The 65,602-nt window shown below is 39.6% G+C and overlaps 2 protein-coding genes across 2 annotated transcripts; one reads left to right on the top strand and one right to left on the bottom strand.

The window, feature by feature from the left end:
- Positions 1-7,427: 7,427 nt before the first annotated feature.
- Positions 7,428-26,533, top strand: LOC135479504 (LHFPL tetraspan subfamily member 6 protein-like). Its single transcript, XM_064759369.1, has 3 exons — positions 7,428-7,852; positions 23,735-23,833; positions 25,822-26,533. The coding sequence occupies exons 1-3, from the start codon at positions 7,462-7,464 to the stop codon at positions 25,938-25,940; spliced, it is 609 nt and encodes a 202-aa protein (XP_064615439.1). The 5' UTR covers positions 7,428-7,461; the 3' UTR covers positions 25,941-26,533.
- A 7,046-nt stretch (positions 26,534-33,579) lies between these two features.
- On the bottom strand, positions 33,580-47,550 carry LOC135479331 (protein NEDD1-like). Its single transcript, XM_064759155.1, has 13 exons — positions 47,379-47,550; positions 46,410-46,510; positions 45,576-45,692; positions 44,179-44,319; positions 43,745-43,974; positions 42,683-42,893; positions 41,879-41,990; positions 41,483-41,557; positions 40,615-40,689; positions 38,401-38,567; positions 37,171-37,297; positions 35,921-36,363; positions 33,580-33,700 (listed from the first exon to the last, which is right to left on the bottom strand). Exons 1-13 carry the CDS (start codon positions 47,500-47,502, stop codon positions 33,596-33,598), a joined length of 2,028 nt encoding a protein of 675 aa, XP_064615225.1. The 5' UTR covers positions 47,503-47,550; the 3' UTR covers positions 33,580-33,595.
- Positions 47,551-65,602: the final 18,052 nt, after the last annotated feature.

The following is a 65,602-nucleotide window of genomic DNA, read 5'->3' as shown; positions in this document are numbered from 1 at the left end:
GCGATGGTTGAATCCTTCATTTTGTGACGTGAGAAGTGATGGTTGAATCCTTCATTCCGTGACGCGAGAAGTGATGGTTGAATCCTTCATTCCGTGACGTGAGAAGGGATGGTTGAATCCTTCATTCTGTGACGTGAGAAGCGATGGTTGAATACTTCATTCTGTGACGTGAGAAGTGATGGTTGAATCCTTCATTCTGTGACGCGAGAAGCGATGGTTGAATACTTCATTCTGTGACGTGAGAAGCGATGGTTGAATACTTCATTCTGTGACGTGAGAAGTGATGGTTGAATCCTTCATTCCGTGACGTGAGAAGTGATGGTTGAATCCTTCATTCTGTGACATGAGAAGCGATGGTTGAATCCTTCATTCCGTGACGCGAGAAGTGATAGTTGAATATTTCATTCTGTGACATGAGAAGTGATGGTTGAATCCTTCATTCTGTGACATGAGATGGTTGAATCCTTTATTCCATTGTGTGAGGTCTGCCTTTAATTCTTCGGTGATGTACTGGGTGATAGCTGAATTCTTCAAGTTGTATGTGATGTTATTGGTGACACTTGAATATTTGTGCTGTATATAATTGTATTTAAAAACTAGTCTGATATTTCAGTCCCATGGCTTTTGGGTTGATACTTGGATTTTTAAGCTTTATTAACCAGAAACTCTTGGGCATTAGGTCTATGGGGAGTGAATAAAGGCTGTCAATTTGAATTTTTTTTATAATTATAGCTTTATACTGATGGAACAGACCACTTCGGTGTCCTAATAGCAGAGAGTCCGCCTCGAAAACGATGGATCAAACCCGGATCGGGTAATACCAAAGACAGTTCTTAATGATACTTGTTCCTGCCTAGCTTGACATTCAACACTAAGATGTTAGAGCAAGGAAATGGGACTGGTTGGCCCTATCACTATAATGTGATAGGGTGGGGTGTCATGTCTGGTGTCTTCGGCATGCTACTTCAGTGGCGGCAGCCCTTTGCGGCAGCCCTTTGCTGGCATGGACTTGCACTATATAGTACACAAACTTAGTCATAATATCGCTGAAATAGTATTAAGTACGACGTAAAACTAAAGCATACAGCATACTTGCAGAACTATAGTCGGTTAACGCGCTAGCGCAGCTTAATGACCTAGGAGTCTCTCACCAATGCGGTCGCTGTGAGTTCAAGTCCAGCTCATGTTGGCTTCCTCTCCGCCCGTACATGGAAAGGTCTGCAGCAACCTGCGGATGGTCGTGGGTTTCCCCCGGGCTCTGCCCGGTTTCCTCCCACCATAATGCTGGCCGCCTTCGTATAAATGAAATATTCTTGAATACGGCGTAAAACACCAATCAAATGAAATGAAAAATGCAGAACAATACCGAATGAGGGGGGACGACTCATGACATGCATCTAATTATATTGACCTTGGAGGTACGACCGGCATATAACGTGCGTACATCTAGTGATAGCATCCAGGCCTTCAATACAACTGCCGTGTATGGGTGATTAACGTGACACAGGCGCTTCTCGCCGATGCGATCGCTATGAGTTCAAGGTGACTTCCTCTCCAGTCGCACGTGGGAATTATATTCTGCCCACAACCTACTTCCCTGAGTCCGGTTTCCTCCTAACATGATGCATATGATGGCCGCCGTTGCTTAAGTGAACTATTCTCGAGCACAGCGTAAAACACCATATATTATACATCGATCTCGGTGTCAAATGCAGCGAAAGTGAAAAATGTGAAATATTTAATGTGAAACAACCTTGTAAAACAGTATCAGTGGGTGATTCTACAAAGCGAGTTTTGATTAAGTCATGATCCAGGACTTGTAAATACGTGTAATGTACATGCACATGCAGTTAATGTGCAAACATGCCACATAACACTTGTTAAGTGCTCCAAAGGAGGTGGCGGAGTCTAAATAAAAGCGAGCAAACGACCACAGGGACGTTGTTGACCGCTTTATTCTTGTCACTAAGAAACTTCCTGTCCAAGGCCGGTGTTGAACCCGGCCCTCCTGTGCCTCGCTGATTTTCTTATTTATTTATTTATCTATTTATTTATTTGATTGGTGTTTTCACGCCGTACTCAAGAATATTTCACTTATACGGCGGTGCCAGCGTGAATATGGGAAGAAACCGGGCAGAGACCGTGGGACACCCACAACCGTCCGCAGGTTGTTGTCAGACCTTCCCACGTACAGCTGGAGGGGAAGCCAACTTGAGCTGGACTCACATCGACCACAACGGAGAGAGGCCCCTGGGTCATTGCGTCTTGATTTTCAGCGCATGAGATATATACGTACATTTACTGGTGGTGCGCTCTGTTGTAGATAGGGCCAGGACTGTCGCCTTTCCCCAGTCATACCACTAAGGACATCGTTTTTGTCACGCAAAATTAAGAGGTTTGGGTTCAAATCTGGACGTCACTGCATCAAACTTTCTTCACTTATTAACTCATTTTCGATGGAGAAATTGATAGAGTTAGGAAACCGACGTGCCCGAGGTAAACCACTGCCCTCCACCGTGCAGGTATCTAACAATCCTTCTAGCATTAAGTCGCGGCCTAAGCAGCCAGAGCTGGATTCGAACATGGGTCCTTTTTAACGACTTGCGCTACCAGCTCTTCTTAAAATTAATCTTAAATTTACGCATAATGTATAGTATTTCAACATTATATATACGTGTACACGTTCGGGAAACATACATGTCTATATGCACTATGTACATGTAATTACTCTCATTCTCTTTGTTTTCAACCTATATAATTATATGAGCCAAGAATAGGGCAAACCATCTGAATAATTTACGGGCTAACTGGATACTATAGTGTAAAATCGATTATACATGTTCAGGGGCCTCTGGGCTTCAGCTAACGAGCATCATTGGTTATGTCCAGAGCTATAGGGCCAGAGATCTGTCGAATTCTAGCGGGCACTGCCGTCATCAGTGTGCAGTGTGGCCTGGCGCTGTTAGTAGTGACAAGGGGGTCGTGTGAGTGCCGTGTACAGATGTATATCGCTGTCAATCTCCTGTCAGCTGGCTAGCGGAATAGTGCTGACCGTCCAAGTGGAAAGGAAGGGTGAAATGTTTGCGTGTACATTCAGGACGGAGCAGTTTTAGTGTATCGCTATATACCTGGCTTTAATCCATTCACTGGAGTTATATTGTATGTTGGATAGCAGGGTCTTCTTAACGCTTCTCATGCGCCCGTATTTTAACGTAGTAGCCGGAACTGTCCATTTCGCTCGCTACACACTTGTGAGTATTGAGACGCTGTATAATCGTCTAATCGTGTTGTGACTCATAAAACGGCTTGAGAGAGGACCGCACGCCAACTAGCTGGCGAATCATCCCCCGGCTCTTACCCTAGCAGAAGCAGGCTCCGCGGAGGCTGGCAGACTGGCGGTGTAGCAGCAGCAGTAGCCGTATTGCTTATCCTCACTGCATCCCAACAGCCATCCCAACAGGTCTTATGTACAGAGCTTTCCGATTGCATGCAGCACAGACAAGCTATACAACGGGAAAAATTGACCCGTTATATCGAACAGCGGCCAAGGATAAAAATCCACAGGAAGTCTGGCAGTACATGGATTACACGCTAAGCACAGCTGATACCGTATCAACTGGCAGGCGCCGGTGCATTCTATTTTAAACAAGTGTTTTCGTGCAGACAGGTACGTATATTAAGTTTTATTGATAATATAAAGACAAAGAGTTCAATTGTACTGACATGCAGCATCACGGCAGGTGCCGGTTGTTTGTTAATGTGTTACATAAATACTGTTATAATATGACGTTCCCGCTATGAGCTGTATAATGTAGCTATAGCTACATCGATTGGATTTTGTGTTGTAATACTTTATTATTTACCTGTGCATTTTATTGTTACGTTTTTTTCCTCGGTATGGGCGGCTGCAAGTATCATCCTTAGGAGCTCCCGCAAATTTGACTAATGTCAGTCTGATCTGGGGTATTCAGAGCTGTCTCCTTTATCGCCAAAGGCTCATGGTCATTCAACCGTTATCATTGTTTACCGGAAAGAGGCACGCGAGGGAGTACTAGTGTTAAATATACATGTTCACCCAGCTATAATATTCTTACGTTTATATAATGCATGTAAAGCGTTAATTTTTTAATACAGTATTAGATATGCAACAGCCAGACATTTGATGAAAACATGTGCGAGTATCCGGACAGAATAAAACAGTTGTATCGGGTAATAGAGTAATTTTTGGGCATCCCATCCAAAGATCGACAACATTGTCTACAAAATGCGCCTACTCGTGTAAATGCAACTAACCGCTTATACCAGTGTTCTTCTATGATGCCAGTATACCGGAGGAATATATATGTTATAACTGATGCAGAAATCTCTCTCCACGATATCTTCTGTTCAAGTGAATCAAAAATTTTTAATTTTGTGCATATCTGTTATTATATATATATATATATATATATTTTTTTTTTTTCGTTTGTTTTGTTAACTTTGGTGTGTCGAGGTTTAACACCGGCATCACATGCCTACGTCACGCGCTTTGTGTAATACACCATGCAGGGAGGCATACAGTGGAACAATTCCAACATATTCATGTAAAAATATTAGCGTACAAAATATAAGTGCGTTTGGATGCTACAGTTTAAAACTCCTCTGTTGAAGCAAAGTATAGAATCTGAAGTACACATTGATGTATAGGCCTATTTTTGTATAGTCTATAGTCTATAAGCTATATCAAATATGACTGGAGGACTCTCATGTTGTAAATGCGATGTTTACAGGATTTCCAGTACTTGATTTCCATACCGCGAGCGAGTTAGCGAGCCAGCGCTGTATGTGTGTATAACGTGCAATGAATCCCTTAAAACAACCACCTGTCACATATGAGCCAGAAATACCTGGAATTGTTGGCATCGACTTGAAGCGACCCATATTTCAGATTAAATGTTGAGTGTAGAAATGATCAGGCCTTTATTCCACGCTGATGTCGTCGCTTTCGACCCCAGAGTGTACGTGGCATATCGCTTATTATCGTAAGGACGATTGTCATTATGCTTACATGTATACGGGCCCTCGGATTGTCAGAAATGAAATGAAATACGCACGTCGTTGTGAAGTTGTCGGTAGATAACACGTTATCACAGGTTGGAATATTGTGTTGTACGTATACACGGGGATTAGGGATTCAGAGGGGTTGGGTAAGTAGGGAAGCAGAGGTGAACGTTGGAGGGGAAAAAGAGGGAAGTGCAGAGAAAAAAGCAGGGGAAGGAGAGGGATGGTGGGAGGTATGGAAGAAATACTATTAGGATAGGGGAGGGTGCCTGTAAGGGTAGGGGAGGAAGTTTGTAAAGGTAGGGCAGGGTGCCTGTAAGGGTAGGGGAAAATGACTATCAGGGTAGGGGAGGAAGACTATGGGGGATGACTATAAGGGTAGGGGAGGATGACCATAAGGATAGGGAGGATGACTATAAGGGTAGGGGAGGATGACTATAAGGATAGAGGAGGATGACTATAAGGGTAGGGGAAAACTTATAGGATGGGGAGGATGACTATAAGGGTAGGAAATGAAGACTAAGGGAGGATTACTAAGGGTAGGGGAGGATGACTGTAAGGGTAGGGGAGGATGACTATAAGGGTAGAGGAGGATGACTATAAGGGTAGGGGAAGATAACTTATAGGATGGGGAGGGTGACTATAAGGGTATGGAAGGTTGACTATAAGAGTAGGGGAGGATTACTACAAGGGTAGAGGAAGATGAGTATAACGGTAGGGAGGATAACTATAATTATATGACTATAAAAGTAGGTAAGGATAAATGGAGGGGAGGATGAGGATAAGGGTGGAGGAGGATGGCTTTAAGGCTAGGGGAAGTTGACTGTAAGGGTAGGGGAGGTTGACTATAAGGGTAGGGGAGGTTGACAAGAAGGGTAGGGAAAGATGACTATAAGGTGAAGTTCTCTTATAGGGAAGGATGACTACAAGACTTGGGGAGGGGGTATAAGAGTGGAGGTGGGGTGACAACAAGGGTAGGGGAGGATGACTATAAGGGTAGGGGAGGATGACTATATGGGTACGGAGGATGACTATAAGGGTAGTGGAGGAAGAATATAAGAGTAAGAGAGAACGTTTAAGTAAATGTGCCATATCTAAAATACAGTTTAGATTGGACATAGCCTGGAATCGCATGCATGTATCTCTCACACCAGTCAATCAAAACGATTGTGTATCCCCTTAAGGGCGTCATCTTGATATAGCGGTATGCACGGTTCCCCTGGTGACAAGTCTCCTAACGGCATGTGTACAGGTTCCATTGTAATGTTCTCTTAACCCGTAACACCACAGTCATCAGCTGCGTAAGCCATATCGTGTAGAGCGGTATGTCAATTTCACCATGCATTACCCTACCATTCACAATTATACCCTTTTATTGTAGTAGCTGACAATGGTGATAGGACAGTCAGCTGAATAGACGAAATTGTGGGCAGCCCACATGAGTTGACACACACAAACACAAAAGAAAGATTAAGGGGGTACGGGTTGTAATAGGGATATCGGCAATACATACAGACCTGTAAATCTTCGTTTCGGCTCCAAAAAAATGCGGCTATAGGGCTGCAGGTAGACGTAAATCAGGTAATAACTAAATCATTCGGACAAATTTAACGTGCGAACGTACATGTATATGCATTGCTGTGTATAACGTATGTGCTGTGTAAAATTTTCACATATAGAATAATGATGTTTTGTCTCGGTTACATTTGCCGGTTGTTAAAGTGCACAGAGTTCTAATTTTAAGTATGATCTTTTCTTTTCACCTCTCTATATATCCAGGTACAGTTTCTACGTGACAGTCTTTAAGGCTGGAGTTTCTCAGCAGCGTACGGAATCAACTCTCGAGTCCTCGTAAAGAAGGGTGCGGGCGAGAAGTTTGAAACTTCATGGGAACTCGATTTCTGCGCATAAAATCACATCTCATTTTACTGGCGTCCTCTTCTCTCAGCCGAAGGCAAGATTCGGGGATTTTTCTGTGATACCTTAAATACAGACCGGGCATTATTCTGCTGGGCATTACCAGGAATTTCCCCGACAATCTCTCGTGCGGCGTAGACAATTTTTTTGCGGCGTGTGTATTTGATCGACTGGATGGTCGTTTCTACATAAGCTCTACAGGCCCATACTGAGAAAATGAAGAGAGGAAAGTGATTGAAAAGCCGCATTGTAGATAGGATCTGTATATTCTACATTTTTTGGCAGAAATCGTGGAGTTTACCTAGCTGAAATTTCGTTTGTGTACAGTGCACAGAAGCACGTGGCCCATCAGTATACACATGCACTTCGTTTGGCCTGGAAGGCAAATACGGCTCAGTGGCTTGTGTAAAGTCTGCTTAATCTAAAGCACCTGCAGGGGTCTGTTTGTTTGTTTGTTTGTTTGAGCAGAAAACGCTACCGGCATTGTACACGCTGCTATAAACAATGTCGTCTGGTTTGTCTAAAGTCGGCGTTATCTGGGCGCTGGCGTCATTCCTTAGCGCCACGGCCGCGAGCGTCGGCTTCTACCTGCCGTTCTGGCTTCAAGGTTGGATGCGAGACGAGCACGTCACGCCGGTCTACTTTGGCGTTTTCCGACGCTGCAATTATCCAAAATTAATGAAAACTGGACTTATTAAAGTTGTGGAGGAATGCGGGAGGTATACAACGTTTTATGACATTCCCAGTATGTCCTGGCAGATTGCGGCAGTCCTGGTTGGCGTCGGGTGTGGCATTGCTATACTAGTTTCCTTCACTGCTCTGCTCGCAATGTGCATCAAGGACATTTTCTCTGAGACAGCGGTACGTGTGGCAGGCGTGGTACAACTTCTTGCAGGTAAGAGAAACTAATTGTTAATGAAAGGTAATTGAAACCTGAAAATAACAAGTTACTTGTTGCTGTTGCTGTGTAATGTATATGTTTTGAAGGTCGATGAAGGCTATATATAGAAGTTACAAAAATTTGCAAGAAAGTAAAACAAGAATTAAGTAGACGAACATTTTCATTTAGGATTGGTTTCTTGTTCTTTCTTCCTGATGTCTTAATAATGCTTTTTATTTACCTTTTTTGTAATTCATTAAGGTATTTCACTTGATTAATGGACATCAAAGATACATGTATATTAGATATGCTAATTTAAGATATTCATCGGGCTACAACTGCTTGGCTCACACATGAAATAAACACTGCACTGATAAAAAATATTTCAAAACTTCAAAAAAAAAAAAAAATGTAAATGACTTAAAATTTTGTCCATGGCAACGTTGTTCATTTTATCAGAATTTCCAAAATTTGTTTGGGAGGTAAGATGATATTCTGTTGGAAAAATGCCAAAATGCAAAAAAAACACCAAAAATAATATTTTATCACATTTATTTGCCTATAAAAATGCACATTTTTAACTGCAATTTACCTTTGTAAATCATGATTTTCACAGGTAAACTGATGGAGACATGTTTGTACAGGTAGATAGATATAAAGAGATATTATACGCATATACTTGTATATGGAGTCATTTTGTTATCATTGGAGCTCATTTCCATTAATCAGTGGGGATTATAAACAGTAATCTATAAGATTGTAGTCTGTAATAAACATATATAGTAATGTCTGCATAGTTAATGATTTTTATGGTTGCTAATGTTTGCTTACATGTGAGGATATTCAGAGGTGTTTTAAGAAAACACTTCGCTCACATTGTAAGTGGCACACATCTCTAGATACATCTATGTGTATAATTTGTCAGAGTACAACCACTTAATTTTTGTTAACTTCATTAAAATCATACCCTTAATTGATATGTAAAGTAAACAACTTTATTAATTTCTCAAAGGAGCTTTTGTGTATAATGACACGTGCAGCTGTTCAAGCATTTATTTTAATTTCATTATACCCTTTTATTGTCAACTTGCTTTTCAAATCTGTCAGCGCTAATTAAAACAAAAGACAATAGTTGCAGTTTTATTATCAAAATGTGAATGCACCTTTGTTTACATAAGAGTTTTTTTTTTTTACCTTAAATCCTTTTCACAATTCAGAGATTTATCTTGATAAAGTGATGTCTTAATTAATGGCATAATTAATGGTTTGATGCATTTCAAAACATACAGTAACATTATTATAAAGATCAGGTGTACTTTGCTTTTCACACGCTCATTTCAAAACACCTGTCAGATGAGACGGCATTAAATAAACTAATACTCTTTTTCATATCATAATCCTTTAAAGGCACATTATACGTCATTCAAGGTGTGTTGAGGTTAAATTTTTTAGTGAGTTTATGGTATTCAGGACAGTGTGAAAAGACAGCCACTTAAAATACCGCAGCTTGTCTATAAAAGTATATTGGCTTATTGAAAGAACACCTGTAGGACGGGGAGTAGGTCCTTAACGATATTACCTGTGCCAGGCCAGAGTGGCCAGAGTGCTCAGAGCAAATATATACACTGTATGTATCTATAGGGCTTTTAGCGGATTACTCTTGAAATGGTCCTGAACACTTATCTCTCTACCTGCGAGTGGCATGAGTCAATCTTTCTGGGGAGAAGAATGGTTAGTTGGCTTTCACAAAGGGCTTGGGTAACCTGGTGCTCTTAATTCAGCACAGGTTATCAAGAGTTCAAATCCTTGTCATTGCAATTTTGTCTTGACTGGTGAAATCCTCTTTCTTTTGGGTGGATGTTGAGTGTTATGAGTTCAGGTTGAGTTCATGCTGGGTTTCTCTCTGGCTGTACGTGGGAAGGTGTGGCAGCAACCTGAAGATGATCACGAGTTTTCACCCAGGCACTGCCTGGTTTCCTCCCACCTCCCACCATAATGCAGGCTGCTGTCTTGAGAGTAAAATATTCTTGGATATGAAGTAAACAAACAATCAGATTAATAAATACATGTATATCCACGTGGCAGCATGATCAGCTAGATGAAAATTTCTTCCATCAACTCATACAGGTAGATCAATCTTACACATTCAAACAAGCATTCCTCCAACAATAATACTGGCTGCCATCGTATAAGTGAAATATGATTGAGTACGGCATAAAACATCAATCAAAAATAAATAAATGAAACAAGGGTTTTCTGACTGCAGATATAGTGACCATATTTTTAACAACTTTACGGTACAGTCTTTGCTACTGCTTGACATTTCTGCCAGTTTATTTCACACACTATAATAAGATTTGTCGGGGATGATATTCCATATATCCGTCTGAGATTGCAAAGATTTTTCTATTGTTACTGCTGATGGAATGCATCTGACATTTTGTTGACATTTGAAATAAACACGATAAATACATAGATGGTGGGGTTGTTAAGTTACATTGACTTTAAACACCAGCTGTATGTATGTGTGCTTGGAGTTTTAGGGGATAATCAGCAATGATTCAGTCATATGACGACCAGGACTCAAATTCATGAAACTTCTTTAGTTCAGTAAATTGCTACCCTAATTCCTCTTTCTAGACCTGCTGAACCTTTCAGGGGCATGGTAGAGGGGCACTTGTCTCCTTTTTGCATGTGAAAGAGCAACTTTCAGTGCAATTTATGCATTATTTTAATCTGATTTTGGACACAAAAGTACATTGGTTGTGTTAGCACATTTCAGGGCTTCACACTGATTTTATCAGACTACACAGTGTAATGCTTTCAGAATATGCTTAAATAAACAACTTGTAAACATATGATAAGGTTGAAGAATTACAGTAATGAAGTCCAGAGTTTCTCTGCTCAAGCCCTACATGGAGTCAAACTCTGCTTAAGTACAAACACAAGTTCACAACAGCTATTTTCTTCCGTAACCTGTTTTTACAACGGGATGCAGAGCAGCAAACAATTGATGAAGAAATTTAATATGATTGCTGTCAGGCTTGTAGCTTTTTTTTAACGCTGAAATAAATGGCAGCTTGTAATGGTTGAACTTGCATGCCGTAATTCGGTGCAGACTAAGGACTGTTCGTGGAAGAAACTGAACAAAGCCAGCCTCATTATCAAGTGATTTGAAGTGCCATATTTCTCCCATTAATGTACCCTTTTTTAAATATTTTTTTAAACTCAATTGAACAATATATGCATGGGCAGCTAATTATGAGTAAATGATAAATCTGGACACTAATCCTTTAAGTACAACCCCAAGTTCACAACAGCTACATGTACAACTTCCCCTTTCGTGTCATCTTGCACCCAGCTCCCATATTAAGTAAATGACCCATATTAAGAGATACGTAGTAAGGATGTCCAAACATTTGACTGACGGACTGACCAACAGACAGAATGACCAATTTAAACACAAATACAGGTAGTCTCAGAAATAGTCTCTTCACAGGTATATTCACCTGTGACAGCGATGTGCATGTTTGATGTTTCACTTCGTTAGTAAAACTGAGATAATTAGATTCCCTACAAAGGCTTTATGTTCCAATTATCTTTTTGATCTCTGTGTTATCTTGATTATGCATCATGTTAATCAACATTGACTGTTACGGATTTATAAAGAAGTTACATGTCTCGCATACAAACGTCAGCTGATCTGCTCTCGTTAGTTTTTTTGAGACGTACTCCTTAATTACAATATCTGTTCATTCAGCAAAAATAAATTTACCCCAAATGATCTGTAATATCGCCCAGAAAAAAAAAATTGCATTTTTGGAAGCAAATAAATATCAGAAAAGATTATTTGTGGTTCTGAAACTCACATATTTTCCCAGAGGGATATAATCTTCCTTACCCAGCAAACCAAAAAACACCTTTCTGCCAGAAAACAGAAAAATAAGCAAATTTAGGTCATTAAGGATATTATGTACCCAAAAACACATTTGCATAGGAAAAAAAAATTATCCACCGTTACCAAGACAGTCATGTTTATTCTCTTATCAGCCTACTGATGTGACCATTCATTTTTGATATGTAACGATAATGTCTATTAAACTCATGATGTTGAATTTACCTGATAAAATATCTTAACAAAGCAGGTAAGTCAGGTGTAACTCCCATTTAAGCACCCCAAAGGCTGAACTTGTTATTTCATGTGTACCTGAATGGAGACATAGAGCATTAACATCAGTGTAATAGGTATACATTAATTAACCTATTGTGAACTGCAGTTACCTGCACATATACCTGTACCATAACATACCTAATAAACAATAACTTGTTAATAAAAGAGAAAGGCCCCTCTACTTGCAGAAATGAAAAAGAAAACTGCTGTAAAGCATACACTTTGTACAAATACTGCAAATTTTTGCATTTATACCAGTTTTGGAAAATGAGTATCAGTTTTGGCACTTACCAAGTGCTGTGATGAGTAAGAGGACGACATTTCATCTGTTATGCTTAAATTCAGGTGTCATAAATGTTGTTGGAGTGTGAGGGATGAAATTAGATAATGTTTCACCTGCCAACAGTACAGTATAGATTCGTAGTAATTTTGTGTTTTGTGACATTTTGTCAGATTTGCCTGAATAATGGAAGAGAATCCAAGGAGTTATTATTGCATGTGACTTCAAATTTTGTCCATGCTGATTTTGTGCTGGGCCAGGAAAAAGGACCAGCAGTATGCTTGTCTGCAGGTTATACACATGGACTGTGGACGGGCTGTTTCAACAAAATCAGTTTTTATTGATTAACTTAAAATTTAAATTCTGGTTTAAACACTCATTATTGGAGTGAATGGTTTAATATTGGAAACAGTTAACGTATGTTATTTTAAGACGCATGTAAAAAGTGTGAGCTGGGATGCTTTTAAATTTTGAAGAAAATAAAATCTTTCTGTGCATTTGGCCAATAATGCAATTCCATATCAGAACAGTTTTAATCTCAAAGTGCCTCTATCTTCACGTTGGAGATGCCAGTGGAAGCCTGGTGTAACTGTTAAGCCATCTGGTCTGACTAACATACTTACCATGCCTCACAGGTGCCTGCCATGTGGGCCCTTAGCAGTGGGATTTCAAAAACCCTAGGGGGCTGGGGTCAACCAAAGGGCTTTCTAGACCTGCTTAACCTTTCAGAGGCGAGGTAGAGGGGCACTTGTCTCCTGGTAAACAAAGCAACCCCCTTTTTTTCTTCTCCTCTCAAGAACTGGCAGTAAGAGAAAATTTACAGGAAGTTGGTGCATAACCAGACCATACGGGTGGGCTTTGTTTTCTGCCATCACGCGAGATATTAGACACAGGCTTTGTTTTCGGCCATCACACCAGATATTAGACACAGGCCTTGTTTTTGGCCATCACACCAGATATTAGACACAGGCCTTGCTTTTGGCCATCACACAAGATATCAGACACAGGCCTTGCACATCTTAGGCAACAAGAATTTTATTTTGTGTCTTATGGGCTCAGAAGAATCCAAAAATTTAATAAAAACAAAAAACTGAAAATCAACCTTTTTATGTTGTGTAATCTTGATAATTTTATGATTTTATTGTTTTTCAAAGCTTTCCAATCATGTAAATATGTCTTCAACAGGAAATAAATTATTGGGACAGTCCACATTCCCAATAAATTAAAAGGTTTTTAAATTTTATTTTTGTACCTTCCTCTGACATTGGAAGAACAGATTTGTCCTTCCCAGAAAAACAACAACTTGGATTGGCCTACAGTTATACATGTATATGTATGTGTATATTATCAACTTAAGATATGTTTGACTGTAACAAAGGTTTACTGTAGTAGTCTTTGAGGTGTATATTACCCTGAAGTGTAGATAATGGCTGGGTGGGTCTGTCGTATTGTCAGGGGTTGCACCATCAGAATATCCTGTTGACTGCTGGAAATCTAATCAATCATACCAGTATTGTTTATAGTAGAAAGATATGTTTTACTGTAGTACATGAAACTAAGAAAGCCTTACAGTGGCAGACTCCCCCCCCCCCCCCCCCCAACCACACACATTTAAATAATTAAAGAAATGGCCTGATGGTATCTTTATTATAATGTTTTTCCTCCTCAAATGGGGAATGGCTGATTTTGGGGGTGGAAACCCAGGTACTCAGTGTAAACACCCATGTGATGCAACATTTCACCAACAAACCTATTGATCAAATTTAAGCTGCATCCTTCATGAAGATCGCTATAGTAGCCAATCGATGATGTGCCTGCGAGGACCAAAAGAGTACCGTATGATGGCATTCATACCCAGAGTCTCTGTATTCAGCTTAGTCAACTTACCTGAGGACTTGTTAAATATTCTAGCCTTCTCTGCTGCATTAGTATTTAACACTGTCAAAAAAGGTAATTTTTTTGAAGAGTGTTAATTGCCTGTCTGTCTGTCTGTCCATAGAGGATTGCACTCTAGGATTGCTTTTTACATGTAGTTTGAAATTTTCACGGAAATATCCTGTGAGTTAATTTATTTTATGTGTGTAGACCATCATCTGAAAAAATATTTGTTGTGTGTAACCTGACTGACCCTCCCAAAATGGTCATACTCTGAAGTTTTGTATTGGTATTTTGATAGAAGAGTTTTGTCTAACTCCTTTAAAATCCATATCTTCTTCATGAGTCAGGCTCAAATTATTTCCAGTCGTTCCCAAGTCGGCAGATCCTATGCCATTTCTGGTAGGGTTGGGATACATGTAACAAAGCATTTTTAAGGATGGCCTTACAAAGATTTTTCAATAATGTGCTACTTAAGCCAAGATAAAAGGAATTATTTCGCAAGACAGATTTCAGGGAATGTTGCATTTTCATAGGCCGAAGGGTTAAGGATTTGTGTGAATTGTTAACGTGCATGTATCATAGGCTGGGCACTGAAGGGCTAATGAAAAACATCCCAAGGGTAAAGTCGAAATGTTGGTACATGCATATCATTATACTAATGAGCTGTGGAGGTAATCAAAGAAAACCCACGCCTACCCTGCATCTATCCATCATGTCCCTCCATGGACCTCCATCACCCCCTCCCCCCCCCCCCCACCCTGCCCTGCACACACACACATTTCGTCCTGAATTTTTGACTTATACTTCCACACAGGCCAACTTGTGTGGGTTATCTGAGGGAACCCATTAGTCTGGAGTAGAAAGACAGAAACCAGGGACATTTCTAACAAACAAACCCCTTGATGTATTCAAATGTAGGTACATTTTCTGGTAGTATGGTAGCTAAATGGCTATGACCTGGTTTGACTTTTGGTTTCTGTGCTAGACTGTTAACTCTCTCTGGCATTTCCTTCTGGACAAGTAAACTCTGTTAGACTTAATTTTGGACTCTGTATAGGTTAGTCCACGCTACTAGGGTAGGGTATCTTTGGAGGGGTGGTGTATCTGTGGTTTTGGATGGGGGCAGATAATGGCATCACGCTTCATGGGACAGTGTGTGAGTGTTCCTAACTAAGGAATCGTGAGGGCCCTGTTATACTGTAAATCTTTAAAACACAAATTCAGATCGTCATTTTAGAGGGAACTTGCATGATGTTTTTTTTTTTTTTTTTGTTTTTATTTTCTGGTCGAATCTCATAGATAAAAGTTACAGGATGTACCGGTGCATATATTCCTCACTTTTTTGGAAAAATTTTTTTTTCATGCTAATGTAAGAAGTTATATACATATCTTGGGAAAACTTATGTTTATTCTTCAAGAGCAAAAAAATATTATTATATATACGTATATATACTTTGATTTGAACTATAAGATGTCAATTCTACAAGACTATACTTGATTTCTTTTCCGTCCTTTTTTTTTTACATATTAAATGGTATGTACATACACATTTGATATCAGTAACTATGAAACAGAGATAAGATCTTGAAAAACTTCGGAAAAAATAGTTAACTGTGCTACCTACATGTATAAAATCTGCCTATATATATGCAGAGATGCGAATGTTTATGAAGTCTAGATGAAGTTTTTAACGTGGCTTTGAAATATAGTGCTGATACATGCACACATACACTCAGTCTTTTGAAGAGAATGATTATAGAGAGTTTGTAGAAGGAACTTTAGATGAAATGTCTGGCTTTTTTTAAAGTAAAAACTCATGTTGAAGGGATAAAATGACAAATTCCCACTGTATGTAAGTTCAAAGATAAGAAGGGTTTCTGAGCTGTTTTTTTTTAAAAAAAAAGAGCTGTATAAAGTTTCTTTGAACTGGCTCAACTATGCATCAACTGTTAAACCATGGCTGGGCTTTTCCTTTCACCTCAGTGTTTTTCTTGCCAACAAATTTGTGTCTGGAGTTTGCCCCTAGTCACAACCCTGAGGTTAGATGGTTAACAAGACGACAGGAAAAGCTTTTCACGCAGGAGAATACATCATGATAAATAGAAGTCCAGTAATGGTGGTTGTTGAGTGTGTCAATGTCAGGGGCAGACAGCAACAGCCGACCTTTTACAATGCATCGGTATTCTGTAGAGAAAATAAAAAAAACACGGATAAAATGACTCAAATATAATAGACAGCAAGTACAAGTGTCTGCCGTAAATCTTCACAAAAATTGTCACATTTAAAAAAAAAAAAAAAAAGAATTTATATCTCTCAGTTAACTTTTGTAACTATTTCAGACCACTTTTTGCTGTATACATGTGTGAGTTCACGTAGGCCAGCTTTGTAAATGGTGTGGCTTGAATGATGATCCAGTGATAGGATTGATATAAGAAGCAAGCACAGAATTTGATTTCTTATTTAATATTTTCTTTTATTTTATTTTTGAAAATATTAAACATGAATTCACAAATTAGACTGCAAATGCCCTGCTATCCTGAGGCTAACTTAGACAATTAATCTTTGAGGTCAGAGATGACAGACAAGTCCACTTTGATTGCACAGGTGGTAAGGCGATAGCCTCATATAGAATTCCAGCAAACAGTTGTGGCCTTTAATTTCCTGTTCAAGGGAGTCGGCTGTCCAGATGGAGGTCTGGTCAAATTAATGGGCCTCTTTCCCTTTCTACACCTTCTGTGGAGATGTTGATTTGAACTGTTTGGTCAGTTGGTCAAGGGATTGACAGAACTGACCCTGACTCTAAGTCTTGTCCATTTGCATGGAAAGCCTTATCTTTTGAATAAAAAAAACTGCTTCTTGAGACTTCTGTGGATAAATAGTTCAGAATGGCTGACTTTTCTTTGGTCAGGTCATCAGGTGAGGTCATCAGGTGCACAATTACGAGAATAAGTCTTCTTGGGAGTTGCTCAGTGCTTTAGGTTGGCACCATGTTTAGCCATGCTAAATGCACATTGTAACCTAAATGTACACTGTACCTATATGTATACTGTAATGGTTTTTAAAAAATCACACACACACACACACACAATCACACACACACACACACAGTCACACACACACACAATCACACACACAATCACACAATCACACACACACACACACAATCACACAATCACACACACACGAATAGGCTTAAACTACCCAAAGTCTAGATGCAAGAGTTTTGATAACAGACTGCTTTATTGACGTGATGCCATTGCTTTGTGGCATGGGAAATCTGCCAGTTTTAATGGAGAGACTGCAGCGGATATTGAAAACTAACTAAACAGGATTTAATCAACCGTGTAAATTACCTTCTTATGTTGTCAAATATTGCCAAAGTAATGCCTTTACCTGTAGTTTTAACTCCTAACCAAAGTCCATCACCTAGAAATATGCAACTTCCCTTTAGGTAGTCTCCATGGCACTGTACACTATTCTTTGATCTCAAACACCACCTTGTCTAGAATTACGAGAAAGGAAAGTTGGTAAAACAACAACAGTGTCTTTGATACTAATTGTTTTATAGTTGCTTGGAAATATAAAAATAGCCAATGGGTTATAAACTGCATAGCAACAATGATCAGCAAAATCATAGTTTTTAAGCTTGAGTTTCAGTTTCAAAGTGTGGCCACGTCTTGTAGCAGCCATTTACATTTAGATTTTCCAGGACTCCGTTCACAATTTCCACCCAAGAGGTTGGCATATTTCTCCACCAGGTGGCAAGAGTTTCTACAGATGACGTAACATGTGTACTGTGCTATATTTTCATATGTCATTTTCTAATGCTGGCTTCCTCTCTGGCTGTATCTGGGAAGGTCTTCCAGCACTTGTGGATAGTCGTGAGTTTGCCACCCTCTCTGCACGGTTCCCTCCCACAATAGTGCTGGCTATTGTGGTATAAGTGAAATATTCTTGAGTAGGGCATTTCTTAGTCACATATAACAGGACTACATAGCTTTAGTTTGGAGATTGAGGGATCTGTGGATAAGGTTATAAAAGGAGATTCAGATGGGACAAATATTTATGTGTTTTTGGTTGACAGATAATCAGGGAGTTTACATCATTAAGAGAGTGTGTAGTAAATGGCCTGAAAATTTTACCTGTGACCAGAAAAAAAGTTGCACCTTTTGTCTGATCCTGACAAATGTGTTGGTGTTTTTAGATTGGTTTGGAAGATAGGATCATATCCCATTGGGAAAATATCAATTGTTAGCAGCAGAATAAACACTTAATAACATTGTTTATTGCCCATAAAAAAATTTTGTGAAGAGATTTTAGGTCATTTACTGTATATCAATAACCCTGGACCACCAACATGGACAGTTTGAGATAACACACTCACAAGCTATAGGGCTGTAAAATAAAAACATGTGAGTGACCCAGATTTTGGTTTGACTGTCCATTAGACAATTACAAGAGATTAACACAATTGTTGGCATGATTTATTGAATGAAAATCCTAGGTTGTTGGCAAAGCCTGGGTGTCTGTTGGGGGAGGAGGGGGTGAGGATAACTGAGGGTCTGTTGGGGTTGGGGGTAGAGGAGTGATTCACCATGGCCTTTAATGCTGTTTTGTATTCTGTAAAATCAAATGGTGTGAAATATTTATTGTCATCATGAGGAAACATATTTATTGAACTTAATTTCAGGGTTCAGGAATAATATGTGCTATGTAATGAAACTTTGAAAAATCAAATTTTTTAACGTGTGAGGATGCAAATAGCCATTTACCACATCTCCCTGGAGATTATTTAACTGTGACAAATCCACACCGGTACAGACATTGAAGATGACATAAATAAAATGAAAGAGGAAAGAGAGACCAATTAAATGCCTACAAAATAGTACATGGTGACTAAATAATAACTTGGATTAAAAGTTGAATAGTTACATACACTATTCTGTTTTTACAACCACATTTATCAAAAAGAAAAATAAATAAATGAACACATTATATAAAATATGCAATGATACAAATTATGGACATGTTTATACTTTCATCAGAACTTTGTTGCATTATATAATCAAGAATGTTTACAAAAGTAACAAATTGTCACTAAATAATTCAGGGACAATTACTGTAAATGACCTACAATTTTGTCCATGAATGACTTGCTTGTTTGCTGATTCTGAGAGTTCTGTTGATCTTTATAAAATGATTTATTGTCCCATTCGTTTGGAAAGTAGCATTGTATCCTATTGGAAAAAGTAAGTTTCAGTAAAAAAGTATTATGTAAGTACATTAATATGGCTGTAAAATTGCATCGTTGGGGCGAATTTGAGATTGAATACTGTATGCTGACTGTTCTGAAAGCTGCACAACTGTGTGGTAGCCTATGTGCATAGGGATGGACCACATACTTGTATCCCAGTCGAGGGCTACCTTGTTGATTTCCATGTGCAGGACTTTGGGTGAAAGTTTGGGTCATGTACATCGTGTATTTAGCAGTGTATAAACAAAATGTTGTGAGCTATGAATATTTTTTTTGTTGTTGTTAAATTCCAACAGTAGTTACTTCAAGGGGTCTCATTCATCCCTGAAATCTGTCAAAGTTCGTAAATTTTGAAAATGAGTTGAAAGTTCTTGATAGTAGACTTAATTTGTCTGTAATTTTAAATATCACATTGCATAGTGTGCGAAATAGATTAATAAATAAAGTTACCAATATTTATTTATTTGATTGGTGTTTTACGCCATACTCAAGAATATTTCACTTATACAACGGCGGCCAGCATTATGGTGGGAGGAAACTGGGCAGAGCCCGGGGGAAACCCATGACCATCCGCAGGTTGTTGGCAGACCTTTCCACTTACAGCCGGAGAACCAATATGTAGCTGATGTATGTAATATCTATTAACAGGAGGGTTTGTCCTTATCTGGATGGTCCTAGAAAGTGCTTAAAGATATCGGATAGTAGGTCCTTATAAAGTCCTTGAAAATTAGGATCTCTGAACTTCGGTAGATGTTAATATTTTCAGGTCAGCTGATAAATGTAAGACTAAAATAAATATAGTGGTTTACTCTAATCCCTCAACCTTTTCACATATGAAATAGCAACTTCTATTGCAATTTATGCGCATTTTTAATTTGATTTTGGGGACAAAACTACGCTGGTTGGAAGGGCCAGGGCTTCACAAAATGTATAATAATCTCAGTCAACACAGAATTATTAGAATATCCTTGAATAAACACCTTGCAAACATCTGAAAAGGTTGAAGAATTACAGTAAAGGGAATCTGTCAGTACTTAAAGGCTTTCACTGAAAAGGTGTTTCCCGAAATTTCAATCAAATCTCAAGGTTATGCGACAAATCTAGGGGGTTTGAGGAAAGTCACACTCAGCTGGTTAGTGATTTACAAATCTACTCAAATGGAAATGGCTGACTGTGATGTGAGATGTGAAATCAAGATTCAAAGATGTCATGTGAGGCACATACAACATCAAAGTTTGCCACGAATCACTGGGTAGTATTGTGGGCTTTGATTGGTGGCATTATTGTGTGGTATTTCCAGACTCCCTGCTAAGCAGCCAATGAAAAGGGAGCTTACAGTCTTTTAGGGAACAAAAGAGTATCTTGTGATGTGATATGTGGCTGGATCAGCATAGTATACCAGTGAACAACATCTAATTACCCAAAATGACCTAAAAATTTGATCACAAGAAGAGCGTTTTTGGAGGCAAATAAATGTCATGAGATATTACTTCTGGTGCTAAAACTTACATTTTCCCAGTGGGATATCCTCCTACCTTCCAAACACCTCTCAAAACACATTTCTAAAATCAGAACTCCCAGAATATGGAAAAATGAGCCACTAAGTCATGGACGAAATTTGAGGTCATTTAGGGTAGGTGTGTATGATCATGAAGTGATGCAGTAAAATAGGACTAAAAGAAACTGTGACTCCTTTCTGTTTTATGTAAGATGTAGATCATTAGGAGGATTTCTGTATAGCACTCATGTAGCAGGTCATCATTATAGAAGTTTGCAATTCTGTATAGTACTCATGTAGCAGGTCATCATTATAGAAGTTTGCAATTCTGTGTAGTACTCATGTAGCAGGTCATCATTATAGAAGTTTGCAATTCTGTGTAGTACTCGTGTAGCAGGTCATCATTATAGAAGTTTGCAATTCTGTGTAGTACTCATGTAGCAGGTCATCCTTATAGAAGTTTGCAATTCTGTATAGCACTCATGTAGCAGGTCATCATTATAGAAGTTTGCAATTCTGTATAGCACTCATGTAGCAGGTCATCATTATAGAAGTTTGCAATTCTGTATAGTACTCATGTAGCAGGTCATCATTATAGAAGTTTGCAATTCTGTATAGTACTCATGTAGCAGGTCATCATTATGGAAGTTTGCAATTCTGTATAGTACTCATGTAGCAGATCATCATCATGGAAGTTTGCAATTCTGTATAGTACTCATGTAGCAGATCATCATTATGGAAGTTTGCAATTCTGTATAGTACTCATGTAGCAGGTCATCATTATGGAAGTTTGCAATTCTGTATAGTACTCATGTAGCAGGTCATCAATATAGAACTTTGCAATTCTGTATAGTACTCATGTAGCAGATCATCATTATGGAAGTTTGCAATTCTGTATAGTACTAATGTAGCAGGTCATCATTATAGAAGTTTTCAATTCTGTGTAGTACTCATGTAGCAGGTCATCGTAATAGAAGTTTGCAATTCTGTGTAGTACTCATGTAGCAGGTCATCATTATCGAAGTTTGCGATTCTGTATAGTACTCATGTAGCAGGCCATCGTTATAGAAGTTTGCAATTCCGTATAACACTCATGCAGCAGGCCACCATTATAAAAGTTTGCAATTCTGTGTAGTACTCATGTCGGAGGCCACGATTATAGAAGTTTGCAATTCTGTATAGTACTCATGTAGCAGGTCATCATTATAGAAGCTTGCAATTCTGTGTAGTACTCATGTAGCAGGCCATCGTTATAGAAGTTTGCAATTCCGTGTAACACTCATGTAGCAGGCCACTGTTATAGAAGCTTGCAATTCTGTGTAGTACTCATGTAGGAGGCCACCATTATAGAAGTTTGCAATTGTGTGTAGTACTCATGTAGGAGGCCACCATTATAGAAGTTTGCAACTCTGTGTAGTACTCATGTAGGAGGCCACCATTATAGAAGTTTGCAATTGTGTGTAGTACTCATGTAGGAGGCCACCATTATAGAAGTTTGCAACTCTGTGTAGTACTCATGTAGGAGGCCACCATTATAAAAGTTTGCAATTTTTGCTAATATATCCAGTGGTAAATGTACACAGTTGTTGTTTTAATGGTACATACACCCACACCATAGCCAAGGCCCTCATTGAGGAGGTGCTATATATAATCATCCACAAGCTGTACATGTACATTTCATTCTGCAACTCACCGCCTCTCCACCTCCCTCCCCCTCCCCCCCCCCCCACACTACTTTCTCAGTCTAAACAGAAATCACACACACACACACCCATAACGCCTGTAGCCAGGTGCTGAAAGGAAATCACAAAACTCGGAGGCGACTGTCAGCAGATGTTGTTTTGATGCCATTTTCATGCCATTTTGACAACACTTCATGCATCAGCATTTCTCTGACATCATTCCAAGACACCTCTTACGTGAGCAGATCTGGCAGTAATTCTGCCAACAAACATCATCAGCTCTGGCATTCACGATGAGATTGTTCTATCGTGTTACATAAACACAGACTTAACTCATCCGGAGCTTGATGGCTTGCCCTGAAGCTAGCCATTGGTTTTTCATTTGCACCAGCGAGGTACATATGTGCTTACAGTTATGAGAATTTTTGCACAAATATTTTAAACACTTGTGTACAACTTTGAATGGCCTTTTTTTTTCCGTTCATAGTGTTGAAATTCGATATTAAGGTCCTGCTTGTGGTTTACTGGAGAGAGTTACAAGAATTGGCCTGCAAAGTTTTGTGGAGGGAGTTAGAGGCCCAGTGTACCCATGCAATCTTTATCATAGAAAACTGGTATATGATACTGAAATGTCTTTTGAGAAGATGAGCTACCACTGTAGCTTTTCAACATTATGGTTGTACATTCAAAGCCAGCACAATGTGTGATTTTTTTTTGTCCATGACTTCCTGATTTCTCTTGATCTAGGGTAGACCTATGCCGTCCTTGGATCTGAAGTGTGCAATTGTAAACATGGACAAATCAATGAACTAATTTCTGTATGTGGCGAAGAATTTCTGTATGTGACCAAGAATTTCTGTATGTGAAAAAAGAATTTCTGTATGTGACCAAGAATTCCTCCCATGAACTTGTTTTGCCTAACTCTGAGTGTTCCATTGATCAAGAAAGATGTTTCCATTTTTGTTTTTTTTTCTTTGAAGTTTTACTGGAACAGTACATATACAGCTTAAGTGTCAGCATCAAAATTAATATTTGATTGCCTTTATTTTGTCTCTAAATTGTACTTTGTTGGGAGTGAATGTTTAAGACAAAAACAGAATGTGATTATGTATGTGATTCCTGCTTTTTCCCCAGGTTTGCTGATCGGGGCAGGCATCGCTATCTACCCCAATGGCTGGGACAGCATAGAGGTACAGCAAGCCTGTGGGCATGCCTCAGCATCATACAGGATGGGTGAGTTGTCCTCTTATATACAGCATCAGCCAGCTCATGTGGCTAAATCTTTGCTGTGGCCAGTGGTCCCTGACCAGTGGGATCACAGACGAATCCAGCAACCTGTACATGCCTGTTTTCTTCCAGGCCCTGTAAGGTTTCCCCCATGCTCTGTTACATATGGGTTTCTTCCAGGCTGTGTCCAGCTTCCTTCAGGCTCCATCATCTTTTTAGGCTCTGTCAGTTTCCCTCCAGGCTGTGTCAGGTTTTTTAACGTGTTATCAGGTTTCCTTAAGGTTGTGGAATATTGACCCTAGGCCCTGTTAGGCTCCCTTCAGGCTCTGTCCGGTTTCCTGCAGGCTCTGGCATATATCCTCTAGGCTCTGTCAGGTTTCCCTCCACTCTGTCAGGTGTACTTCAGATTTCCGTCACTCTGTGTTATGTTTTTTCCAGGCTTCATCAGGTGTCCCTCACTTTTTGTTAGTTTTCCTTCAGGCTCAATCAGGTTTCCCTCATTCTCTGTCAGGTTTCCTTCAGGCTTTGCCAGGTTTCAGTTGGTCAGGTTTTAATTGCGTGGGGTGTGCGAAGTTTCCTTTGCTTTTGGTACGCTTCTAGTCTGTCTGGTTTCCTCCAGACACTGTTAGTTCATCATTGCATGAGGGTCACTTGCATCAATCAAAGAATTAAATAGAACTAATAAAAATTCAGCCTGGATAAAACAGAGGTGAGAAAACAGTTTTAAGTCTGAATATCCCTTGTAAAAAAGGGTAAAACTGTTCAACCTGCGCCGGATGTCTGCGGCTTGTTGACTTCATGGAAACTTGTACAACAAAGAAAAATGTAGAAGAAGATAAATGTAGGACAAGTAATTCACATGTCATTCAACAAGAGCAAACAGAATTGTGGTAATTTAGCTTTTAATGGTCATCTTTAATGACATTATCGTGTTCAGGCAGTGGAGTTAAACTGATGTAGGCCCAGCTCTGTCTTCTTGTATAGCCTTGGGGCGAATGTAGCCCAGTTTGTGTGGGGTAGAAATGTGTTGTTTAAGTACCAATAAACTTGATTGTACCTGTGCCTTAAGTGTGATTGATTGTGATGTCTTAAGATCTGAAATAGTGAAGTAGTAAAAAACAAACATAAAAAATATTGTAATGAGAGAATTTCATCTCTTAATCTTAAAACAAAAGGAAAACATTCCTCCAAAATGCCACGAAGTTAATTACTAAGCTGGTGATAAATCAAATTCAACTGTTGTTATTTACCTCTTTTCTCTGTTTTTTTTTCTGTGTAACAACCATTTTATTGATACACTTCATTAACTAAAATTACTTTGGTCAAATCACAAATATGGCTTTTAGTGTTCTAGCTGTAAGACTAAAACTTTAACTGTAATGTGACAGTTTTTCAATTATATACATCTCTACTATACAGTACCACTGTAAATCTTCAAAATTTTCACATTTTTACAAGGTGTTAATTTTAAGCATATTCTGAAGGCACTATTCTGTGTAGACTGGTAAAATTATACTTTTTACAAAGCCCTGAAATTGATCTGTCCAACCACTGCAGTTTTGTCTCCAAGGAACTAGGGTATATGTTATGAAATGGTTTGTTCGTATATATTATTATGGTACCATGTTTTTGAGTAAAAAAAAAAACAAAAAACAAAAAAAACCAAAAAACAAAGAAACAAAACAAAAACATAAAATATAGTATTATTGGGTTAATTCCAAATTGTGAAATGAAAAGTTTAGAAGAACAAATTAAACAAATGACTGGTGGTTTTTGTGGCAAAAAAAAAAAAAAGTCAAAACCTAAATTAGTTGAACCATTACTTGTGCACAGTAATTAGCACTTCCATCTGGTGTTCATAGTTACACTATACTCTTTAAGACTCATGGGCTTTCCCATTATTTTCATCCAATCAGAATCAATTTGAAAGCCAACTAGAAAATTAAAAATGCATTTACTCATGTTGCCTTCTTTCTTTCTGTTTTTTTCTTCAGGTGGATGTCAGTTGTCGTGGGCCTTTTATCTGACAGCAGGGGGCGCTGCTGTGACGATGATCTGTGCGGCGCTCTCATGTGGTGCAAGTAAAGAGAAGACTTTTGCTTACCACGTTTAATTGCACGGAAAATTCATTTACTGGCTGTTGAGGACGTGTGCAATACAAAATGAAGGGAGGCAACTCTGTGGATGCTATTGTTGGCATCTTGGATTGGATTACCTCCCTTGAACATTCAGATAATGCAAAAGGATCATAAAATCCTGTATTCTTTTGGTGGAAAGAACAAACATTCATTGACTGAAACAAAGACAACATATAATTTAGTCTTTTATAGCATAGTTTTCATGTCTGCAACAGAAATGTTGATTATCATGATCACATGACCAGCTCTACAAGATTTATAATGGTTTCGTTAAGGGCAAAGATAGCAAAAAATGGACATCACCATTTGATAGACCAAAAGAAAACTATCTGATAATAATCACACTGTTGTTTTATAGGAAAATGTTCATGTAACTAAGTGCAGTGAAATAAATAAACAATTTGTAAGGTGGGCTTTATGGGCCACATTAATAATGAGACAACAGTCCAGCTGTCGCAAGATCAAATCTTTGCGCTGTAGTATTATTTGCCATCAAGGAAAACGGACGAAGGAGGCACTTATCAGAGTGATGTAAATTCTGCGCTAGCAGTGCAATGGGATTTTTGGTAAGGAATCTAAATACATCAATTTCATGTTAAAAAGTCCGCACATAACATGTAATCTACCATATGCCTACATAGGAGATGTTAGGAGTAGTCTTTTGAGACTTAAATTATGTCCTGTAGAAAGTGTAAATATAAAACATCATAAATTCACCGATGATTCTAAGATGGCGTCCATAGCATGAGCACGTGGCATATATGAGAGAAGGCAGTTGTAATTGACCCAAATTCTCAACATTTTGTTTTCTTTTCTTTTAAAGGATTTAAATGACTCATTAAAGTTGGATGAGGTAAGGTTACACGGTGGGTTGGTCTTGGGGGCCAAGTGAATTAGTTGTCAGTCAAGTGGACCAATTAACATGTAGTTGGTTTTTTGTCATTGAGAGTTGTTCAAGGTGAATCGTAGGTTTTATACATGTTTCACAAACAATTTTGAAATTGAATATTTCTTGGTATTTAACCCTACAAATTAATCCGGGCTAATTAAGGGGTTCCAATAAGGGGTTCGATCATATATGTATGCATGGGTTCCAACTCCTTGATTCCTTAGCTTGAATTTGAGGGATAGGCCTAATGATCAGACTGACTGCAACCTAATGAATTGGAAGAAATTCACTAAAAACTTTGAAATGGCCCTTTAAGGTTGATGATTCAAACAAAGTGTGTTACTTGGAAAATGCTAAACCCTAGGTGAAATACACTGTATGCATGTTTTACACATATATACACAAATGATTCACGCTGTGTCAGCAACCTGTGGATGGTCGTGGGTTTCCCCCCAGGCTCTGCCCGCTTTCCTCCCACCGTAATGGTGGCCGCCGTCGTATCAGTCAAATATTCTGGAGTACAGCGTAAAACATGAATCAATTAAATTAAATGTTTCACCTTCAAATAACTGTTGCTATGTTTTCCTGGCGGAAACTAGCCCTGTTTAAAGGGAGGTAATTCTGTATACATTGAAACAAAAAACTCTTTTCCTCCATGTTGCAATCTGAAGGAAAATAAAACAGGTCCATTATTCTGTGCAATATATGCAATGAAATAATTTCTTAGCACATAAAAACATTTTATATCAGTCTGTTTTTTTTTTGATGTATCAAAATACTGTCATACTGTCAGGCCTACATGTACAGGTATTGGCTTCGTGAAAAACGCTTTACAAATTCAATTTGTCTTGGGTTACATATATTGATTCTGAAAGCCATTTCTACTTCTGTGTGTCTTTGAAAATTGAGTGGAGCTGTTGGTTTTTGCTAGGAGCAGATTTTACTCCCTTTGTATTGTACAGTTGTACATATTGAGAACTTTTGAAAATTGGATTGTTCCCACTGGCTCCTTTTCCAGTTTCTTCAATGAAAACAAGGAGATTGTACGAAAATGTGTTTTGTGATCTATAAGATGTGGTGGGCAATAGTAAAGTGACAAGTGTACAGTACAGTCTATGTGTATATTTGAATGTTTTTAAAAGTGTATTAAAACTATAGGAAATACATGTAAGACCGCATGAATCTATACTGATAGACTCTTAATCCACGATTCTTAACAGCAACTATATTGTTGTCTGTAAAAATAATAATGTTGTTACCGTGTTTTAAAGTTTGTCTGGAAGGTTGGAAGATGTTCCTACATGAACAAATTTAAAGTTTCAACACCAAAAAAAAAATTTTTATGAGATTTATTACTCCCTGAAAATACACTTTTCTGAATGAAATTTTAGTTGATTGACAGTTAGTATGTCCCTATCTGGATGTGTGAAGTACACCTCCCCTATTGTAGGGACTAAGTGCGATGGAAGACTCATCTCAGCCCCTGGCTCTGACCAGTCAATGATACTCTGTGTACCTTGTGGCTGTGGCTTTTTCGGCCAATCATGCACAGATGGACTGCTTTGTAAAGAAAATTAATAACCCAAATACGATACCCATAGTAACTGAATCTTATTGACGGTATTAGTTATCATTTGATTGAATGACTGAATGATTATGGATTAACGCCACATTGGTCGTCCTCCTCTCAGAGCCAGAGTCATAGCTCAGTATATATGCTGAGCTGTGAGAGTATATCCTGGATGGTTGTTATCAGCATATCAGTTTACATTTACAGGCCAATTATAATTGACGGTCGCTGTGAGTTCAAGTCCAGCTCATGCTGGCCTCCTCTCCAGCCGTACGTAGGAAGGTCTGCCAGTAACCTGCGGATGGTCGTGGGTTTCCCCCGGGCTGTGCCCGGTTTCCTCCCACCATAATTCTGGCCGCTGTCATATAAGTGAAATCTTCTTGAGTACGGCGTAAAACACCAATCAAATAAATAAATAAATAAATAAGTTATAATTGAATGAAATAGTAATGGAAAGGAATATAGATGTATGATGTACTACGTAAATCTGGATGAAGTGAAGTTTTTGTAGTGGTGGGCTTGTTTATTAAAGATTGTGAACACTGATTGCAGAATTAGATCTGTAGAGGAATATGTAGATAGATGGCAAAATATGTCAGTCTTTGAACAATATGAAGTCAAAACAGTGAATTATAGATGTACATGTAGTGTATGCGGTTTCACATATTTACTATCAAGTCGGACCTTTTTGTGCAAATGAATGATACATGTATACAGGAAAAGAAAATCACAAAAATGAAGTCGTATCTTCACTGGTAATTGTATGGAGATAACAGAATTAGAACTTACTAATACAGCAGCATATGGTAAAATATAACAGCGCTTGTAAATTTCAAGCAGTAATTTTATTGTTTTTATGACTTTTCTACTTTTTATAGTTTTGTATTTTAATGTTTTGAAGCCTGGAAGTTTTTTTTTTTTTGAAAGAGGTACGTGCCGTTACTTGCTTTTGTTTGTCATTTTTAGTAAGAAAAGTTTTTTTTTTTATACTGGTACATGTATAGTAATTGTCTTAATTGATTTTCTGAAACAAAAAATGAAATTGTGTAGTTTTTATCAGTAAATAATATTCGCAGACCAGAACCACTTGTACTACCTTTTAGCTTAAATCTTTGTTTGATAGTACAATCTGTCCAACTGAGCGGGAGTTGACCAGTTCAAATGCTGAATACTGTAAGTTGGTGCAACAAACTGCATCCTGTTACCTTGGCTAAGGTCATTTAAGGAGATACAGAATTATTTCTGATTGGCTGGTGGAGAGATAAGCAAGTGCAGGCTATGTCAAGTCTAAGTTTAGTTTTTTCGTTATGGCAGATTCATTCAAGTGTGACCAGAACCGCGGAAAAGTCTCCACACTCAACCTATCAGTATTGATCCTGTATTTGATATGTACCTTAAAATTACCATAGTCAAAGGCAGCTTTGATCAAGTGTTTTCTGGCCCCATTTTATGTCACATTGTCATGCTTGAGTAAATGTGTTACTCACTGTAATATACAAAGTGCAAAAGATAATAACAATAGGCTCATTTTGTAACATTGTGAATGTGTGAATTTTTCAGTTTCTAATTTTATAGGAGCTTGTTCATTGCATAGTTTGATGATTTTTTTTTTACCATGTGGACTTACTGTACGTGTATGATCAGCATTTTTTTCACGTGATATTTTGTTGAAATAAAACTGTTGTATTCGTCAAACCAATATTACATCCGTCAAGGATTATAATATGATATATACAGAATATAGGTGCTTGGTGTTTGGGAGTGCGGCTAAATGTACACATAAGTACCAGGATCCCCATTGTCTTCAGAGGTAAAAACTACCATACCCTGTGAAAACTACCTTACCCTGTGAAAACGATACCCTGTGAAAACTACCATACCCTGTGAAAACTACCTTACCCTGTGAAAACGATACCCTGTGAAAATACCAATACCCTGTGAAAACTACGATACCCTGTGAAAACTACGATACCCTGTGAAAACACCCAAACTCTGTGAAAACTAGCATATCCTGTGAAAACACCCATACCCTGTGAAAACTACCATACCCTGTGAAAACTACCTTACTCTGTGAAAACACTCAACCAAATTTGTTCCCAGGGAAACTGCAAAAACTTAGATTTCGTAGCAAGACTACCAAAGAGCTGTAGGAGACGCATGAATGCAAAACTTCAGCTCGATACACGCTCGAACAACACAAAAAACAAACCCTCTTATTTTTCAACAGGTTTATTTTGTCTAAAATACGTAATTGACAACCTACATCCTGGTTTTAAATGGACAGGTAGAACTAGTCAAGATCATTTCACAAAGATGGCACATGTGAAAGGAAGTCTGTCAAAAACTGTCAGGAACAGGGTCCATTCACTTAGCCATGGCTTGAATGCAAGATCACATGTTACAGGTTTAATATTTAGTATTAGCAACTCAGTATGAGGTCACCTCACGTCAGGCACCAAAACTTTTAAAGTCGTTTTTGTAAGGCTTGGCAAATCCTGGTTGTGTACCATGTGTAAAATCTTTATATGTTTTACCACAGTTAACATTTCAGTGAAGAATTCAGTGTGATGTCATCTGACGTCAGACGCCAAAACTTTTGGACCCGTTTTGTAGGCTGTGTCAAGTAGTGTTTGTGTAGCAGGTATGAAATCTTGAGGTGTCTTGGTTAAGACGTAAACACCAGTTAACAGTTCTGTTGAGAGTTCAGTTTGACGTCACCTAAGTGCTAGTTAACAATTCAGTGTGACGTCAGGCGCCAAAACTTTTAGCGCTGTTTTGTAAGGCTTGGCAAGTACTGTTTGCAAACCAAGTGTGGAATCTCTTTGTGCTCTAGTTGAGGCATAAGTGCCAGTTAACCGTTCGGTTAACAATTCAGTGTGACGTCATCTGATGTCAGATGACAAAACTTTTGGACCCATTTTGTCGACTGTGCCAAGTAGTGTTTGTGTACCAAGAATGAAATCTTGAGGTGTTTTGGTTAAGGCTTTTTGGTTAACAATTCAGTATGACATCACCTAACGCCAGAACTTTTAGTGCACTTTTGTAACGCTTGCTAAGTCATGTTTGTGTACCAAGTATGAAATCTCTATGTGTTTTGCTTAAGGTCTAAGTGCCAGTCAACAGTGCAGATAACAGTTCAGTTTGACATCGCCTGACGTCGGACGCCAAAACTTTTAGCGCTGTTTTTAAGACTTGGCAAGTACTGTTTGTATACCAAGTGTGAAATCTCTATGTGCTTTGGTTGAGGTGTACGCATAAGTTAACAGTTCTGTTAAAACAGTTTGGTTAACAATGCCATAGGTCTACCCAAGATCAAGATCAGAAAGGAGTCATAGTTTCTTTCAGACTGATTTTACTGCATCACTTCATGATCATAAAAAAAATGGCATTTTCGAAAACATTAAACATTTTCACTTTACATCATAAAGCAACCGAGAGGCCAAAACTAAAGGTTGTTTGCTTAGGGTAACTTGCTCAATTTGTGAACTGCAGGTCTGTTTATTATTATTATATTATTATTATTTCCTAAAGCATGGATTCTATGGGAAGCTACTCTACATGTTATTTACTACAGAATTTCCCTCTGCAAACCTGATGTAGTCCTGCAGGTAATTTCCATGGTAACTCCTACAGCTTTAAAGGGAAAAATGGAAATTTTTCAAGACGTAAATTGCTTTCGGAAAATATACTCTGAGTAGGATAGTTTTTCAGAGGGTAGCCTGGGTTACCCCTAACAAACAACTTTTTAATTTATGCCTGACAATTCATCAGGGTACCCTATTGTCATAATACATGTATACATAAAAAGCAGGATGAAAGTCAGTTGTTAACAGTGTCATGGCTAAATCTGAACCTCAAGTTGCCTTATTGTCATACTTATAATGTTTATCTTTGATTTATTTATTTGATTGATATTTTATGCCGCTCTTAAGAATATTTCACTTATGCGACGGCGGTCAGCATTATGGTGGGAGGAAACCGGGCAGAGCCCGGGGGAAACCCACGATCATCCGTAGGTTGCTGGCAGACCTTCCCATGTACAGCTGGAGAGGAAGCCAGCATGGTGTTTATCTTTGATTACGACATATGAATGACTGCTAATACATATATCATTGTATGCCATAAAGTGGTTAGTGAGTAGCATGACAGCGAATGTGGGCAGACATGTTGTAAGTAGTGCTCAGTGTCATTAAATCGAAGTTTTTCTGACAAAAAGTGACGCCTCTTCAGATGGAGATCACAATACTAACAGCTGCATCCAGCCTTCAAATGTACAAATAGTGTGTGGCTATACAATACATGCTTTAGGATGAAACAGCAAAACTTCAATACACATCAAAGTTACCTCCCAAACGACTCATGAACTGTTCGTCAAGTTACCCTATTGCCATATTACAACTGCGTCCGGTCTTCACACCTGTACCGAGTGTGTGATTGATATAATATACAGTATGAAGCTTACATGTAGGTGACATTACTCTTCAGACAAAGTTAGCGGAGGGTTGAAAAACAATTCCTCTAAAATGTGAAGTTCAGTAACAAATCTTTGTCCAAAGGTGTGCCAATTGCAATTTTCTGGCTAGATGAGAGTGCCGATTCCAAATTCTAGATGTACACAAAGTCTTCTGGGAGAAAAAAAAAACAAAACAAAACAAAAAACAAGCATAATATCACAGTCAGAAAATTGTTTTGAGGTTTCTCCCACTGACCAGATCCTTCTTTTCGAGGTTTCCCCCACTGATCAGATCCTTCTTTTCGATGTTTCCCCCACTGATCAGATCCTTCATTTCGAGGTTTCCCCCACTGATCAGATCCTTCATTTCGAGGTTTCCCCCACTGATCAGATCCTTCTTTTCGATGTTTCCCCCACTGATCAGATCCTTCATTTCGAGGTTTCCCCCACTGATCAGATCCTTCATTTCGAGGTTTCCCCCACTGATCAGATCCTTCTTTTCATGGTTTCCCCCACTGATCAGATCCTTCTTTTCGAGGTTTCCCCCACTGATCAGATCCTTCTTTTCAAGGTTTCCCCCACTGATCAGATCCTTCTTTTCATGGTTTCCCCCACTGATCAGATCCTTCTTTTCAAGGTTTCCCCCCACTGATCAGATCCTTCTTTTCGAGGTTTCCCCCACTGATCAGATCCTTCTTTTCAAGGTTTCCCCCACTGATCAGATCCTTCTTTTCAATCTCTCGTTTTCAGCTCGTAACCGTTTGACTTCAGCGACTAATTCGGCATTGCCACAGTAGTGAGACATCATAGCGTTCATTTCCTCCTGTAAAATACACAAATGTACAATTCCTTAACATAACACGGGGTGGACTGCGCTTACAGGCATTTACCTTTCCATCTCTAAGGCACTAGAGATGTGAGTTCAAACCCGGCCCTGGACAGGTAATTTGAAGAATCTCCTGTTCTCAATGTCAGAAAGTTCATAAGTAACTTACCAAAACGGCTGCAGTGTATCCCCAGGACCATAGTATACAGTGTATCCCACGGACCATAATATACAGTGTATCCCCAGGACCACAGTATACAGTGTATCCCATGGACCACAGTATACAGTGTATCCCTAGGACCATAGTATACAGTGTATCCCACGGACCATAGTATACAGTGTATCCCACAGACCATAGTATACAGCGTATCCCAAGGACCATAGTACACAGTGTATCCCACGGACCATAATATACAGTGTATCCCAAGGACCACAATATACAGTGTATCCCACGGATCACAATATACAGTGTATCCCCAGGACCACAGTATGCAGTGTATCCCAAGGACCACAGTATACAGTGTATCCCACGGACCACAGTATGCAGTGTATCCCACGGACCATAGTATACAGTGTATCCCAAGGACCATGGTATACAGTGTATCCCAAGGACCATAGTATACAGTGTATCCCACGGACCACAGTATGCAGTGTATCCCAAGGACCATAGTATACAGTGTATCCCACGGACCACAATATACAGTGTATCCCACGGACCACAGTATGCAATGTATCCCAAGGACCACAGTATACAGTGTATCCCCAGGACCACAGTATACAGTGTATCCCAAGGATCACAGTATACAGTGTATCCCACGGACCACAGAATGCAGCGTATCCCAAGGACCACAGTATACAGTGTATCCCACGGACCACAGTATACAGTGTATCCCAAAGACCACAGTATACAGTGTATCCTAAGGACCACAGTATACAGTGTATCCCAAAGACCACAATATACAGTGTATCCCAAGGACCACAGTATACAGTGTATCCCAAGTACCACAGTATACAGTGTATCCCACGGACCACAGTATACAGTGTATCCCAAGGACCATGGTATACAGTGTATCCCAAGGACCACAGTATACAGTGTATCCCAAGGATCATAGTGTACAGTGTATCCCCAGGACCACAGTATACAGTGTATCCCAAGGACCATGGTATACAGTGTATCCCAAGGACCACAGTATACAGTGTATCCCACAGACCACAGTATACAGTGTATCCCCAGGACCACAGTATACAGTGTATCCCAAGGACCACAGTATACAGTGTATCCCACAGACCAAAGTATACAGTGTATCCCAAGGACCACAGTATACAGTGTATCCCACGGACCATAGTATACAGTGTATCCCAAGGACCACAGTATGCAGTGTATCCCAAGGACCACAGTATACAGTGTATCCCAAAGACCATAGTATACAGTGTATCCCACGGACCACAGTATACAGTGTATCCCAAGGACCATAGTATACAGTGTATCCCAAGGACCACAGTATACAGTGTATCCCAAGGACCATAGTATACAGTGTATCCCAAGGACCATAGTATACAGTGTATCCCACAGACCATAGTATACAGCGTATCCCAAGGACCATAGTATACAGTGTATCCCCAGGACCACAGTATACAGTGTATCCCACGAACCACAGTATACAGTGTATCCCACGGACCATAATATGCAGTGTATCCCACGGACCACAGTATGCAGTGTATCCCAAGGACCACAGTATACAGTGTATCCCAAGGACCACAGTATACAGTGTATCCCAAGGACCACAGTATACAGTGTATCCCACGGACCACAGTATACAGTGTATCCCAAAGACCACAGTATACAGTGTATCCCAAGGACCACAGTATAAAGTGTATCCCCAGGACCACAGTATACAGTGTATCCCACGGACCACAGTATACAGTGTATCCCATGGACCACAGTATACAGTGTATCCCACAGACCACAGTATACAGTGTATCCCAAAGACCACAGTATACAGTGTATCCCAAGGACCACAGTATACAGTGTATCCCAAGGACCACAGTATACAGTGTATCCCACGGACCACAGTATACAGTGTATCCCCAGGACCATAGTATAAAGTGAAAATTTATTGCTTATAGCATTAATCAAGTCAGATAAATTAATTTTATTTGTATTGTACTGTGTAACAACCTTACATATATGTGCCCCTCCCCACCTCCCTTGCTTACCAGTTGTATCTGGAACTGCCGAATCATCTCCACGTGTACAGAGAGCAGCTCTGCCCGCAGGCTATCATGTACATCCTCAACTGCCTCCTTCACCATGTTACGGAACATCTGCTCCTGGAATGTCTGTGCCTGCTGCAGCAATGGGGTATCAGAGTTATCTCCCCTGGCACTTTGATGCCACTGGCTGGTATGGCCATGGTTATGAGTCTGGGAGAAAGAAGCTCCGCCCTCAACAGCTGGGTGTGACCGCACACCGTTCACCTGGGAGGGAGCTGTAGGATGTTTCTCGTCAAAGTCGATGTTTCTGGGGAGAAGGGCATCACTCGTTTGTCTCTGGTACTCGTCTTCTTTGTCTATCTGCATGCGCTCTGTGATAGGGAGACTTGGAGAGGCTGATATGTCAGGGCCACGAGGGCTAACAAAGGCAGAACTTGATTTGCTTCCTACAAAATGTTTAGAATACAGAGATCATGTACCGTAATTTCTCAATTTTGTTTCTGTTTACATTTAGGAAAAGAATTTTACTGGGGTTTTCTGTTGTAGTCTTCACGAAGTTGCCATCATAATGAAAAAGTCTTCAGAGACTTCTGAATCAATGCAACAAAGAATGTAATATATTTATTTATTTGACTGCTTCTTTTACGCTATACCCAAGAATATTTCTCTTATATGACAGCTGCCAGCATTATGGTACGAGAAAAACCATCTGCTGGTTGCTGACAGACCTTCCCACTGCCAAAAACACTAATTGCTTAAGCTATTGATACAGAGCCATAAAAATAAATGGTGAAAAAAAAATTTTGGAAGAGAAAAAACAAACTGAAAAACAAAATCACATAAATAAGATCAAAAATCATTGAAAAGTCAATCAGGCTATCGCAAACATTTACCATCAAATAGCAAATATTGCAGACAAAGACAAACCTCTCACTATATTTTGAAGAGGGTCATATCATAAGAGGCTGATTGATTGATTGATTGATGGGTGTTCAATGTCATGCTCACATTTTTTCACTTATATGATGATGGTCAGTTTTAGGAACAAAGGAAACAAAGATGGAGTAAACCAACCACCTGTGCCAGTCACCTGTTGACCTTAAGCTGCAGTCAAAACAGTGACGGATGAATCCAAACATGATTGGTCAAGAGCTTTTTCTTTCTCTCCCCATTTTTTTCTTTCTTGTCATGTCATTTTTACAGCACTAAAAAATGCAGACAGAGGTCTGCAGGCAAAGAACAAATATACATACCTAGGCCTGACCTCTGAGGGCCATGAGAGTGGAGAGATGAGGGGTGGGAGATGAGAGAGGAGGGGTGGGAAATGAGAGGGGAGGCTTCAAGCATAACACTGCCTCGCTCAGCATCAAGGGTCACAGGCTGAAAGTGGAGACCATTACGCATGAGTTTACACCTGAGCCTGATTTCACACACCCAGGTTTGCATGGACACAAGGACAAGATTTCATCCTTACCTAGGATATCAATCTGTTTTCCATGCTACTTAAGGTAGCTCGCTACGTTTACCTCTTAACACAGGCTGGTTCATCCACCTTAGAGGGCTAATTAAATGCTTTATGTGACATTTGATTAATTTCTTCTCAGAAAATCTTGAGTAACAGTTTATGATCTTAATGTGCTTTCGAAAGTTCATGTTTACATACCACAATTTAGGTGAAATATCGGTACTTAAAGTAGTGGTGAGTACTGAGGTGACATGTAAGCACACATCAATAAGCAATCGAAAGCAAGGTCCTGTCAAACAGCACACATGCCCAAAATTACCAGGCAGTACAAAAAAAAGTTTGAAAATAAATGTGATAAAAATGAATAAATCTCTTAATGGCTGACTGATGTGCTAGCCTATACATATATGTAAGTCCTTCAGCTACCTCCACGAGAGGCTGACCGAGGCTGTTTCCATTCTGATTATCTAAGGCAGTCAGTTACCTCTCTTGAATGACTAAGTCACTCAAGAATCACCTCTCATCTGTGGCTAAGTGAGTCAGTTACTTCTCTGATTGGCTAAGTGGGTTAGTTACCTCTCTTGAGTGACTAAGTCTGAGTCACCTTTCTTCTGTGGCTAAGTGAGTCAGTTACCTCTCTGATCGGCTAAGTGGGTCAGTTACCTCTCTTGAGTCTGAGTCACCTGTCTTCTGTGGCAAGGTGAGTCAGTTACCTCTCTGATCGACTAAGTGAGTCAGTCACGCTTCTTGAGTGACTAAGTCTGAGTTACCTCCCTTCTGTGACTGAGTGAGTCACTTACCTCTCTTGAGTGACTAAGTCTCAGTTACCTCTCTTCTGTGGCTAAGTGAGTCAGTGACCTAAGTGAGTCAGTTACCTCTCTTCTGTGGCTAAGTGAGTGAATCTCTTGAGTGGCTGAGTAAGTCAGTTACCTATCGGAGTGACTAATTGAATCGGTTACCTATCCGCTGACTTAGTTAGTCTGTTACTACTCAGACTGGCTATAAAGCGACCAGTTACCTCTCTGGCTGTAGCTTGGTACTCAGGTAGAGTAAAGCTGCCTCCCCTGGAGGTGTTCACAGATGTGTGCATGTTGCCCACTAAGGGGGAGGTGGTGTAAGTCGTCTCTGCCCCACGTCTTCCAACCTTCAGGGAGTTGTTGTCATTCAGCGGTGAAAACAACCCAACTGCAACGACAACAAAACAATCAAATGCAAAATAGGGAAACCTTCCTACCTCAAGCAATGAACAGAAAAAGGAAACAAAGACCATCTGGTGTCAGAAGGAAACCCTGGACACTTCATTGGCTGAGGTTGTCCATAAATTATAATGTGCTACGACATGACGACAAGCCGCCTGATTATAAGACAACATAAATCATGAGCTTACATGGTTTGAACGAACAAAGTTTAATATTAAAAAAATATTCTTTTACGAAAAGACAAAAAATATTGTATGTTTCAGTTCCAAACTGTTCTCATAAAATACCCCCACACATGCAAACAAAGTTTTATAAAAATTGGACATCATTATTATTATTTATTTATACTGCCCAGAAATCAACAGCCAATTAGCATCACAGAAATCATTTAATATGCAAATTTGCACAGATCTTCAATACATCATGTAGCCTCTGAGTTTCATCATTCTCCCCCACTTAAGATTTGGTACGGTATATGACCAGCCAGACGACCAACCAAATACATAGGTATGTAAATTTGAGGGTGGCACAATAACCCATATAATCAACAGACTGTATTATCATGATCATCTTCACATCATCACAACCATCACATCATCACAACCATCATATCATTAACATCACATCATTACCAGCATCACATTATTATCTACATCACAACATTACAAACATCACATCATTACCAAAACCACATCATTACCAACATCACATCATTACCAACATCACATCATTACCGACATCACATAATTACCAACATCACATCATCACCAACACCATACCATTACCAACATCCCATCATTACCAACGTGGGGTCTATGTGGCTCGGTTAGCACGCTAGCGCAGCGTAATGACCCAGGAGTCTCTCACCAATGCAGTCGCAGTGAGTTCAAGTCCAGCTCATGCTGGCTTCCTCTCCGGCCGTACATGGGAAGGTCTGCCAGCAACCTGTGGATGGTCGTGGGTTTCCCACGGGCTCTGCCCGGTTTCCACATACCATAATGCTGGCTGCCGTCATATAAGTGAAATATTCTTGAGTACGGCATAAATCACCAATCAAATAAATAAATAAATGAACAAACATTACCAACGTCACATTATTACTCACATCACATTATTATTAAAATCACATTTTATAATCATCGCACTGTAATGTAATAATCATCAACTTACCATTACCAACATTATATTATTATCCACATCACAACGTTACCAACATCCCATAATTATCTGCATCACAGCATTACAAACATCACATCATTACCAACATCACATTATTACCAATGTCGTATTATTACCAACATCACATTATTATCAGCATCACATTCTTATTAAAATCACATCATATAATCATCACACTGTAACATAATAACAACATATCACATAATCATCACATTATTATCCATATGACACCACTACCAACATCACATTATTATCCGCATCATAACACTGCCAACATCACATTATTATCCGCATCACAACACTGCCAACATCACATTATTGTCCACATGACATCATTACCAACATTCCAGCAAGGATAGCACAGGGGGTAGAGCTTCTGCTTCAGAAGCGGTAGATCCAGGATCAATCCTGGGTCGAGTCACCCCTAAGACTATAAAAGAGGAAGTTGTAACTTCCTCGCTTGGCGTTCAGCATGAAGGGGATAGTGAAACAACTGGTTGACCCATATCAGTATAATGGCTCTGGTGGGGCGGCTTACTTGCCTTCGATAAGTCGTCTCTGTGAAGCAGCACTAGATAAAAGAGCGGTGGAAATCCGTTTTGCGACAAGGAACCACATTACATACACCCCCATAAGGATTCCTTTGTCGTCATATGACTGAAAACTTGTTGAGTACGATGTTAAACCCCAAGCACTCACTCACTCACTCATTACCAACACCTCATTACAACATTACATCATATGATAATTTCATCATCAACATTACATTATTACCACCTTCACAACACCACCAACATCACATCATACAACAGCTTCATCATCATCATTACATCACTGGCAGGCCGTTCACATACCTCCCACTCCTTCCAGACCAGAAGAAATGTTGCCACTTGCATTGTCTAGACCAGACTCTTCTTTACTACTGTGACCTGAAGAAAATAATATGTATATTCCTTAATAAGACCAGCATGTATATTTATTTATTTGATTGATGTTTTACGCTGCACTCAAAAATATTTCACTTATACGACGGCGGCCAGCATTATGGGGGGAGGAAACCCACAACCATCTGTAGGTTGCTGGCAGACCTTCTGATGTATGGCTGGAGAGGAAGTCAGCATGACCTGGACTTGAACTCGCAGCGACCGCATTGGTGAGACGCTACTTGGTAACTTTGTATGGGTGAGCCCAATGTACAGCTTTTTGTAGTGCAGGGCAATTGACCAACATCAAACTGATTCTCAATGTGAATTTCCTTCAAAACAATAAGGACTGGATTTTAACTGAAAATGTTACACGTGCATTCCCCATCTTGTCTCATTGATAAATCTTCAAACAGCAGAGTGTTACCTTAACCTAGCTGATCCACTGATCAGATTAGCATAACTAGAAATAAGCAAAATAACTGAAGAAAAGAAGAACATCAGCTAAAACGTCTCTTACTCGGCACAATTCTCCTGAAGATGACATAAGTCTTCAACCTTTTCAACAATTGCGAGAGAACTATGGGGTGTAGAAAAATAATTTGCAGGGTATTTTGAAGTTTGCATCCTTATTGACATTGACGTTTTTAACATCATTTTCATAATAATTGATTGCATAAAAAAGGCTTTAGTGGTTGAAAAGGCTTACAAAAAAATTACAGTGACTGAAGTTGAAAAATTGAGGTTGTCGAAATGAGTTTCTTCAGTGTTTAATAATTTGCTTATTTATAAGTGTTACCTTCTCGAACATGTAAAGGTGAGAAGACGCCTTCCATGGCCTCACCATCTATGGTATCACTCCTCCTGGAAGGACCTGGGAACATCAATGATCAGAGCATATTGGACCACACAATGTCGGACACCTGTAAGGCTACAGGAACATGTATGACTATTTGTTGACGACTGGTGTTTACTCTTGTTCTTAACACTTTTTCTTTGAAATGAGGGCTTTAAAGTTTAGAGTGGGCACTAGACCAACCTATATACAAAATTTCATGTAAATCTCTACATAACATTAACTTTAACAATGTTGACAGACAGGCAAATAAACCTCAGTGTCACTTGCGACTCACCTGCTGAGTGAGTGTGGTCATTACACAGAGCAGGGTACGCAGGTCAGTACATTGAGACTCACCTGGTGAGTGGGTATGATCACTATGTGGAGCGGGGGACACAGGTAGGTGGCGGCGCTGGCTAGACTGGCTGGGAGAGAAGCATTGCTTTTTCTCTGTCATCTTCACAGTGAGCTGTGATCAAATTGAGACCGAGAAAAATCAGCTGCCTCATCGTTTGAAATTTTATAGACCGCGTTACATGTAGAAACAATTCCCCATTGGTTTATCTTAGGTTATTTCGGCCTTGAACACTATTCTGAAAAAGACGTACCTGTAACACCAGCCTTTAACATCATAAATCCTATATCTTAAGTATTAAACCATAAGCTTCTATTATCCTGACTACCAAAGTCTACAAAGGTTAGTCTGCCTGCACGATGTGATGACCCAGGAGCCTGTCACTAATTTGGTTGCTGTGAGTTAATGTCCAGTTCTTACTGGCTTCCTCTCCAACCATATGTGGGAAGGTTTGACCGCAATCTGCAGATGGTCGAGGGTTTGTCCCAGGTTTTGCTCGGTTACCTCCCACCACAACGCTGGCCGCAGTCGTCAGTGTGAAATATTCTTGAGTAAGGCGTAAAACACCAATCAAATACATAAATAAACAAGAAATACCTGTGAATTACATTTATCATTATTATCAGAATATCTGACACACAAACTTACTAAAGGACACAGTTCAGAAGATCAATCTAATCCTGTGTATTTAGTCCTGTACATTCTATATTGTATACCACCTTAAGCTAAATTGTCAGACTCATCCCATAAGGACGACGTCAGGTCTCAAATGTGCGAATTGATCAAAGACTCACTGTACACGTTACCTGAGAGGTGGTTGAATCTTCTGGTATGTTCCTAAACTTGATAGCCTGCACAGACGATCGGTGAGCACTTAGAAGTTTGACGGGGGTTTTACCCTGACGGATGTCGTAAACATAGATCTTCCCTCGTGTTGACCCCACCGCCACTGTGGAGCCATCATTCTTCATGTCAATGGACGTCAACGGGCTCTCCGTCGTGATTGTGTTCATGATTCTGTGAAAACAAAAACGGGGTAAATACAGTTGCTGGCCCAGGACATCTTTTGTAATGTTTGGAATTCCCCAGCTCTCAGCATGTGTGATAGTTGCGGAGTGGGGTAAAACTCACTGAGCTATACAGTTGGGAGAGTTACAGAGAGAAACAGCCCCAGAAGTGACGGACTGATGAAATGAAACATTTATCGCTGTTCACATGCATGTTAAATCTTCCCAAACAAAAATCGATGTCAACTACGTTTTGGACAAATTAACTAACCTCTTCTTAGTTTGGCCTAACCAGAAATGGCCCATTGCAATGTCACAAATTTACTAGAAAGGGCATTGTTAGTGTGTACTCTACCACTCTGCTTCACCTGACATCTTGATCAGGTCACTAACTGCTATGGGATAGGTTTGGAAAATGTGATTATCTTACTAATTGAGACGTAATTGCCATGGACCCTCTTGGTTGGTTGAGTCTCACAAGTCAGTTAATTACAGAGACCTCACAGCTGATATCAATTTCTGCTGGGGAAGATTTAATGCCCGTGAGAACAGCAGTTTTTTAATGTCAGTCCAACACATTTGGGTGTGTGTCTCTCTGTAACTCTCACAGCTGCATTGCTCGATAATAGTTACCTCACTCCTTCAGCGGCCAGCATTATGATGGGAGAAAAATGAGCAGAGCCCAGGGGAATCACACGCAGGTTGCTGGCAGACCTTCCCACGGCCAGCTGAGGAGGAAGCCAGCGTGAGCTGGACTTGAACTCACAGACAGTAGGTAATGAAGGCTCCTCGATCATAAAGCTGTCTTAGACTTTTTGTAGCACAGCAGTTCCAATGAACTGAAGGCCCTTCGCTACTCACTTTCTGCCCCTGGTGTCACACAGTAGTATCCTCTTGTCCAGCCCTACACTGCACAGTAGCAGGGCGTTCAGGGGTGAGAACGCCACTCCAGAGGCAGGTGCGTGGTGACCTTGGTTGAAGGAGTGCAGGAGACGTCGCGCACTGGCGTCCCACAGTGAGATGGAGCCATCGTCTGATGCAGACGCCAGGATGGACTTCTCATAGTAACTGTACTGTACCTGACGCACTGCCTGGAAGAGGGAGGGAAGAAGAGAATTCAAATGGTTATTGTGAAACCGATTGTTCTCTAGCTCCAAATTTTCAGAAACTTTGACGTTTGTATAGCGATTATACAAAAAAATGTCCTTAATTCTTAAACTGTTGGATAATTAACGCATAAATTAATCTGATGAATTGAATTTTTTCACTTTTGATCAACGTAATTTTAATCTTACCTGACTATTGGGGGCCACTAAAGGGCTACAACTCTGTCCTGTGACTACACTGTGTAAGATTATCTCCCCTGAATCCGACCCCGATGCAATGTATGTATCATTCCAGTTGAACTGTACGCTGGTCACTGGTCCTTTGTGGTCCTGTAAAACAAAAAACAGAATTAATTGACTTATTTCTTTGTGGAATGTTATGCTTTGTTGAAGAGTATTTAACATTTATGAGGTCAGTGGAGTTCATGTTTGGATGAGACAGGCTGCAGACTGAAGGAAAACCTACCACACTATGCCAGGTGTTTTAAATGTACCTTTGGTCTGGCAAATCTTGTCTTGTCCCACAAGTCTTTTTATCATATAGTCTGGTAGGAAAAATTGTTTATAAAATGTTTGGAATACAAGAGCTAATATGTGATGTTAGTGAGGTCTCACTGAATTTTCTTTTTATGACTTGTGCACAAATCTATTTTTCTATAATTCCAACTTTCTCCAGGACAAAGATCTCTCCACCCAAGTCAGGTGAGGTAGAGACAACAGTTTTCAACTTGGCGAATGTGTATACATACAAATACATGTGTATAAACATGCAGTATACTTTTTCTGTGTACATGATAGGTACTAGACAAGGACAGCCACACAGAAAAAAAAAACAAAAACAAGAAAAACCCCCAATAAACAATGTGCCTTTATTTTCACTACCATTTGGACCTCACAGTATCATAAACCATGAACTTTGCAGTTTAGCTTTTACAGTCCCCGTTTTTCCGCATTTAATTGAAGGGGTGAGAAAACATAAAAACTGCATCAATTTTAGATGAAAGAGTGTGAAAAGTTAGGTGTAAATATGGTCTTCTTTAACGGGAAAGTTTTGTGTGGGACGGCCCCTTGGTATGTACTGTCTTTGTGTGGTGGGTATTTGGGACGGCCCCTTGGTATGCACTGTCTTTGTGTGGTGGGTATTTGGGACGGCCCCTTGGTATGTACTGTCTGTGTGGTGGGTATTTGGGACCACCCGTTGGTATATATTGCCTTTGTGTAATAATGCACATTGAGGATGAAACATATGTTTGATAAATATATTTGCACCAGAAATTGTAATATATTCACAAATATCATCAAAATTTGGATTAAATGTATGTGTTTGGATATAAACATCAAATCAATATTCAAATAAATTCATTAGACATGCATAACATCCTCATTTAGAACATTATTATGTAGTGAGGATATATACCAAGATGTGGTCCCAATTACCCACCATACAAAAATACTTTCAAATACCCTTTTCTCCTGAAAGAAAAAATATTAAAGACCATATTTACAAATAAGTTTTCATCTGATTTTGGCATCATTTTTATGTTTTCTTCTCCTGTAAGCACTTTTCTGAAGACAGTAGTACTTACCATGTAAGTTTTCTTGTATAGTTTCTTCTTGCAGTCGTAGATAGCTATGGCATGGTCTGACCTGCCCACCAGTAAGTACCGCGAGTTGGTATTGAAAGCTACACATAACCCTCCAGCCTGTCAGATTTCATGAAATAGCGTAATTGAACAAATTATGTGATTAAAATTAATAATGCTACTGTCATGATATTAAAAGTGTTAAAAGGCATACATTTGTAAATTAAGAATAATAAAACACTGCCACTTTGTGTTGAGGACTTAGCAGTGATCACGGCCTGGAAACAATGATTTTATATCTGTATTTAAAAATAATAAATTATTTCTAAAAGGATGCATGAAAAGGTACTATAAAACAAACATTATGGTTTAAGGAAAACAAAAAATGATATGGAAAAAAAAAGGGAAAAGAATGTTTGAAGCATACATTATATCTCTTTCAATGATTCGAAACAATACCATAAACGAGATCCCCAGGAATGCAGGGCCAGCTTAAAGGCACGCATTCTGACAATTCCCCAATAAAGGGGGACTAAAGCTTGGAACTGTTCATCAGACCACAGGAGTTTATCGTTTGGACTGAGAGCTAAGGAAAGCTATTTTTATAGCTAAGAAGCTTTTTGGGCAATTTTATAGGTTATGCCACATCCTACACAAGGCATCCTTTAGTAACAGTCTCAATAATTTTATCAGAATAATGAATAATGATTATAAAATAATTTTCACATCTCACAATCATTTTTTTCAGGTTTTTCTGCAGCACTGATTATATTAAAAACACCTGACAAAGGCTGTATACTGATTCTACCACTGTCTATTAGACCACAAATACTATACCTTATTCTCAATGGGGATCTGAGGGGGGTTCACAGATAGGTTGTTCACAAACATCAGAGCAATCTTGTCATTATTCTGGGAGGTGCTCGCTAAAATGCTGCCTGAAGACTCGTCAAGGTACATGTAACAAGCTGCAATCTTAAACATCTTTACAAACATCTTTATACCAGTATTTGGCCTTAAATCTCAACCATGACCAACTTATTCATTCTGCCTGATTATGAGAGTTCTATTGACCTTAAAAAGACTTGCCAACCAGGGAATTTATTTATATTCCTTAGGTGATTAAAAATTACTCCCTACCAAGTTCTGAACTACCCTGTTTTTTCTAAAAGGGTTGGGTCAACCTTAACATGCCCAACACAGAGCTTTTTACAATGGCCTAACTCTGAAGCAGAGACTTATATACATGTATAAATGTTTTTTTTCAATGGCCAGATTTGTTTTGCACCTGATAGTGTTATTTGTAGAGGTCAACATTAAAAGTCAGAAGCAGCACCCAATCCGTCATTTTACTAAGATATTTATCCATATAGAAAAAATCTGTTCTATCTTACTCAAATAAATAACTGACTATCTATTTGACTGCCATGTCCCACGTGCTTAAAGAGGCTATACCAGACAAAAAAATCCAAATTCGCTAATCAAATCATATTATCTGAATTTAGGAAAAAAAACCCTCAAATTATCACCTTTTAGTAAACATTAGACTCATACCTGTACTTTCTACAGTGTTTAAATTACTATGAAGTTTGAAAAAGTTATAATGCAACTCTTTTTTTCAATTTTAGAAATTTTATTAACAATTCTGAATGTTAACACTAGCACAGCTGTGGCTGGTACTTTATGAAAGGTAAATTTTTAGGCTGTTCAAATGTAACAGTAAAAATCTGATTGTATTTGTGCTGATTGATTTTTTACCCAAAAACCTCCTTATAACCTTTTTGATGAGACACAAACAAAGGATACGATCATGGTTCCAGGCAATGGATGAGACATTATGGGCATGAGGGTTGGTTTGTTTGTACAAAACATAACCAGTGTCCCACAGTTTGATGTCGTCCCCAACGGAGACCAGTCTGACCTCTGCCATGTCTACTGCGGATGTAGACTGTCACAAGATACACACACGGTAAACTGTCACTCTGAAACAGACACAAAATGTCAGTAACCTCGCGTCAACATATTATGACATTACAGCTAGACAGACTTCCTATTTTCAGTACTTTCAACACGTGAGAGATAGATTTATATTATATTTATTTATCTGATTGGTCTTTTACTTACTAGTACCTGACGGCGATAAGCATTATGTTAAGAGGAAACAAACAAAATTGAGGCACTTCATTCACATAAAATGGATTTAAGGTCTGTTTGGACAACCTTCTTCACATATCTGATTGATAGTGTCAACTTGATAGATATTCAATATAGCGGATATTTGCTTCTTGTCAGTATGTGTTGAGAGGCCTTAAGTTTGGGATACACAAGAGCTTAAGAATCAACTTAACTCGACTGGTCATGCAGAGTTGAGTTGAGTTGAGTTGGGTTGGGTTTTAAGCTCCCTTGTATGTCAAGCTTCAGAGGAGCACAACTCAGTACAAGTAAATGTAGGTAAGAGGTCCTGTGTCAGATGATACTGACAACAAACCATGTCTAAACGTATGTCCTCCACTCAACACTGACAGACTGTAGACCATTTAACATATTTATGGAGGTTTTCCAAGGTAAACCTAACAGTATTAACAACTTTGCTAAAAAAATAAGACGAAATAAAAAGTAACTCAGGCCGGACTTGGTCAGTGAATCACATCAGAGAATAAGATCAGCTGCTCATAAAGCAAAATTCACTACTTGCACAATCTTTACGGAATTACAGTTGACTTTCCATAACTGGATAGCAAGTCACGAGAAAATTATGAAAGAAACCCACGAAAACTGGCGAGCGAGTAACACCAACCCGCAAGTTTGGACAATTACTTCGATTGGAACGACACGAAATGGGTGCCGGCCTTAGAATGGATTTTACCCACTTGATAAAAGGCTTCCTGTGCCATATGACCTGCTAAAGATCTAAAAATCTATTAAAATAAGACTACTGTGCTCTGTCAATGGCACAAGACACTTACATCTCCCGCTCTTTGTAAAAATATGAGTAATCATCGTACAAAACGTGGATCTAAAACAGATGACCATAAAAAAGTGGAAAACGGAGTGATAGGCGAATGAATACATGAATGTTTGCGGTTTAACGTCATACTTGGAATCGTAATAACGAGGCATCAATAGATCATTAAGCCTATTTCATATCTATTTCATGTAGATTTCATGAGTTCTATCCCGCTGTGCATTATTTTTCTCTCCGTTTCATTCCGACATACTTTAATACTCATAAATTCATTGAATTTTAAAAACAGAAATAAAGGCATACAGTTCAAATACATTTATAGTAGGGTTTGTGGGTCATATATTACCAGTACCGGTAGCAGGGTATGCATGTATGTAGGCCTTCTTTGACGTGCCGGTACCGGTAACAAAAAATTCTTTTTCTTTGTCCAGACAAAAGTTTATGGATACTTTAAAGTAAACTTTTACGAGCTCATGTGTAATAAAGCCATTCTAGGTTTAAAAGCTGTGTTCATTTAGAGTTTGAAAAGCTTCTTGTGACGTCATCTAGAGGCGATATGATTCATAAAGTCCATAATATAATTTAAACATTTAAACGATTTTTCAAAAAAGTCCATACCGGTATATATTAGCTACATGTACTTGGAAAATCGAATCAAACTTTTTATTATTTTGCTAAGATTATAACTCAAAATAGTGCCTTTCAGAAAATCCCAGGCTCGTACTTGTAATGTTTAGACCTACAGAGTTAAAATCCTTCTAAATTTGGAAAAAAATTATACAGCTACATACCCGCGCATTATAACTGTAGGAACTTTATTAGCAATATTATTAGCCTCCGTGGCTCAGTTGGGTTAGCGCGCTAGCGCAGCGTAATGACCCAGGAGTCTCTCACCAATGCGGTCGCTGTGAGTTCAAGTCCAGCTCATGTTGGCTTCCTCTCCGGCCGTGTGTAGGAAGGTCTGCAGCAACCCGCGGATGGTCGTGTTTTCCCCCTGGGCTCTGCCCGGTTTCCGCCCATTCTAATGCTTGCCGCCGTCGCATAAGCGAAATATTCTTGACGGCGTAAAACACACACACACACACACACACACACACACACACAAAATTAGCAATATTCTAAAATATTAGGCATAATTCGATTGAATTTGTGTCGATCGATTTTTTCTAATTATTTAAAAAATACAGTCTCTTTAAAATGAATCTAAAAATACAGCACAAACATGTGCTGAACCTCAATACATTTATTTGGTGGGTGGGTGGTTGGGGGGGGGGGGAGCTTATGTTGACTTGCCATTTTATTTCTACGGTATGATTTATTAGGTCACATGGTATACCTTACTTATAACCAACGACTGACGGAAAAGTCCGCCTATAGGATGTGTTTAGCAGCCACTAGCTGCAAATGTAGCCAGTGTATTTGGTCCCTGCGAACTTTCCCCCACCAATTTGACAAATTTTAAACCAACGTTAAAAGAGATATATGGAGATAAAATAGAATATAAACCATCTGCTTATTTCGCGCAGTACCGGTATTGGCAATACTTCTTTCATGATTTACCGCCTTATACACTTCACATTGAATTCCCTCAGCAAAAGTGCCGATATGACCCCCGAAAAATGACTATAGCACATGCATTAGTTTCTCTTGTATAGGCCTAGTCAAACTGATAATAAAAACAGTTTTCACATTGCCTTATGTTTGAGGCTGAAAAACAATCACGATTTTATCACAAAGTGCAGCTTGCCAGGCCATCCTCGGCCCCAGAAGCCATGACTGCGATGTTGAACATTAAGCCTACCTAAGGTGTCCACTCCAACATGGTCCGAGATTAAAAAAAAAAACCAGGATCATATTTGAAGATTGGTAAGACAACGAGCTAATATGTTATTCTCGTTTACTCTGCGTGATAAAATGGCGGTGAAGAAACAAGGCCATAGCACAGAATTACACCAACAGCAGCATGTTTCCTGCGACTGGTCGCCATCGAGAAAAATCTTGAGTATAGTGCTAAAGAATAACTAAAATCAACCAGATTGTATAGTTTCGGGGACCTACAGTTTACATTAGTATCATTTTTCACTTTTCTTTCTTTACTCTGATTATATTCCCCTAGGCTACTGGGGAAATTTTCGTGAACATTATTTAAGTACCGGTACTGTAATCTTTTACTCGCGTGAATAATAAGGACCTTTCCGACATTAAAAGTAGTGTTTAGAGTTGAAAATTGCCGGTGACATCAGAGTGCCCAGATGAAGCCCAGAATTCAAAATTTTAATGAGTGTAGCCTAACTGTCTTTGTTGTGTCCTACGCACATGGTATTGTGTTAACTACGTAACATGACGTCATTGTACACGGCACTGTATAAGTCATTCTATGACGTACCACGTGTAGCGGAAAAAATCCTTGTCTAGGGCTGGAAGGTAGATGTAACAGTACAGTACATGTTTTGGGAACAAATATATACCGCTGGGTTGAGTTACTCTTCTAAAAGCTGCTATAATTTGGCGACGAGGATTTCCGATTACCTTTTGGGACAGTTTTTCAAGGTGGATGACTACCAAATCGTCTGTTACATAATCGATTGCATCTCCTCAGATGGCTTTACAGATTACTGCACTTATGCCATTTTTTCTACACCGGGCCAGCCTTGATTACCATAGTCTCAGTGGAGGAGACATTTTGAGAACTACTTACTTGTTGCTGGGACAGATCAAATGTATGCTGCTCGGAAGCTCAGTGCATTTTCTTCACTTTACCGGAGGTTGGTAATGATGATGAAGACGTGTACGTTAAAGTTATGAAAACGTTGAAGGGTTGTTTCAAGCCTGCTTTCAACATACCAGGCGAGGGTCACCGATTCCGTGCTTGCGCCCAGTTACCAGGTGAGGTTGTTGATATGTAGATTGCTGTGTTACGTGATTTTGACGCCACATGTTCTTTCGGTGATTCTCATGGTGAAATGCTGCGTGATCAGGAGATTGAGAAAACCAATTAAACTCGTATTCGAGAGTGGTTCTTGCTGGAAAGCGACTTAAAACTTCCCAAGGCTATTTAGACCGCCCGTCATGTAGAAAGTGTGGTGAAGGAAGCCAAATTCATCACCAGGCAGAAGTAATCAACGACCAGTAGAAAAGAATCTACATGTGCCAAGGTTAACTTCAAACCTAAACGTCAGTTCAAACAGAAACAGTCCACGACAGATGCCAAATCTATGGATTCAAGGAAACCCGATGTTTCCAAGAGAAAACGCTACAGATGTGGCTCACCCAAACACCATGCCAATTTCTCCAAATGTCCAGCTTTTCATAAAAAAAAATGGACAGCTTGTGGACCTAAAGGCCATTTTGCTTTGGTTTGTCAGCGTTCTAAGAAGGAAGTCCAGAAAGTGCGTTATGTCTCAGAGTCTGAAGACTCTAGTCATGCTCACGTACAGTGTACAGACTTCAGAAGAAAAAGGTTGTACAATGTGGGGTAAAAGTGAACTGCATGCAGATTTGAACTTAGAGGTTGATACAACCTTTGATGTTTCTTTGCTTAGTTTGAAAGCGTTTGATAAATATTTTGTCAGAGAAGCATTTGAACTACGCAATTCAAATGCACCAAGCATCACCAGTTATACTACTCGAACCATTGAAGTAATAGGTTGTTTCCATACTACTGTCTTATAAAGGTAAATTTACCAATGCAACATTCTGTGTAGCACATAAAGGCACCAGTCTGATTGGTAAAGATGTAATTCAAGGTCTTGGGATAAACATAGAGGGTACTATCTTTACATGTAACACAGTTGATGTGTATACTAGCTGTTATAAGAGATGTTTGAATTGTAAAACGCAGGACACGGTGTCCAATTTGCCTAGTAATGTACCTCCCAACAGTAGTTCTCATGTATCTGTTTTAAGAGTGAGTTTCCAGAGTTGTTTAGCTCAAAGTTTAGCTTTAAGATTAAAGGGTTCAAACATAGGATTAAGGTTAACGCTGATGTCACTCCAGTAAAACAGAAGTTATAGCAAGACCCCCTCTTGCGATACGCGACGTTGTTTCTAAAGAACTCAAACGTCTTGAGGAGGCCGATATTATTGAGAAAATTGACGCATCTGAGTGGGTTTCACTAATTGTTGTGTGGAAAAAAGACGGCGGCATGCGCATATGCGTTGATTTGAGAAAGCCAAACGAATCCATTGTTGCGGATAAGTACCCGTTACCTAACATAGACGAAATGTTAAGGTAAATGCACGGTGCTACTTGCTTTTCTCGCCTGGATTTGAAATCCGCCCATCATCAGATTGAGTTAGCCAGTGAAAGTCGTGATTTGACAGCCTTTATCACTCATGACGACTTGTCTCGTTTCAAGACAGTTTGTTTTGGTCTTTCGTCTGCACCGTCTTGCTTTCAGAAAATGATGAGCAGTCTGTCAGAAGGTTTGCCGGGAGTGAAGCTGTTCAGCGACGACATCATAGTATACGGTAAAACACAAGGCCGATCTTGGCTAGGTATGGCTGCGTATTAAGAGAAATTTGTGCCGAATTTTTCGTCTCACAATTTCATCCAATTTGCGATTTACTGGAACGCGACCGGTTTGTCTGGTTAGATTCCGCTGATCATGCATTCCGCTGATCATGCATTCCTATAGTGGACAATCTTGTTCTATCTCTCTTCACCCCGAATTGTGAGACCATAGCCACGACTGAAGCAAGTGGCTACGGTCTAGGTGCCACTCTTACGCAAATCATGAATGGTTCTGAACATCTGATCACTTGTGCATGCCATTCATTAACGGGACAGGAGAGAAAATATTCCGCACTTGCTTGTGTGTGTGCCATGGAAAAGTGGCATACTTATTTATGGGGTCCCAAGTTCAAATTGCGAACAGATCACCAAACTCGGACTACGCTGTTGTCGTCAAGAGGTCAAGGTCACAGATCCATGCGTCTCCCAGATGGAATGCCCGTTTGAAGCATTATAATTATTCAGTCTCGTACAAGGAGGGCACGCAGAATAAGGTGGCTGACGCGTTATCGCGCCTACCCCTAAATACCTTTACCCATGCCAATGAGGAAGATTGTGACGCTGTTTGTCAAATTGTTTTAAATGACAAAAATGCTGTCAGTTCCGCTTCTTAACTCCGCGATCTACGATATCGACAAGACATGTGGCCAACTCATTTCCCACATCCATGACGGTTGGCCTCAGACAAAGAAACAAGCTGATGCAAATCTACAGTCGTACTTCCCGATACACGACGATCGATTTGTCACCTTACAACAATGTAATTTTCCGAGATAGTCGAGTTGTCGTTCCTACCCAAGTACAAGCCGAAGTCCTGGAACTGACACATGCCAATCACCAAGGCATTGTCAAAACTAAACAGAGACTCTGTGATTTGTATTGGTGGCCAAATGTGGATATTCATGTGGGAGAAGCTGTAAAGCACTGTCTAACTTGTCAATTGAATGACAAATCCGCATCTGTACGAGTTGCTCCAATGTTCCTTTACCGGCGCAAGATTGGCATAAGCTTGGCCTTGATTTTGTCGGCCCTGACGGCCCTGCGCCTGCTGGTTTGTTTGATTGACTGCAGAAGCACGTGGCCAGAAGTGACTTTCGTTCGTGATATTACTACTGCGACTATGAAAGATTCTTTGATTAAAGTTTTTAGTAGAGAGAGTTATCCGGCTGAGATTGTAACCGATAATCAGTTACAAAAACCGAGGCCCTCAGTTGATTTCACATGAAGAATGAAAAGATATTAAACATGGACTTTCGTCCATATATCACCCGGAGGGAAACAGCGAAGTTGAGAGTTTCAGTAGGATTTTGAAAGAAGGTATTCAGTCAGCATTTAAGAACTGAATATTAAAACTGCCTTCACGGAGTTTTTAGGTTCATACAGAGCTATTCGCCATACTACCATCCATCATATTATACACATGCGCAGAGCGTTTAACATTACTACATCGCCAACTCCACACTGCGCAGAAGTCATTAACACGCGCGCGAAATCGTGTCAGTCCAAAAGCAAGAAGTACTATGATGCGGTCAAGCTAAGTAGGGTCGAGACTTTGTAATATAATGTTAACAATGACCGTTGACCCACCAGTGGCCAAGAAATCCAGGCAAGCCTATTCGTCTTATATCTTTTTTTCCCTAGACAAGGGAATGCTGAGAACAGCTACGTCTCTTGTGTTAGGGACATAGAATATAGTCCGTGACATAAGGCCAAATTTGAACAGTATTGTTACCGAGTGGAATAAAACACGAAATCTGGAGCACAGACAAAAATATAAGAAGGGGTGTCCTCTATTTCGAGGTCTAGGGGTCACTTTGTGGCCTAATAAAGGCCACGGGAAGCGTGGGGTGGGAGGGGTGTGTGTGTGTGTGGGGGGGGGGGGGGGGTGGACTGGGGTCTGGAGCGGCGAGCTATTTTTATTCCAGACTGCGCACACTCGGGTACATGACTCGCATGTGGCCGTAACAAGCAGACGACAGTGTGAAAAAAAATGCATGGGAAGATATAAGAAAATGAACAACACTGCACCATATTCTGGGAACAAAAGCCAGCAATAACTGAAAATGGGGGGAAAAATGCAGAATTAAATTGGCGCCCATCATGAAAAAAAATGGCAGACATTCTGGATTTTTATGTAGCCATTGTTTCTTTTTTTTCAACTAATGATTATTAAAATAGCCACATTTGCTGCTTGTATCACTAAGTGGATTGCATGTATTGATGTTGTTGTCTGATGGACTACTATACACATAACACATATGAACAAACGAGTGACCTTAATTGACCTTCGAAAAATTAAATGACTGCTTTTTTGGTAGTTTATGAACGACTAGGACTGCCTCAGTAATCTACTGCAATGCTGGGAAGGCTGGGGGAGGGGGGGTAGTATATGTGTGTCTGTTGTTTGGGGGGGGGATATATGTGTTTGTTGGGGGGGGGGGGTATTAGAACCAGGTTTTACCACTTCACACTCTCCATTCTTCACGTTACGTCACAATGGCCTCTAATATTCTTTCTTTATATACTGACAGGTGTTTCAAATACTATTTCAGGACTGAATGCATTTATTAAATAACCAATTGTATTATTTTTCTCTTGGTATTCCTTTCTTATTTTCTCACTTCCACATAATTTTAACTAAAACCCAGGTGAATGTAAATGGCATATTTTAACAGTATAGGTATACTTGAATCTGCAGTGTTATCAACATAAACGAATATTTGTTTGTTTCAGATAATCAGGTGTGTTGATGGAACACAAATTACAATTTAGGCCCCGACAGATCACGAGAATCACTATAAAATCATGAAGATAGCTTTGAAGATATCAGTACCATATATATATATATATATATATATATATATATATATATATATATATATATATATATATATATATATATATATATATATATATATATATATATATATGTGTATAGGTAGTACACCCACATAAGACTACTATTCTTTCTAGAACATAAGCTTTCAGCTGAATGTAACAGCCTTCGTCAGATGTGTGAACTGGAAGTAGTTGAAATCAAGTTAAGATATTGACTTAAAACTTCTACCTGTTTAGGAATGGCTTCAAAACTTCTAAAACAGACCAAGACAGAGTAATTAATAGGCTACATTCGTTCACAGATACTTTCCATTCTCTTTTTGCTTCGGATGGTGTGTGTGACCCAATTATAGAGACCTGGGTCAGCAAACGACTCGGGGATCTTCGCGGGAGTTCGTTTGGTCCGCTGATGGTTCAAGGTGTGGATTTTCCTCATAAAGTGTTACATTTAAAACTATAAAAGTAAACTTTGTTGTAAAATCCAGTTGATTTTCCAAACAAAAATTTCCTAAACTATTCCTAAGCTAGACCGCCGGTGGGGGACCGTCTTTTCTACGAGAACTAGGCTTTAATGTCTTTAAGGTACATGGGAAGGTCTGTGGGATGGTCGTGGGGTTTTCCCCGGGCTCTGCCCGGTTTCCTCCCACCATGATGGCTGGCTACCGTCGTATAAGTGAAACATTCTTGAGTTCGGCGTAAAACACCAATCAAATGAAAGAAGAAATATATAAATTCAGAGTGTTTAACGAAAACAAAGTTATTATACTATAGATCTGCTTGCCTACAACTGTCTATGTCTGTACTCATCTGTTATCGTTTGCAGGGAGTTCCGGATCAGGGATGTCGTCCTGTTATTCGGCAGGTTACTTTTCAGATGTGCGCAAGCGCAAAGCCAAACTGCCCAATACCCCCCCCCCCCTCCCCCCCGTTCACGGAAATGATCAGGATGATAGGCGAGACAGAGTGCAACAGCAGACAACATCAACCGAAGAGCTGGTGTAAAGTTCGTGCAAAATAATGTCTCCAGTTGTCTATGCCTAGAAAGTCCACGCCGATAATGATACCCGAGATGCACCGAGTAAGTTCGGAAAGCGCCAATTCCCGAACATAGAACGTGGCACCAGGGAGAGTGTGGACAGATTCATCACTGAATCTTGTAAGCCAGGAAAGACTCAGCTCTGCGCAGTGTTCAGAGAGTCATGACATCCCCAGATTCAATTTTGAATGAGAGACTGCTCAGTATAGCCACGGAGACACTGTCTGGTCAGCAAGTACCCGCCAACAAGGTAGGGAATTCCAGCAGTTCGCCCAACGCTTGTAGTAACAGGGAAGTCATATTCTCATGACGGATTCTCCGGGGTCATTAGTTGAACTTCCAGGTTAAATGTCCTATCCCCCCACCGGGTCATTGTAGACGAGGCATCATAGAAAACTCCCCGAAATCTCCAGTTTGTACACCGACAGCCAAGGCTACAGGATCCCCAATGTGAGGTTGCCAGTTGTTTATATAAAGCACGCGGAATGGGAGATTGGGAACGACGGGATCTACAGAGTCCTGTGGGCCTGGAGTTTCGGATACGTGGATGCGGCTTTTTTCCATTCAGAGTTTCCCGAGGGGCCCTTCCTGGAAGTGGCCATGAAGAAATATCTACAGGAATCTGGGTCTGGATGCCTTCATCCGGGAGGCGAAGATGATGGCCTACCTCTCAGACAGTGGGGTCTTCACCATGTTTTATTGGAGTGTCGATTCTTAACACGACCATTCCCAGGCTTGCCTTGTGTCTGAGGCCTTCACCTCCCGCCAGACCTTTTGGGACGCCATCCACAGCTCATGCATTGAGTTGACCCGGGATTGACTGGCACGACGTCGCAGTTCAGGCAGCACGGACTCTGAGGAAGACCCACGTCCTCTATAACGACCTTAAGAACAATAACCTGCTGCTAAACACCTCATCCTCAAGGCAGCACGTACTTAGATTCATCAAGGTCGGGCTGTCCCCATTCCAGCGAGGAATGAGGAAGGGTTTCACCTCTAAAGACATGGGCAGTCTTAAACAGCCGATTATCTGATGTCTGGAGCAATTTTTCTGTTAAATGTAATACTTTTTATGCTCATGTAACTGTTCATTGTGATACTTTTTGTGTCGGTAGCTTTTAAATATGTTGATATTTTTGCGAATATAACTTAAATGCAATGATATTTTCCCCACGTAACTGTTAAATGTGATGATGTTTTTCCAAATGTAACTGTTAAATGTGATGATATTTTTTCACATGTAACTGTTAAATGTGATGATATTTCCCACTTGTAACTGTTAGATGCGATGAAATTTTTCCACACGTGACTGTTAATTGTGATAATATTTTTCCACGCGTAACTGTTAATTGCGATAATATTTCTCCACATGTGCGATGATATTTTCCACATGTAATTGTTAAATGTGATGATATTTTTCCACATGTAACTGTTAATTGTGGTAATATTTTCCACACTTAACTGTTAAATGTGATGATGTTTTCCCACATGTAAATGTTAAAGTGAAGATATTTTTCCACAGTTATCTGTTAAATGCGATGATATTTTTCCACATGTAACTGTTAATTGTGGTAATATTTTTCCACACTTAACTGTTAAATGTGATGTTATTTCCCATATGTAACTGTTAAAGTGATGTTATTTTCCCATATGTAACTGTTAAAGTGATGTTATTTTTTCACAGTTATCTGTTAAATGTGATGATATTTTTCCACATGTAACTGTTAATTGTTGTCATATTTTTCCACACTTAACTGTTAAATGTGATGTTATTTTCCCATATGTGACTGTTAAAGTGATGATTATTTTCCCACAGTTATCTGTTAAATGCGATGATATTTTTCCACAAGTAACTGTTAAATGCGATGATATTTTTCCACATGTAACTGTTAAATGTGATAATATTTTTCCACATGTAACTGTTAAATGTGATGATATTTTTCCACACGTAACCTTTAGATGCGATTATTTTTTTCCTACACGTAACTGTTAGATTCGATGATATTTTTCCGCGCGTAACTGTTAGATGCGATGATATTTTTCCAAGCTTCTCATGAAAGCAGACTCTACGATATAAGAGGAAACGCACCGTGGTCTTGTGGTCAAAGGTGCTTTCAATTGCTAGAACATAATTGGCGCAGGTTCAAACCCTACATCGGACATGGAATTTCAAAACCGGACGGGGTCATACCAATGACTTTAAAAATAGTACTTGTTGCTACCTCGCTTGGCGCTCAGCACTGAGAGGCGAGAGCAAGGAAGCATGACTGGTTGGGCCGGTATCAGTATAATATGACTGTGTGGGGTGCCGTGTCTGGTGTCTTCGGCATGATACTTCAGTGGGGGCAGCCTTAGGCGGCATCGAATTGCCCTGCCACAAGAAGATGTACATATCTATGACTTCTCCTCGCCATATGAATGAAAAATTGTTAAGTACGACGTTAAACCCCAAGCATACCCACATACGTTACATACATGGAATTTCCCCGCTATCATCGTTTTTGGGACCGCTGGAAGAAAAAGCGTTCGACAACGCTCGTGTGCCGCTTGCCACAGACTAACGTTCGTTAATGGTTACCTGTCTTTTCACCAATATGGAGCGCATATCTGTACGTCACATGTGGGAGAGCTGTTGATTCCACTGATTAGCTTATATAAGTGTAAGTAAGTCTAAGTCAGAAGACAGTCAAGACTCATTTTGCTGAATCTATGTTTCGGCATACGTTTATACCATCGTCAGCAAATGACACAAATAAAAGTCTTGACTTTCTTCGGACGTATGCATATACTTTATGTGGGAAATTTTGTCGTTAGCTTTCTAATTGGCAGTAGTTTGCCTCGGGCACTCTGGTTCCCTTTACCCAGAAAACTGACCGCCATCATATAAGTTAAAAATTCTGGAATGTGACGTAAAATAACAACAAACAGGAAGAGATGGAGCACTTTAAATAAAGTACGCATCATCTTTGTGGCCATTTCATGCAGCTTCAGACATGCTCTTCATGAACTTTTTACATTTTTACAGTGTATGAGAGGCATCCCTCACCCCACTACCCCCCACACCCCACAAGAAACGGGGAAAAAAAGGGAAAAGAAAAACAACCCAGTCGGGCTCTGCATGGTGAGCTCTATGGGCCATATTGATAAGTTTTAACACAATTGCGTCACAGATTCTTTTTTTTTTTTTGCTGCTATATGCAGTTTAAGTGTTTAATTTTAATTTTCACATTAAATACATACATAGATGTCGTAACGGTACCAAATGTATTTATATTGAAAGTAGAAAGGGGTCTTTGACTCCACTGTGCTTCCGCTGGTTCTTGTAAAAATTATTTCTCTTGTTAAACATTGATCAGCTAAATTCTGTAAGACGGATCAGAAGACAGAGACCACGTGATCTCCTTAGTAACAAATGGCGTGGGTGAAGAAAACGGTCTTCCCAACACTACTGCACAGGAAAATGCTTATTTTTTAATCGCTGTCAACGGTCTTGTATCCGTTGTACTTGTATAGTTTCCTGATTTCCAGATAATCTGAGTATTTCTGCAGAGCTTTCGTGATGTTATTTTGTACGACTAGGCCTAAATGGTCGCTAGCAAAGTGACAAAAATGGCCTTTTCCCCAATACTTTAACATTGGCCGGCCATTTTATTTTCGACTGGAAAGGGTGGTCATGGGACCTCCAACGTCTTACAGAATACCTAGGTGTGCATGTTTTGGAAAACAAAGTCTTAGTGATAATCTCATTTGGCTACATATTTGACAAACAACCTCACGTTAACGTGTAGTAAAATTAGTATCTTTGATGGATTCGACCTTTTTAAAACAATATTTTATCCAAAGAAATGAAAAGTTCGACAAACAGGTGGAGCATATATGGATGTCTCTCCACATGGATTCGAACTCATGCATGTTTCGTTCCACGTTTATAGTTGCTGGTTTTTGTTTACTAGATCAGCTGGAATGCGTCCCGATTATTGGCCTCTCTACTTAAACCGTCTGATGTCTGTGTGGTTGAACATCATAAAAAAACACAAAATGACCCCCCTATACATAGAGTATGTGCATGTTTTCAAAACGCGCACTTCACAGCAGTTACTCTGACCTAGTTCCTTCTCAACCAGTTCAATGTAAAATTACCTTACTTCTGGTCTATATATGTATATAATGTTGTACTATAGCGTTCTTGATACAGAAAGTAAGCCAATATTTTAGTAAACAAATGGAGAGGAAAGTGCCATAGCGAAGGAAGATATAAAGTACATGTAGTTAGTGAAATTCAAGACAGGCCTATGACATACGTGTATAACAGCTTAATGGATTCAGACGAGAACTTTTTGATTTCTTCATTTGATTTAATTTATTGAAAGGTTTTCTCAAGGTTTCTTTCACGACGATAGCGATGCGAGTGAAGCAAACTGGGGAAAATCACCGCCCTTTGCCACAACTTTGCCATACCTTCTGATTTAAAGCCCTTACTAAAACCAGCGACAGCTGGATTCGATCACGCGACTTCACTAGTCTGGAGCCCATTGTAATGACTGCGACGAGAACAGATGAACAGAGAAATCCATTTATCATCTATTACCTATATGATTTGTATAGTATTCTTTATGTATACTTGAAATAAAAAAAAAACAGTATACAAGAGGAAAAATTCAAGTTAAAGATACCAGAAACTAAGAAGAATCATATACTAAGTAGTATACCAGAAACTTTATGTTCTATCCAAGTTTGATTGTTTGCAGACATCAATTCAGATGTTACTACAAATATTAGTTGTTTTTTTTTTTCAGTTTATGCTGTTCGTATATCAAAGAGTATAAACGCTTTATCCGAAACAGGTAGTTAGTAACTCGCAAAATATACCTTGGAACACGAATACAACTTTTCACTGGTCCAATTCAAATGAATGAATGGACGATTAACGTCGGATTAACGTCGTACTTAACATTTTTTTAAGTCATACGATGGCAGGGAGAAATTGCATGTGTGTACATTTACTGTGTCTTCTTGTGGCAGAGCGGGTCCTTGCCTTCAAATTGCTGCCACCATAGAAGTATGGCGCCAAACACACCAGACATGACATCCCGCCCAACGCCAGCATCAAGTGTACCATTTTTAAAGTCTTTGGTGGGACCCGACCTAGTTTTGATCCCGGGTCTCCCGACTTCGAGGCAGGGCCCAATTCAACGTGTGTGTTCATTAACAGTCACCTAAATGGCGTCACCCATCGCCCACAAATGAACCATAAGTAGTCTCCATACATAAAACCTCTTTTCCATGAACGAATTTGGTCAAATCTGTCCACTGTTCCCATTTCCGCTTCGTTCAGCCTTTAGTGATCTTTACAACATGTTATGGCTTACGATGGAACGGTCGTTTTCATTGGTTATTCTATAGATTATGTTAATTAGCCATCTGTTTCGAGATATTTCATCAGAGCTAGTAGACGAAAAATTACAAACCTCTAAGGGAAAGAATAACAATGCGGAGAATAACAATGAGGACAATAACACTGAGGAGAATAACAATGCAGAGAATAACTGTAGAGAATAACAATACGGAGAATAACAGTGAGGACAATAACAATAAGGAGAATAACAATGAGGAGAATAAAAAAGAGGAGCATAAGAATGAGGACAAAAATAATTAGGACAAGAACAATGAGGAAAATAACAAAGAGAACAATAACAATGTGGAGAATAACAATGAGAACAATGACAATGCGGAAAATAACAATGAGGACAATAAGAATGAGGAAAATAATAATGATAACAATGAGGAGAATAAAAATGAGCAGCATAACAATGAGGAGAATACAAATGGGGAGAATAACAAACACAGCGTGAGGACAGGTATTACGTCGTGTTAACAAGCTACCAAATGATCATCTAATGACAAACCCACAGGGACTCTTGAAATGGTCATTCGGACCCCAACAAAAATAAATAAAAATAATCCGTTACTTTAAAAAAAGTCTGTTGTGTGAATGTTAAAACTTGTTCTGTTCTTGTCTCCAGGTTGAATGATGCTAAAATGTGTTCTGTTCTTGTAATATGATAGAATCTTCAGGTTTAAATCAACGGCATAGAACACACTAGCATGAAGTACATCATGTCAGATGAAAGACAAGCCATTTCAAGGACAAATATTGCCCTCTGGGTCCTATCTCAACAGATCATCATAGAATCCTATGTTTTAAATGCATTTTAGTCAGTTAGAAAAATTCTAAAATAAACCGGAAAAAATAAATAAATAAAGAACTGTTTTCCTAGGCAGTGTTCAACGGTCTTTCATCTGATAACGACTTTATTTAGTGTTTTCTTTGCCTTAACAGAATAATCGGCTGCAATAACAGAATACATCCTAACATCACTCAGACAACAGCTGTTTTTGTTGAGTATATACTGTGGCCTAGCGAGACAGGTAGCCTCAGGTGCAAATAGAATACACCTTGAACAAGGCCAAAGGAGGCAACTGTTTTTCCATAGGTATAGGCGGCGGATATTTTTAACGTCTTGTGCAGAAATGTAAATTACACCACAGTCAGCTTGTGTGGCAGACAAGTCCAAAGTGGAGAGACTGACTACAGAGTACCAGACAGGAAACACACAGGATGACCTGTATCACCATATCCCCATGACCCGGTCAGGAATGTTTACCACATCCTACATCCTGTATATTGACAGGGTTATTTTCGTGGTGATTAAGCAACCTGGGTCAACATATGGCATGGTTTGAAGTACTTTTGACTGTTTGGGGTATGTCTATAATCACAATACAACCGTATCGGGTGATGGTGTATCCACTTCAAACATATAAGTCCAGTCAATATTAAACAATGATTGAGGGGCACTTGACATGCGCAGTGACACCGTGTTGGAACAACAGCACGTGTATCATATGGACAGGTCACTGTGTAGTCACGTGGAAATGGGAATTGTCAGTAATTATCAATATATACTGAAGGCTACAGCCGCAAAGTGTCCAAAAGATGTGGGGTGGGTGGGGTGTGTTTCTCCCTTGTTCAATTGGTTAGAGCGCTCGCGCAGCGTAATGACCCAGGGGCCTCTCACCAATGCCGTCGCTGTCAGTTCAAGTCCAGCTCATGCTGCCTTCCTCTCCGGCCGTACGTGGGAAGGTCTTCCAGCAGCCTGCGGATAGTCGTGGGTTTACCCCCGGCTCTGCCGGGTTTCCACCCACGATAATGCTGGCCGCCGTCGTAAGTGACACATTCTTGAGTACGGCGTTAAAACACCAATCAAATAAAAAAAATAAATAAATAAATCAGAAAGAGGCGAGGAATGTATAAGGCGAGCTGCCCCTAACCTATGGCACACGACGTACAGGTTCAATCCCGGATGTGAACAAGAAATTTGAAGACTCCACCGCCCTCATTGTTCACGAGGTGTACTTGGTGACAGCGGGTGGTTCACGACACTCATGAAGCCGTTTTGGTTTCCACCAATACAGACATATATGGCGTTCAAGCATCTTCTCACATGTAGTTGTTCAGTAAGTTGCCAAAGGTTGGTGTTTTACTACAGGCACTTGTAAAAACTGGCCATCGCTATACATGTGAAAAATATTTGAGTTTGGCGTTAAAAAAGGTAAAACATTATTCCCGGGACAACTGCGTCCTTTTCGACCGTTTAGAGATGATAGCCCATTGGTTCAGGTGGACATTTGCTGTATGAATAATCATTGGTAAGGCCAATCTCACAGAGATGTCGCGTTGCATGTCATGGGAATTTTGATTTTGTAATTGTAGAGCGGACACCTGGCAGCAGATTACAAAACAATCAATTAATCAGGCAACTGATCTCTTAATCCATCAAGTCGTATAAATAAAATAATGAAACAACAAAAAACTAATATACCGGAATGGAATTACTGAACAAAGACTCGATGCATGACAAAACGCAGTTGTGATCTCATTAACTTCCACATATAGGAGCGAATTTATGTACAACAGTACCTTATTATAACACTTAGACAACAAAACAAACTCCAACACAACGGGGCTTCCGTTGGCTCAGTTGGTTAGCGCGCACGCGCAGCGTAATGATCCAGGAGCCTCTCAGCAATGCGATCGCTGTGAGTTCTAGTCCATCTCATGCTTCCTCTCTCGTCGTACGTGAGAGCAACCTGTCTTAGGTTTCCCACGGGTTGTGCCAGGTTTCCTCCCACCATAATGGTGAAATATTCCTCAGTACGGCGTAAAACACCAATCAAATAAATAAATAAAAAACAGTAACGATCAGTAATAGACATCGGAAAGCCTTTGCCTTTTGATTAATAACATTCTAGAAAACGCACATGTAAGCAACTGACGTCCATTGGAGAGCGTGAACATCCGGGAACTTTATCGCCTGCAGCAGATTTATGTTGTTAACAAAGCGTGGTCCGCGGTTTATATCGCCACTACATAGAGGTGGCATTATGTATCAATTTCCATCTTATTTACACAATATTTTGATGTTGCGTAAGGAACGACTGACTTCGCGTCGCCCGGATGTGGGCGATCTCGTGTACGACATACTATAAAAAGTTACCGTAATAAACTATCGTAATAGGGAGCTTTGCTTTATATTCATACTAAGTAAACCTAAAACGTATAACCGATCAAAAATACATTGATAAACAAAATATTCTTCAATATATATATGCATATG

The sequence above is a fragment of the Liolophura sinensis genome, chromosome 12, assembly GCF_032854445.1.
Source record: "Liolophura sinensis isolate JHLJ2023 chromosome 12, CUHK_Ljap_v2, whole genome shotgun sequence".
NCBI lineage: Eukaryota > Metazoa > Mollusca > Polyplacophora > Chitonida > Chitonidae > Liolophura > Liolophura sinensis.
This window is presented reverse-complemented; position numbering and strand designations above follow the sequence as displayed.

What these genes read in the sequence shown, in the direction of transcription:
- LOC135479331 (XM_064759155.1), bottom strand. Translation starts at nt 47,502, where the DNA reads ATGGCAGAGGTCAGACTGGTCTCCGTTGGGGACGACATCAAACTGTGG. An exon ending in AGATCCCCATTGAGAATAAG is followed by an intron (nt 45,693 to 46,409) that starts GTATAGTATTTG and finishes GAAATCTGACAG; the next exon opens with GCTGGAGGGTTATGTGTAGC. An exon ending in CCCTCAGAGGTCAGGCCTAG is followed by an intron (nt 36,364 to 37,170) that starts GTATGTATATTT and finishes AACATTTTGTAG; the next exon opens with GAAGCAAATCAAGTTCTGCC.
- LOC135479504 (XM_064759369.1), top strand. Translation starts at nt 7,462, where the DNA reads ATGTCGTCTGGTTTGTCTAAAGTCGGCGTTATCTGGGCGCTGGCGTCA. An exon ending in CGTGGTACAACTTCTTGCAG is followed by an intron (nt 7,853 to 23,734) that starts GTAAGAGAAACT and finishes CTTTTTCCCCAG; the next exon opens with GTTTGCTGATCGGGGCAGGC. An exon ending in CTCAGCATCATACAGGATGG is followed by an intron (nt 23,834 to 25,821) that starts GTGAGTTGTCCT and finishes TTTTTTCTTCAG; the next exon opens with GTGGATGTCAGTTGTCGTGG.